Genomic DNA, 54666 nt, shown 5'->3' with positions numbered 1-54666 from the left:
ATGGTCAATTGTATTGGGTATAGTTGGCATGTCATAGGACTGTTGTATTGCTATCGTCGTATGTGATGGTATTTGATGATTATTCATCTTATACGGGTTTTTGGCGCCACACCTTATTGTGGCCATCGATGCTACATGTGATTATATGATGATATTAATTTGCTGTTGTTATTGCTACATGTGCTGAATCGTGAATATGAATGCCAATGATTTTGATGTGTATAGGTGCTTGATGGAAAATGTTTTTGGTTAAGTCGAGTTATACTGAAGTTAGACATTGATAAATAAAATAAGAACTTAAATATTATACTTCATCCGTTCCACTTAAGATGACACACTTTCCTTTTTAGTTTATGTCAAATAAGATGACACATTTCTATTTTTAAAACTTTTTCTCTCCAATTAAAACACTCAATCACTTTTTATCTTCCCAATTATATATTCAACTCTCTTTCTCTCTCTATTTAATACTTACATCCACATTTTCTCTTTCTAATTAAACACATTAACCAACAACTCCTACAATCTCGTGCCGACTAAGAAATACTCTCTCCGTCCTTGAAGAGTATGCACTATTTCCTTTGTTGTCTGGCCTTAAAGAGTGTGAACATTCCAATTTTTGAACTTTCTTCTCGCTAATGAGGTGGAACTCATTCTCCACTAATAATACTTAGAAAACTTTCTCTATATATTTCTCTTTTACTTTACCAATAATGCATTAAAACCCGTGCTAAACCTAAAGTTCATACTCTTTGGGGACAGGGAGGACAGAGAGAGTATGCCATCATAGCCGAGACGGAGGAAGTAACTACTATACTAGTTGCTTATAAAGAGTTTTGACTTGAAGTGTTGAGTGTGCTACATGTTAGCGGATTGATGATTTATGTGCATATTCCTACGCTTCTTCGCCAACACCGCTTTGCACTATCAAGTTAGTTTTTGTGGCATGTTAGGTATTTTAGTGTCATACTATTGTGTTGCCCATTTCTGCTGCTATGAAAAGTAAGCAGAGATAAAAACGAATAAAATTCGACATCTCATATTTGGTCAATCGCTGCTTGGGTTGGCCACACATAGCTCTTCGGAGTTGGTATATTGGAAAAGTTGGTTTTGAATCAAACGATTGCTTGTTGCGATAAACTCCAAACCCGTTGTGAGTAATTTTATCACATTATGCTTGCTTATTCATTTAAGATATTACTCCCTCAATCCACTTTAATTCCAGCACGAGTTTTAATAAATGTAAAGGAAAGTAAGTTTAAAATGTTTGTGGAGTATAAGTATTAGTTTGGGTTTTTTCTTTTTTTTGTTCTAGAATGAAACTTAGATTCCGTGTTTGTACTGAACTTTTTTTTATTCCGTATTTGGGAGAGATGCATGACCCTCATGCGTCTCCTTTTAATCCCTTTAATGAAACGCATGACGATTATGTGTCTTTGTGCAAATCACCCGGTCGGGTGTTTTGCCACATGCAATCCCACAATTTGAAAAAATTGAGAGACGCATGTCCCTCATGCGTCTCTCACAAAGACGCATAATCGTCATGCGTTTCATTAAAAGGAGACGCATGAGGGTCATGCGTCTCTCCCAAACACGGAATAAAAAAAAGTTCAGTACAAACACGGAATCTAAGTTTCATTCTAGAACAAAAATAGAAAAAAACCGTGTTAGTTTTACGGTAAAAAGTGAAAGTGAACAATTAATGGGTGACAGAGTGAGTATGTTTTATAAGCATCCAATGGCTAAAAGCAAACAAATCTAACTCCAAAATCACTTTTGCCTCGTCTTGTATGATCGTTGTTTATATGCTTGGTACATGCAAACAAAGTTCAAACACCAAGAATGTGAAAATTATGAATTTGGGGCTTGCTCGAGTGAAGTGATCGTGAACGAGACCCAAATTCCATTAAATTGATCGATAAAAGTTGATTGTACTTCGCATTTCCCTAGTTCCTTTTGAATCCTAGAGTGCATTGTGTCGGAAAGTGACTTACTCGATCGCGATGTAAATCGCAGTGGTAATCCTTAGAAGTGACTTCTGTGTGGCATGGCGTTGGAGTAGCGGCTTGAGGCTCGACCGTATATAAGAATCGTAGCCATTCACGATGAATGAGTGGGCGTGCTGGTGTCGAACTACGAAGCATCTAGCGAACGGTCAGAGGCAGTGTGAGATTAGGGCACAACCTAGTTCACATCGAGACACAACAATGTCGATGACTCGTAATCACACTCAGCGCATAAATGGTGAGAATGACCGAGACTCCTAGTCGCGGAGGACTAAAATGAAAAAACTGGACTCCATTTGAGGACGGATGAAGTATAACCCAATAAGGAATCAGGTTGAATGGTTTAACCCAGTAATAAAATCGTAGGTTACAAGTTTCAATTGCAAGCCCATGCACACCGCTATTCTAGACCTGCTCACAGTTCAAAAACCTTACTGAAACGAGCCCCCAGTCGAGCCAATAATGAGAGAATAAATAACGCAATTTCATTTTCTCCAATATAGTTCATCGAATATTTTTCTAATTTAATTATATTCTCGCAACACTCAGATCTATCTGGATTTGTTAAGTACAAATTTTCATATCCTCCAGATATAGACAAAACGGGGGTGTAGCTCATATGGTAGAGCGCTCGCTTCGCATGCGAGAGGCACGGGGTTCGATTCCCCGCACCTCCATTTTTTACCTTGACTGGCTGCCACGTGGCTCTTCCGAATATATTATACTATGGGTTTGTCATAACTAATATCATGAGATATGAACCAAATATGATAGTACAAATTTAATCACAACCGAACACACCCCTTAGTATATGCATTTTTTGTAACGCAACAAAATTATTCACTTTCTCGAATGATTGATAAGTCAATTTACTGCAATCAAGTCAGAATTTAAGAAAACAAAACTGAGTTTCGAACTTCTCTGAAACCCCAAACCTCTGTTTCTGCAAAGAAAAAGAAGCAATACTGGAGTGCAAACATACTATATAAATTATACTACAATAAAACTGGAGTGGACGTATTACCTAAAAATCTGTTGATCGTACAAAGAATAATTGTTGCACCAAGAATGAAATCGCTATATATGTTAAGAGATGGTAAAAGGCGCAACCTTTTAGCCATCAACCCTCTATTTTGACCATGCTACTGAATCGATCTCTGCCTCAGCAGCTCTGTACAGTTCCAGTCTCTTAGCTAGGGAGAGGCGTCGTTGCATGATAGCCGGATCCTCATCCACCAATTTTCCCAACTGCTTTCCCTGTTCACCCAAGTACTTTAAGTGAAGTTTTCGTTTTTCAGAAAACAAAATGGATCACATTTTAGATGATCCTGACAATTCACTTCATTTTCTATTTATATTTCAGAGAATCCTAACCAAAAAGCATTATGTTTTTTTTTGGGGTGTGTGTGAGGGGTTTACCTCTTTTTTGCCTAAATCAGTGAAGAAGTGATCAAGCAAGCTCCGTTTTGCCTCACGGACTTGGCAATATACGATAGACTTTGGAATGGAGTTTCTCAAGCTCCCACATACCATATTGACATAAGACAGCACAGTTGTTCCTGATACATTAGATAAAAGAACGCTGTTAAAATTTGAACATGCTTAAGTCACTAAGAGGTTATTCTCACTCACCAATTCTGCAAAGATATGAATCATTGTATCTGTCGAAGATTGAGTGAGTCGGATTGCCACCCTTCTCGACATCCTGAGGAAGCTTCCAGAAGAAATCTACAGTTAAGTAACTATTTTCCATCTCTACGAGCTGTAGAGTTGCTTTCCTGCTCTCTTCCTTCATCCTATCTAATGATTCAATAGCAGCATTCCCCACCTCCACTCTGAGAGAGGGGTATTGCTTTAGCTCCTGTGAAGAACAGACCAAGTGATTCTATCGTAAGACTAATTTCTATTTATGAATTATGAAGGAGAAGGAAAAGATTGAAGAAGATTATTGTGGCAAGACGCTTGTAACTTTGTATAATTATATAAGAGCCAATTGTAACATTCTACAATGAAGTTGGAAGACTTACTACGGTCTCATTAATAGCCTTGTGAACTAGTTCCGTGAGTATTCCATGAACCTTAAAGTAAGAAAAGAATGACAGAATTATATGAGCACTGTACGGTTATCTGCTTCAGACAAAAATACATTGTAACAAATACTAGATGGTAAGACTTAGTTATCCAAAGACAATATAAGTTAGATAGATATATGACTTTTTAGCACGAAGATATATATTTTAAAAAAATACATAGAAAAATCCATCTATAAAGCTAGGAACATCAATGAAATCTGGGTATAGATAATCTGTAGTTAAAATGCATACCGCATCAACAGCAGCTTCAGCAGGACCTTTAATGGTGATCAAGGCAGTTTCAATGAGACGGCGATAACCTTGCTCGGGTGCTATAAGATGAGGTTGATACCCATCAGCTTGAGTGATTAACTTGCGTACATTTTCCATGGCAAGATGCTTATCAAACTGCAAGCGCTTCAAGTCCGCTGGCAGTTGGTTATCAAAAACATTGTATATTTTATCACCACCAGGTCGACTGCAAAAATAATGCATGACATGAAAAAAAAATTACAAAGCAATAAAAGCATCTGGCAATGCATGCTAATGAGGACAAGTAGATACATACACTCCATCAAGATGCTCTTTAAATATTCCATCAAATGTACGGCAGATTTCCATGATCATGTACAATTTTCCCTGCAATGCAGTCAATATATATAAAAATTTAGGCCATCAAGGGGGACCAGAAATCATTAAAATTAAAGAATATTGCTCGGTTGCCCCCTACTTTAAAGGAAAATACAAGATTGATCCTACATGAAAATTATTTACAGAAAGGATCACAAAGGTCTACTAAAAAAGCTTTATCGTGATACATTAATGGCAATAATTGTACATATCTAAATGTAATAAGGTAAAAGCTTACTCCAGCATCAGTTGCAATGGGCTTTCCCAGGCGGCTCAACTCAGATTCCAGCTCAATCACAGTTTTGTTGATTAGAGACTGTAGGCCTGGAATTCGTGATTTGATGACTGCTTCCAAATGCTAGAAACAGCAGCATTAATTCAAATATTAGATGAATCTTTGTATACTTACATCTACAGCATCAGTACCCTTGTCCATAAGATCAATCTTTGTTAGAACTCCAAATGTTCTCTCCCCTGAAATATGATTAGTTGACTATCACATATCAAAACGTACTATCATAAAATTATCAGAAACTACATAATTTGGTGATTTCAATAATTTGGTTACAGGTGTAACTCACAGTCTATCCGAAAACAACAATCACATGCAAGAGAATGACACATAGTCCCCCAGTTTTATAACAGTACCAACAGATTATACCTTTTGGGTCCACTTCGCGAGAAATTTTAATTGCATCTGATGTTGCAAGATCTTGGTTGGCAGGAGAAATAACCAAAATAATGCAGTTGGGCTGATAAAAGAAATCACATAAGCACGAATCTGTCAGCAATTATTATGCCTTTCAAGTAAAACCAAGCAGGGACTAACCATATCGTGAATAATTTCAAGCCTCGGAAGAACATAAGAATATGTGCCATGAACATTCTAAAAACAGAGAAATCAAATGATCAAAAAATGAAAAGATTGACAATACCTTTTCAATGTAAGACCTGACCATGTTCTCAATATCCATAACAATGCTATCTGGCTGACCATCTATGAAAAACAAACAAATAACCATTTTGTCAAAATTGAAAGGTTGTTACGCACTTACCTAGAACTAACAGTAGCTATAACAAAAGAAAGAAGAAACATGAAAACAGAAAACTCACCAACAGCCACCTTTGTAGGTCCAGGAAGATCAATCAAAGTTAGATTTACCACTGCAATCACAAAACTTATCAAACTTAATTTTTGCTTTCTGAACATTAGATTAGAATAAGAAATCACATCTGATTCTTATTTAGATAAACTTTATTTAGAGTCTTAGAGGAAAACAGATATAGGATTGTAAGGAAGTAGAATAAGAGCTGCTGCATACTTCTTCTCAAAACTAATAAAGTATGAAATCAGCAGCCATAGCTGCTATTTTTGAAACTCGTACATAGACAACATGACAAATAATCAAGATCAACTCAACTTACCATTTGGTGAATAAATGCTAAGATATATTGGGACAGTGGAAATTTGATTAGAACGTCCAGTCTCTCTGTCAGTTTCATCAGCAATCTCCTTTCTCACAGCAGCTGTGCAAAATATGACAAAGATCAAGCAAAAACCAGAAATGTTAGGCTTTCGGAGAGATGTATGCAAGAAACAATTGTATAAGAAGTGTGGAACAAAGGAAAGAGAGGGAGAAGGGTGGGTTAGTATAAATCCATTAGAGTTTTTTTAGTTCAGTGGTTTTTATTGGTTTGTAAAAACTATTGTATTGGAACAACTAAAGAGAAGTATGAACACTCATATCAGAGCAAAATGCAAAGTTCAGTACCAGTAATGAAGAAACATACCAAAATCAGTAAATCTCCTTCTAGGGAGGTGTCCAAATTCCGCATATTCTCTACCTTCATCAAGCCGATGAAGCTGCAGAACAAGAGGGCGTCGAGTGACAATACCTGTTTGTATCAAAGCCATTCACGTGTCAAAAATGGAAGTAATTTCATGATTATTATTACTATAAAAATGAAATCCCAAACATTACCAGATCCACGAGGCAAAAAAGTCTTTCCCGACAACACTTTCAAGTACTGAAGACTTTCCAGAACTCTACAACATTTGGATCAAATCAGCCAAATATGCAAATGAGCAAGTTAAGAAAGTAAAAATAAAATATAAATGATGAGGTGCAATTGATTTGTAGCAATATCACAAGAACATCAGAAAAAATATCTGAATGCTAAAGAATCATTCAGAAAACAGCAGGGACAAAATCTTAATTGAGCTATAATGTATATGAATCATCATCAGAAATGTTCAAAACAATATGGCTATACATTTTCTTGAAGAAAATCACATAAACTCGAACTACCAAAACACATGCTGGCATTTCCGGTTAATTTTCTATGCAAATTTCTCTCCAAAAAGTTTGGGTACGGGAAAAAGTTATTATTGTAACAATTTTCATCAAACCGTTGTATCGTTTTCCCTCTGTATATATAGAGCAATTTATGATGCAGGAAAACCGAATTTCGGGGCACTTAATCGTCTAACATTTTTCTAAAGCGCAATACAGTAAAGCCAATAGCACAACTGATATAAAATAACAACGATCAAACAAGCAGGTGAATAAACGATTTCAAATCGAAAACAGATGATAAGCAGATCCAAACTCCGATCCTCACAGAAAGCGCGTCAAATAACCGACAAATTCAACATTAACTACGATCTACAAAAACAAAATGCAGATTAACTCGAAATAAATAGACCTTATTTCCGCGCAGATCAAGACAAAAATAAAGTGTAATCGAACAGAAAAAGAAAATGGTAAAGTAAAAGTAGACAATCAAACCTGACCGCCGACGACGGCGATAGAAGGCAAGGCGTCCCAGAGAGTAGGCAGCGCGGTCTCTTCCCCGTTATCTCCGAGAGCGGTGCACGCTCTCTGCAGTCGGTTAACCAATGAAATCAGATTCTCCATATCCCCAACTCAGCTCGGAGTCAATGATCCTTGACTTGAACTGCACTTTAAAATCGCTTAGTTATGAAGCTAATTTGATAGAGGGAACAAGCTACAGGTCGATCTCGAGAGAGAGATGAAGATTAGCAGGGTGAAGAAATTGAATTTGAAAATGTACGGATTCATGAGAGTGATTGCACACGCTTTGCTTCTTTTCAAATTTCACAGGCAAACTGAGCCGTTGGACTAACGCGTCATGTAAAGAATAGTACCGAAAATTAATGAAAATATCGAATTTCAAAGTATATTATGAATTTCGGTAAAGTATGGTATAATCGCATATCAAAAAATTTCAGTACGATAACAGTATAAATTTACATACACCGTAACATACCGAATTTACGGTACACCATGCATATCCTGACATCAATATATATTGAATACAAAAAATTTATATATATTAAATATATGTATATAGAGTTGTAATCAATTTTTACCTAAACCTTAAAAACTAACTACAGTTAATTAGATACCATAGGGTTTTACGTATCTAAGGGTATGAAATTGTGTCATTTATAATATCGTAGTACTTTATTATTGCCTCCGTCCATGATTAGAAGATCCGGGTTTTTTTTTGGGTACGTCCACAAATAGAAGTTCTGGTTCATTTTTTAATGTAAATGGTAATAGGTCTCACATTTCACTAACACATTCCATACATTTTATTTAAACTAATATATACAATTGAGACTCATATTCCACTAACTTTTTCTACCACTTTTCTTAACTTTCTTAAAACACATCTTCAAAAGAAATGAGACTCCTAATGGTGGATCGTAGATGGATTGAGTGTTTAAAAGTATTAAAAGGATAATAAGAACTTTCAAATTTAAAGCATATAATCATGATGCTAATGTTGTATATTAAAAATATCAACATAATTTAATATTGATATTATACATATACTATTATATTGACATATTATGATCGATATATTGATTTCGACTGATTATCGTAATATATAAAAATTCATGAAAATATTTTACAATTTTATCATCAGAATATATGCAAATAGGATATCGTTAGAATCCATATAATTACCTTTGAATTTGATATATGTTTCGTGGAATTTTTTAAATTCAGATAGTTATATGAATTAAAAGTTGAGGTATTTTTAAAGAAAGAGAAAATAGTTAGTTATAACTAATGAATTGATATTTGATATTAATATCATTGATTGACATTTTTGTTCATCGTAATGATACTCGGGATTAAGATCATCTTCAACATTGATTTCATGATCTAATGAGTACAATTTAGTTATAGTTATCATATTAAGGATGTGTTTGCATTTACTATCACTCTATTTATAGATACATTAAATATATTCATAATATTATATTATAAAATAAATGTACTACAATATATCATACCGAAATCTGGTATGCCGTAAAATTATGGTTTATCAAACAATTTTGAGTTAAAAATATATAATAAAAAAATCATTTATAAAAATGAACCCTGAAATATTGATAAAATTTTTTGGATATCTAAAATTCCTTGAATCCCTACTCTTTCTACAAAAATAATTCAAAATTAATATTTTCATATACTCTATCTGTCTCATTAAAAATTAAACATTTTTCTTTTTAGATTGTCTCATTAAAAATAAAATATTTTTAAAATGGAAACAACATCATCTCTATTTTTATCTTTCTTTTTTACTTTACTCTCAATTCATTAACTCACAAAACAACAATGCATAAAATTTCATGGCGGAAACCAAATGTTTTATATTTATTGAGACGGAGGGAGTACGTAACTAAAATAAATATTATTATAAGATAAACAATACCACATATCATATTGTCATGAAAAGTGATCCAAACTGATGATATATGTTTTGTTTCCAGACACGACAATTTAATATAAGAAAAAGTAAATGTCAATTTTTGTCATAAACATATTGTTAAAATACGAAATTGGACCAAAACATTCACTTTTTTAAAATCGGGTCCATAACAAATAAATTTGTCGTCGATCCGGTCTTTTTTGACGATTATGTATTTTTTTACGATCAACACATATTGTTAAAATACGAAATTGGTCCAAAACATTCACTTTTTTAAAATCGGGTCCATAACAAATAAATTTGTCGCCGATCCGGTCCTTTTTGACGATTTCATCTTTTTTTACGATCAATCGCGGATTAGCGATTAGGCTTAATCTAGGATTATTAATCACCTAATTATTTTCTAATTATTTTGGCAATTATCCTCAAGTATGAACTAACATCACTGAAATATAGACGGGTCCTCAAAATAGGATTTAAAAGTAATAGTTTCATTTCACCTTTATACACACCTCACTTTGATGACGGATGCAGTATTGCTAGGCTGCATATCATTAAGAAATGTGAATTCTATATTGAAAATATTCTTTCTTGTTGGAGAAAACCAATAATGTAATAGGAAAAGCTAATGAAGTTGTGAATAAGAAGATAGCAAGTGAGACATATTTATAGGCAAAAAAACTAGAAGAGAGTATTTATGTGTTGTATAATAAATGACGAAAGTTTTTGTGTGGACAGGCTCGTGGAGAAGAAGAGCTTAACCAAGCAAGAATTCTTCGATTTAGTTGAGCTCCATGGATCCGTACAAACTATATATGCCGCCTACCTCACGGTTACAACTGCAAAATATTCTGGCATTCGAGCATTGTTTCAACATGATCAAAGGTATAATCCCACCCTCTCTGTACTCTTGGGATCATCACCCAAAATAATAGTATCAATTTGATATGTAACTTTATACACTGAAAATCATATTTCCTGAATTGGTTGATTACTAGCATCTTCGGCTTGGGTTTGTTCTTGAATTGGTAACACACAATTTGGCTGATTAAATGCCGAGCAACTCCGGCCGGCCCGAGTTTGTTCTTGAATCCGGCCAACGCTTTATATTCTCAATTGTGTTTTAGCACTTTCCAATTCTTGTTTGAATCAATATTATGATTTAACCATATTGTGATTACACAATATGTATACATAATATATTAATTATGGTAGGTAAATAATTCACTCTTTTCCAACAAATAAAACATAAGAGATCATAAGATAAAAAGACATTGGTTTTGAGTAATTAATCTTATATAATTTGATCACCAATACAATAACCTATTATTAAATGAAGTTTGAAATAAATCATAGGAGTATCGGCCTAGACAATCGATAAACATATAAACAGCGAGCCAATTCTCGATGTTGGCAAGGGTAATTGTTTACTAAGTCATCAACAATTGCAAAGTAGCAATCCCAACTCATCCTCTGGATAAGGAGATAACAACAAACATTCTCAGGGTGATGTGGAAGATTGTCGCATAGAGCTTAACAGTTGAAAATCAAATATTGAAAAAATTTTAAATAGTATCATAAAAATAATATAGTATTTGTGTTTCTTTATATATGAAAAATAAATTATTGAAAAAATTAGAATGACATTAGTATAAAAATACATAAATATTAAACAAGTCCTACATGTATAATTTGCCGTATTTAAATGAAAAAGAAAATTAAAAAGGAAGAGAAAATTAAAATTACCTAAAAAACTAGTTACAAAGAAATACTCCTATATTTCTCGTCCTCGCATCATAGGCCAAATAAGAGAGCAGCCATTGTTACTGTTGTTTGACATTAAAAGATCAAATTAAGCCCTTTTTCGCATTCAACTTTTTATTATTTAGTCTATAGCATCATTACCATATTCATACTCAAAGGGAGCGAGGAAGTAAAGGAAAGCACACCTTAATTAAAGAAGAAAATTAAGCTCCGAGCTCGAAGGCAGTAATTCTTTCAAAATCTAGGAACAAAATTAAGGTCCGATCAGTTATTAACAAAACAAAAATTACACTTGTGCTGCAGATCTGAATGGAAATTAAGGGAAGTATAACATACCCAGACGAGTTCAGTGTGTGAGACTGAGATTGAAAGCAGCTGTGTGAGATTGAGAGTGTAAGCGTGTGTGAGTGTAATGAATGGAGATGGAGATATCAATTGCAAAACTTTCCTAAATCTGCATGGAATTGGAGCATTGTGATTGGTCTACACATATAGTAATAGTAGGATTTTTTTATTATTTATCTTCTCACTCTCAACATACATATCCCATTAGGAGCATCCACAATAGTGGACGTCCTAGACGACCGGCGAGCGGGTCGTCCGTCCGGGACATCCACTATTGGGGCGGACGAGCGTGCGATGGTCGACCTCTCGCCCGTCGTCTCGTCCGCTATTGTGGGCGCTCGACGAGAGCATTTTTCATTTTTTTAATTTCAATTTCAACTCTATATATTCGGCTCGTTGCACTTCATTTCATTTGCACCAAGGACCAGCTAACGCATGCATTATCATGCACAACGATCGTCGAAAATGAAGGCCTAAAACAAAAACATATCATACCGTCAGGCCGGGGGCACTCCCCCCCCCCCCAATATCCCCAAGCAAGGGGGCGTCGCCCCCCTGAATAGCTGACCAAGCAGCAAAACCCCCGTTCGACTAGCGACAAATTATAAAGATTCAAGGCATACTAACATGTATTTTGTTTAAATTGTTGCATTGTATTATTATTTTTTATTTAATAAAATTATTATTGCACTTTCTCCGCTCGTATTCGTGTCGAAATTTTTATTCCATACGATTGTGAATTTGTAATTTTTTATTATTGTGCTTGTCCGTCGGGATGTCCTAGTGCTTGTCCGCTACTGTGCAGTGGGATGTCCTAGTGACGTGACAGAAGGTGTTTTTAGGATGTCATATTCGCAGGGATGTCTTTCGTGTTGTGGATGCTCTTACTCATACTTCTACTAATTACTCCATCTATAAATAAGATTATATACTACTATGGTCATGTTTGGTTGCCAAAATTCTTTCTGGGAAAGTAATCTGATTCCTTAAATTTTAAATTCCTGTGTTTGTTTCGGTTTTTAATCAAACTGGAAAAGTAATCAAAATCCCGAGAACAAGGAAAGTTAATACAACTTTCCAGTATTCTAAATCCTAAATTTTCTTAGGTATTCTTTTTACCAGTTTAAGGATTCTTACATATTTAAAGCAATATATTATTATATTATTATTAATTATTAATATTATTAGTAGTAGTAGTAGTATTATTAATAAAATGTTTTAAAAATAATTTAAAATTATAAACCATACTTAATTTCTGTATAAGGAATAACTATAATTAAAATTATCACAATTATAACTATGTTATCATAATATCTATATATAATTGTTATTATCATAATAATAATTAATAATTTATTAAATAATTAAAATATAATTATATAATATAAATTATATAATACTAATTACTATTTTATAAATTAATAATTAATCAATAAAATCGTAGTAAATTTTAAATTATAAAATTTATTTAATTATAATATCCGTAAATACAATAATAATAATAATAATAATAATAAATATAATATAATAAATTATCCATCGTAGTAGTAGTAGTAGTAATAATAATAATAATATTTATTATTATTATAATACTCCATGTAACTATAATTATAATTGGATTATTATATATTGTGATGGATGATCCATATTTAAATTATCCATCCTAATAATAAATATAGTAATATATAATAATAAATTATTATATATATGATGGATGATCCATATAATAATATATTGTGATGGATGATCCATATAATTATAATTGGAGTAATTATTATCATTTGTAATTAATAATTTATTGAAAATTTTATTATTATTCTTCTTTATAAATAAAATAATAGTAAGTATATTTTTAGTTTGGTGTTTAAATCAAATATAAAATTTAAAAATCTTGATATTTTTCAAACACATGGAAGTAAAGTTATTGGAAATCATATTACCGGGATTCATTTTCCAGGAATCATTTTACTTGTCAACTTTACTTTCCCGCCAACCAAACATGACCTATAATTAAACTGAGATTAAAACTTCTAATAAAAAGCTGTTTATGTATTTAATTACCAAAAAAACTATGGAAAAATAAAAATGATCACCAGATTTTAGGTCTTCAATTAATTCATAGAGATTATTGATACTATATCTGTATTAGTATTCGAGTTTTACTTAGTCTTTAATTATTAATATAACCAATTTTGAGTTCTTTCTTAAAAAAAATAATTAATACTGCTCCATTCGATTCCACTTTAGGAGTCTCAGTTTACCATTTCGGGTGTCCCACTCTAGGAGTCTCGGTTGAAATATTTCATAAATGGTAATAAACCTCACATTCCACTAACTTTTTTTCCCCGCCGTCCCACATTAATTGTCCATTTTGCCATTTCGTCCGTCCCTCATTAATTGCCCACTTTCACTTTTTACCATAATTGGTAAGTGAGCCAGCCGCCCTGTATTCGACTAATTCATTTTATTCATATTTTATTATAAAACTAATACATAAAAGTGTAACTCATATTCCACTAACTTTTTCAACTCACTTTCCTTTACATATATTAAAACCAATGCCGGAACCAAAGTGGACAATTAATAGGAGACAGAGGGAGTAATTTATAAAAGTAGGACCCGTATTCCATTATTTTTTTATGAGACGAAGGGAGTATTTATTACTATGGATAGATTATAGATTGTGATAAGTAATTAGTTGTTTATCATTAATTATAGATAGATTATAGATTGTGATAAGTAACTAGTTGTTTATCATTAATTTTATCCAATAATTCCTATTGCGGAGAAAATACTATCTCAACTTTTTAAAATCATCAACGTTATAATCTTTCAATTTTGAGTGAACTACATCAAAAGTCCATAACTTTTCGATTTGTGACACTGTAGGTCCCTAACAAAAAAAAAATAGCACCAAATGACCCTAATGTTAAATATAATCACGAATCATATTTGTTCGGACCAAAATACCCTTAGGCCTTAAAAGGACATTTTTGTCACTCCATTATATTGTTGACATGTGATTTCTGCCACATTTTTGTTAATAACTTCTTATGTAATTTTCTAATAAATTCTATTACTTCATACGTAATTAAAATTTTGTCATTATTTACACTTTCTATTTTTTTATAATACACATATTTATCATTATCTGCATTAACTAATATGAAAATAATAAAATGAGACCCTTTCTTCCTTATAAAACTCACTTTCAGGTATTTTTCGATGTTTTCTATTTCCACTAATTTTTATTTGTTTTTTACCCTGATTTAGATTTTATTTAGGGTTTTTGGCTTTAAAAACCAAAAACTTTCACCAAATTCCGGTTTTTCCCACGAACTATGAGATTGGTTTTTAAAACCACGAACTTTCACATCGTATGCCATTTCCCCCGACGGGTCAACGGCTAAACCCGGTTTGTCTATGTGTCAATTTAATCCTACTTGGATCCTATTTGGCAAAATACTAACTTAAACAAATAAATATTACAGAAGATAATTTAATTCAATTAAGTAAATAAATTAAACAAAAAAGACTTAAACAAAAAAGTTTTAATAGTCGTAAAGTTAGGGCTTTTGTTTCACTCATTCTTCTTCTTTATCTCTCGCATATTTGGGGATTTCCAGTCCGCCAAAACTTCGATTCTTCGATTCGCGAGGAAGGTGTGCGCACATGTAGTGGATTTCCGCGCTAAACGTGGATTTATCGAAGAAGGTGGAAGTTGGTCGGGTTCTTTTACTGGTGTGGTCCCGATTGTCGGCAATGTCTCACAGGTGCGGTCCTTTTCACTCCATGCTGCTTATAAACAGTTAAATGGACGAGTACAAAATACCTTCCAAGATGGACAACGATAAAATCGTCTTCCCGGATTATTATCAGTCCTCGACGTCCCAATCTCAGCCCGAACTCCATGGTTACAGATTACAAAGTCACCTTCAGGCCAAAAGTGGTTGAAGTTTGAGGTTTGTGAAGAACTCGACATTTCAAATTCAACCTGCACGCAAGAGAATCAATGAAGTTTGAAATTTGAGAACGATTTGTGCGGACGATTATGAAGATGGAACCCTAACACCCAAAATTGATTCGCCCACGTGAGGAACTAATGAATTCGAAATGAAGATGACCAAAATCTGATTGAATTCGCACGAAGACGTAATGAAGATGAACAAAATCTGACGACTTCGTTTAGGGTTTAGGAGATTTTGATGAATTTTGATCGATTTTCATAATTCAAGTGTTTTAATTCCTGATTGAGGGTAAAACAACGTCGTTTAAAGGGTCATATTTCCGGCATCCATGTCATTTCTGCGGCTGTCCACGTTGGACAACTTCTGCACCGGAAATGTGTTATTCGGGTCGGGTTGGGAAATGGCATACGATGTGAAAGTTCATGGTTTTAAAAACCAATCTCATAGTTCGTGGGAAAAACCGGAATTTGGTGAAAGTTTTTGATTTTTAAAGCCAAAAACCCTTTTATTTATTATGATAGTATCCTAATTTTGCAGTATTAATTTATAAATTTACATTATCTTAATTTCAAATACTATTATTAATAAAAAAAATCTACAAGGATTAAATAGCTAATGTCACATGCTTGAATATTTTCAAAATATTACTCATGTTTCAATTTTATCATAAATGACAAGAAACTATGCAAATTTATATATAAAGATTGAATATTCATATGATGTTAAAAAAATCAGTTTGAGCTAAATTATAATTCTTAATAAAATATTAATAAATATAAAATCGTCTTAAAGTTAGGCTTACATTAACAAATTAGTTCGATGATATATAATGAATTTTTTTAAATGTCAGTGTTTGAAGAAAATAATACTGTATCTTTTAATTAAATATGAAATATTTTTTATTATGTGTATTATTGATTCAGATTTTATTTCATAAATAACTCCACTTTTCCATATTTTTGTTGTTTCTCAATTAATTTCCTATATGACATACCTAGTATATTGTTACCACTAACTAGAAATAGAGGAATATAAGAATTATTTTTTGTGTATAAATATTGACAAAACTTTAATCACATATGAAGTATCAGAACTTACTGAGATATCACATAAGAAGTTGCTGACATAAATGTGACAGAATTCATATGTCAGCGAATTTAAGGATTGCCAAAAATGCCCTTCAAGCTATGTGAGCATTTTCGTCCGAAAAGTGGCTAAATAAGCATGATTTGTGATTATGTTTAACGTTAGAATCATCTGACGATATTTTTTTTGTTATGGACCTGCAGTGTCACAAACCGAAAAGTTAGGGTATTGTAGTTCACTCTTCATGTTTTTAGTGTTAAAATTTCACCAAATTAAATTTTATGACATGCCGGATATATGTACGAATTAAGTCAATTAACTATTTCGTTTTTCAAAGAACCAAACAAAAATCTGCTACCAACGTCATATCAAATCTAATTTGATATAAGAGCATCTCCAATAACCGGCGTCACCACCGCGACGCCGATTTTTCGCCCACGCCGGTTTGACGCCGAACCATTGGAACCGGCGTGGGCGAAATCGGCGTCAAAATCGACGTCGCCATGCCGATTCCCGCGCTGACGCCGGTTCTGACGCCGATCCTCACGGGCGCCATTGTGCGTCCCGGATCGGCGCCAAACCGGCGTCGGATTTAAATTTTTTTTTGTTTTTCGAAAACACTATATATACGCGCGTTGAACCTCATTTTCATTCGAATTTTAATATTATTATTCGAATTTTCCGTATTTGTCTCGTAAATTAAATTCCGTATGTTGATACAAGTGTAAATTAAATTATATAATTGTTATTAGTGATGTGGATAGGTAGTGTGAAGGCTATGTGAGGGCTATTTGATGTCCAGTTGATGTGGCAAGCTGATGTGGCAGGAGAATTGTAGTGCTGATGATGTGGCAGTGTGAAGGCTATTTGAGGGCTATTTGACGTCCTAACCTATTGGAGATGCTCTAAACAGATTTGATAAAAATTTAAAAGTATTTTATAGATTACGATAGGCTAATATTAAAAATTTTGGCAATTAACTCAAATTTTGCTTTAGAACCCTAAACCCATGGAATTCAGAGTCAGACCGAAAAACGAAGAAATACTTGGTGGCGGAGAGATGTTGAGAAAGGAAGAGGAACATGAAATTGCTAAAGAGGATAGCGAAGCAAGCTGTGAATTTTCTACTGTGAATGAAGAGGGAGAAGAAAAAAAGACAAAATGGGATGATGCGGAGAGAGAAGAGGAGTGGGAGGGAGAGGAAGACGACGACGAGTTTTACCTATCATCAGACTCCGAAATAGCGGAGGCGTTGGACTTTCTGGACTCCAGAGAAGATGCAGATGGCGGATTACTCGATGGATCCTTCACGCCGCTGCACACGCGCCGCCCCAACGCTCACGGCGGGCTCCACTCGCGTCCCAACAGCTCTTCTCTTCAGCCCATCTCGAATAAGTCGCAGAAAGTTGCCAATCACATCAGGGCTTCGCCTTTGGAGGTGTATTGTCCGGAATTGGGATAAAGATTGCTTTTTTATTTTGCGTTTCTGTTGATTTTGTGTTTGTGTTTTGCTGATTTTCTGATATTGAGTGTTCCGTGATTGATAATTATCCAGGTTCTGTATTTTTGGATTGCAATTTGTGTTTATGTTTTGCTGGTTTTCTGATATTTGAGTCATTGTGTGTGTGTGTTGTTTAGATGGGATTACCTTCATGCTGTTTAGAAACTGTTATGGATTGATTTTTTACCGGGTATTTTGGTGGTTGCTTGTCTACTTTTAAGTTTGATATTGTGCTCATTGGTTGTGATGATGTGCAGGAGTGGGAAGGAAGGTTTGATGTTGGGATGTCAAACTCTGTTACCACTGCAATTCGTGGCAGTGTTCGCGATATGGCTATTGGTAAGACAAAGACAACCGAGAAAGCAGATCGTGCAACGGTTGAGCAGGTATATGTTGTTTGCTAGGAAAAACATTGAATGTGCAGTTTTCAGATCTTTCTTCGTGCATTTCTTAGGTCTGCTCCCTTGTTTATTGACTAATAATTTCCTTTTTTTTGGGTGCTGATTGTTGGTTGAACTATACTGTTATGCTTAGAAATCTCTTCTTCCTTTCAGGCAATTGACCCTAGAACACGTATGGTTTTATTCAAGATGCTTAACAAGGGTATCTTTAATGACATAAATGGCTGCATTTCAACTGGAAAAGAAGTAAGTGAAACACTCCTCTCTGGTTGAACATTTTATCTCTCTCCTTAGTGAAAGTGCAAGTTGAAATTTGAGTCTCATACTCTCATATTGTTTATTCTCTGCTCCAACAGGCCAATGTATATCATGCTACAAAATCCGATGGTCAGGAGCTTGCTATCAAGGTTTACAAAACATCAGTTCTTGTATTTAAGTATGTGACCATTTTAGTTCATCTCCATTGACTTTTCCCATGCCCCTTGATGTAAAACTTGTTATCGAATGATAATGTACTTGAACTTTTAGATTGAATAAGAAAAGGGAAAATGATCAAATGAACTCATCAACTATTTTTATATTTGTGGTATGAACTATGAATAACTTTCTCGTTTCCTTCTCGCGGATGTTGGTCAGTGGGAGATGGTCTCACTACTAACCCATATATTTCTGTTTAAGTATTTTCCCTCGAAAAATCTTAATATGTTCTTATGTTTCCTCCGTCTTGCTTGCCTTCTAACTATTGCATGAAGGTGATTAGTTCACCAATAATGGCGTATATCTTATCTCCTCTTGCAACCAACAGGGATAGGGATCGCTATGTACAAGGTGACTACAGATTCAGACATGGATACTGCAAGCACAACCCTCGAAAAATGGTTAAAACATGGGCTGAGAAAGAAATGAGGAATCTCATGAGGTAAACTTCTGAATCCTCCATTGCTCCTTTATGTTAAAATGAAGAACAAATTGGGATCTGTTCTGCACTTCAATCGGCACAGAATCCCTTAAAACGTTCATGTAGGTGCTTCAGTAATACTCTATGCAATTGAAGAGTGAAAGATACTAAAAACTCAGTTTTCTCTGATGTGATTTCACTTCTGCCTAAACCTGAAGGCTAAAAGCAGCAGGAATACGGTGTCCAGTTCCAATACTTTTGAGACTCCATGTTCTGGTGATGGAATTTATAGGTACTGACGTACTGTTACTGTGTTTTGGCGATTGTGGTATTTATGTTATGTGTATTTATATCTCATCTCATAAATTTTATCAGATTTGGTTATCAGCAAAGCCTTTACTTAAATTGCCTAAATTTGTTTTATATTTCTCCAATACAGGCAAGGCAGGTTGGGCTGCTCCTCGGCTCAAAGATGCTGATTTATCCGATGACAAGCTACGTGAATGTTATGTCGAGGTAAATTCTGCTACTTATTAAAATACTTTTAGTTCCTTTTCTGAAACGAATACATAAATAGAACACTAAATGATGCCTTTCCCTTCTCAATGCCAGATGATTATGTCGATGCGGACATTGTATCAGAAGTGTAAGCTAGTGCACGGAGACCTTAGTGAGTATAATATACTTTATTATGAGGTAAGCTTTTGCTTTTCTCTCAAATTGATCCATTGTCCGACATATATATCTATTACTAGTGCAATTGATTTATTGTGTTATGCAGGGCCACTTGTATATTATTGACGTGTCACAATCAGTTGATCTCGACCATCCTCATGCCCTTGATTTCCTTCGAGAGGATTGTATCCATGTTTCAGTACGCGCCTCTTGAACTATTGCCCTTGGTTATACTTTCTTTGTTTACTTTATGTACTGAGTTTCATAACTTTCCTCGTCACTTTTGTACAGGATTTTTTCAAGAAACATGGGGTTGCTGTTATGACAATACGGGAATTGTTTGACTTTATAGTCGATCCCACTATTGATGATGATTCTATTGATAGTTATCTGGAAGTGGTACGGAAAATTTTCACAAATACCTTAATCCAAACAGATGCAATCTGTCTCGTATCTCTTTAACAGCTCGTGACATTCTTCCTCTTGTTCATATGCAACTATTTTATAGGTGCAAAAAAAGATTTTAGCTAGAGGTGATGAGATCTCTGCTGAAGAAGAAATCGCAGATTTAGTATTTGTCCAGGTTTGTGATTCCATATCCGTCTGAGAATTAATCTTGACCGTTCGTCAATCAAGATCTTTGAACAAGATTGGTTTCTAGTAAATAGAACAAGGCCGGTTTTTATTTGTTCTTTCACCTGAACACATGTAAATTATTTTCTGGCGTTTGAACATTAAATTAGCGATGTTGCAAACTTCAAACAATTTCGCTGTTTGTCTCCAGACATACATCCCGAAGACCCTGGATGATGTAAAGCACGTGGAGGAGGACGTGCAACGTATCATCAGTGGGAAGGACACCGGAGAAATGTACTATCAGACGATCACAGGTCTCAAGTCGGCTCTTTCTCTGAACGATTCTTCCCAAGTAGGATCGGGGCAGCAGCACTGCAATGGTAAACTTGAAGCTGAGGGCCTCGTAGGCGGAGAATCAGAAACAGAAACGGAGGAGAGTGAAGGGGACTCTGACTCAGAAGATGGTTCCTTTTCTGATGGTGATAAGCAAACGCCTGCAGAGAGGAAATCAGCCAGAAAGGAGAACAAGAAGAAGGTGAAGGAAGAAAAGAGAGAGTCGCTTAAGAACAAAGTACCGAAAGCTGTTAAGAAGAAAAAGAAAAAGTTGGCAAAAGCCAAGAAGACTCGGTGAGAAACAAAGCCAGAGGCCTAATGTTTTAGATGATTTTGCGTGTTTCGAGTGCTTAGATCGAACCAGTTACTTGTTTCGAATCCCAACAGCAGTTCATTGTTGTAATTGCGGCATGTAAAAGAGACAAGATCATGAGAGCATTTTTGAAAGCCTTTCTTCTTTATCATATCAGTTGTCATTTTGTGAATCATGCAAAGTAAAAATGGTTAAAAATGCCCCTCAAAATTAGATAGGTTAATAAGCCTCTCTTTTGAAAGTAGACATTACACTAATAATCAACAAAAACTTATGTGAGGTTGAATTCATAATGAGAGAAAAATGTGTATCGTTATGAATAAAGGAGATAAGAGTGTTTTTTTTTCCAATTAGTGTGCCTATTAGTAGTTTAGAAAGAAGTGATACATAAAGAGATCTCCAGACCAAACAAATAGTGAAACACAATCATTATTTAGAAAGAAGATACATACAAAGTTACATGAGATAAATCCTGAACTAAATCTAGAATCCATTTATTCAACAACCGATAGCAAGAGAAATCCTAGATTAACAAAAATCAAATCAAATAAGAGACTTCAGATAGAGGTACTATTAGGAATCCCTCTACCAGTCAACCCCTCTCCACTCATAGGATACATCAAGGTATAAGGCAGCTTGGTAGGTCCAACTCTGTTTTTCCACTTCTCATCACTATTCATCTCCATGATTTTCCTCTCCACCCCACCTAACTCCTTCCCAAACCTCTCAAAAGCCGCCAACGCCTCCTCATCCTTGGTCCACAGCGGGGTGTCCCTTTGCCCGAGATATATCTCATCCGAGGAATGCCTCGACAGGAGCTCGATAATGGAAATCCCCAGCAGCGTCTGCAGCCTCGCCGTGATGGTCTTCAAGAACACCCTGTCCGGGTCCGTCTTCAGCAACTCGTAGTCCTCGCTCCCAGGCTCAGGCATGAACTGGCGGCTCACAGTGGGGCGGTTGGGCATGTACCCGGCGTAGGGGTATTGCCCGAAGTTGAGCGCTGCGTGCAGCGCAGATGCAATCCATATTATGATGGTGCAGCTGTCGATGAGGTCCTTGCGGGTCTGCATTTTGGGCCACCATGGGGCGTCCTTCTTGTCACCGTGCCCCTCCTCTCGGAGCTCCTTCCACCATGATTGTAGCTCGGTGTCACCCTTCACAGCCTCGTCTGAGGGATAGTACAAGTTGCAGTAGTCATCCACCCATGTGTTTATAGCCGACCAGATTTGGAGGCCGTCCACTGCGTATGGATAGTCCTCCATCACCAGGCGGATTCCGTGTGGGGAGTTTGGATCTTCCACAGCCATTCCTCTGCAGAGTATACATATCATGTCATGAATCAACTTACTAAAAGAATTCTTATAATTAGATAATAGCTAAGCTTCAAGTACAAAACAATGGACACACAAGGATTTGAATAATGATGGTGTTTGATTACTACCTCTTGCGTAGTTCAGCCGGGAGAGCCTGTTCGGTGAAATTCCAATCCTTGTAGATGAATGAAGATAGCTCCATGGCATATCGAGCAGGGAAGACGGTTGCCTCAAGAATTCCTCCAGCATTGATCAAGATTTGTCGCGCAAAAGCATTGATGTTCATTGTGTCGCGGAAGTGGGGATGCAAAAGCTTATGAATAGGATGCATCACACTCAATTGTCTGTTCGTTGCAATCACTACTGGCTCTATCGCAGCATGAGTATTCAACCTGCAATTATCAAACCACATAAAATTTAATCAACATTTATCAATTGCACCAGTTTATATAGAAAGAAAGGCTAGTAATGATGGTATCTTAGTTACCAATGGCTGATGAGCTGATGGACTCCAGAATCACTGACTCCAACATAGGCCTTGGCCAGCTGCCAAATGGAACCCTCAACGCCGTCTTGAGCGGGAGTGTACACCTGACTCACAGCACCGTGTTTATCCCCATCTGGATGCGGGAGGCTGAGCTCAATTGCCAAGGGCCTCAAACTCCCGTCCTTCTTCAAGAAAAGCAAAGTCCTTGTGGCGTACATTTTAGTAGTGGTGCTGTTGATCCTCCTCAGATATGGCATCAGCGAGTCGTGATGGTTCAGTATGAACAGCCGGTTCGTCTCCAACGCCTGCAGATCAGTCATAATCAATGCATATCATCCATGGTATTACTGCTGCAACCATAAATTGACACAACCATAAATACCTCTTCAAGAGTGAGCTCATCCAATCTATTCTTGATATGATCCCATGTTATCTTGCTACTCTGATTCCCATACAGTTGAGTGTCAAGATTGCTCTTCGGAGGAAACTCCTGCAATTCAACAACTTCTCGTGTTTAGACAACAATTTCATGACTCTAGAACCACTATTTTTGGTGTGTAAACAACCACAGAATTATAGCAATAGATGCAATAATGGGATTTGAGCATACCTGCAGACGACTAATTATAACAGGGTTCATCCCCGCAACCATCTCTCTAGCAAACTCTTCATCCGTCCTCCACGCAGTCTTGCTCCCTGCCAAAACATTTTCACACCAATCAATCAACACATTCTGCTTCTGATTTGAGTGAATCAGATATGAGGGTGTACCTTTGATGATGTCAGGCATTGGATACTTGAAGAAACCATCATCATCTCTATGAAAGACATTGCGATATATGTTCTGAAGCAGAGGCCCCTCCGGCAGCTTGAACCCCCCCTCGTAGATCTGGAGGACGTCTTCGAAGCTCGTGAACTCGTTGCTGAGGCTGGCACACAAATCCGTCAACTCAGGGAGAAGGAACTGCATGATGGACTTGAGGCCGTAACCCAGAAAATCAGACAGCTTCAGATGCCCAAAACGCTCGTCTCTTGGAACGTAGATGTTCAAGCTCATAAGCAATGGGATCCTGCTCTCAGTATTAGGATCTGCATTTCATAAAAAACCACTCCATCATTCCATATTCTTCTTATTCAATAATAGTACCCATTACATTACCTGTGCTAGTAGGAGGCCTGCCAGTTCTCCCGCGACGAGGATAAGGGTACTGAGAGGATCCGCCAAGAACGGGCCGGGCGGAATCCTCGCCGCTATCAGGGTCGCCCAAGTCATTGTAATAAGCGTAGTCATAGACTCGGTCCCATTCCTGCAACTCTCCGGTGCCATCTCCTTGCAAGACGAGGAGCTCCTCCTCTCTGTATGGCACTAGTGGAAGTGGAGTTTGGGAGGGGAGATAGGCCTGGTTGGCGAAGAAGATGCGGTCGGATTTGTACTTGTCGGAAGGGTAGACCCAAGAGTTGCAGACGAAGTGGATGGGGGCGTGCTCGTGGCCAGGGACGTCCTCGAGTGTTAGGGTTTTGAGGAAGAACTCGCTGTGGTGGTTGTTCTTGATCAAGAATGCGCCCGGGATTCCGATGTCTTCTTCCCAATCGAATGTCACCTCGTACGCTGAATCTTCTGGTTTCAGAGATGTGATTGTTGTGATCCAGTTTTTTAGCTCTGCTCCTTTCCCCACCTTCCCCTTCAATTTATTTCCTGCATTTTTATTGCATAGAGTAAACTACGCAAATGGTCGATGAACTATGTATTTTGCACACAAATGATACCTAAACTTTAAAAATATCATGGATAGTCCCTGAACTAAGATGTAATCACATTTATTGTACTTTTTCATTATTCATCATAATTTTACGCCTAAAATGCCCCCAAGGCATGAAAGACATCTAGGTACTAAATTTGATATTTTCTTTATCCCTTCCTCTAGTATTGAATATGATATTTTCTTATAATTTGAGTACATAAAATGATATAATTCACTTCACTTTTTCAAACACTTTTAGAAAGAAAAAAAATTAAAACTAAAAATAGCATGAAATTCTTAAATATATTAATTATAAAAATTTAATTAAATTTTTATAAATAGCCCTACCATACCATTTATAATTTAATGATATGGGACGTTAATATTGGACGCTAATTATAAATATATGCAAAAAAATTATAATTAACATAATATAATTATATTTAACGTCAAATTATATTATAATTTAATGTCTAATTATAAATATATTAATTTTTATAATTAATATATTTTAAGAATTTCATATTATTTTCTTATATGTGCAATTATGTAGTAAACTGATATCCCAATAGATATATGGGCACACAAACACACATAATCATATTATATCTAACATTTTAAAACTACTATATACTACTCCCTCCGTCCCGGACTACTCGCACATTTCCTTTTCGGCACGGAGATTAAGGAATGAGTGTATAGCAAAGTCAACAATTGCGGCTGTAGGTGATAATTTTTACTAAAAATGGAAAGAGTGCAAATAACTTGGGACGCCCAGAAAGGAAATAAGTGCAAGTAGTCCGGGACGGAGGGAGTATATTTTATCCTGAAAACAATTCAACTTGCATGTAAACTTGTACTGTACTAATTTTCAACGCAGCAGACCCTAATTAACCCCACACCCCACATATATAGGTAGGGATGTCAATTTAGCCAGCAACCCATGGGCTGGCCCGAATAGCCCGCCAAATTTATAGGGTTAGGGCTGAAAATTTTCACCCCGATAAAATTACAGCTCGATTAGCCCGCACCCGACTAACCCGCAACCCGTTAGGGCCAGACCCGAAAACCCGATGGGCTGGCCCGGAAACCCGATAAAATTTCTATTGTTCTATTTGTTTGACTCTAATTCGACACTTCATTGATTATTTTATAACATAGATTACTGAAAAAATAACTTTCCATTTTATATACTAAATATATAAATTTTATATTAAGTTTTTATTAATATAATAATAAATAAATGAATTAGAAACTTCAAATTCACTAAAAAATATACTTAAATTTTTAAACATGCTTTAAAATTTCTTGATGTTTATGTTTTATTTTGAAAAAATCTCAAATATTAGTATTTGATCATATTTATGTATGAGTTTAAGCATATATCTCAAATTTATCATAATTAAATATTTTACATTTTATAAATATAACTAATTTTCACCATTATTTATTGGATTGATCGCATGTTAATTTTATCGGTAGCAACCCGATTAACCCGATGGGCTAACCCGAAACCCGAGCCTTTAGGGTTAGGGTTGAACTTTTATAACCCGGAAAAATCACAACCCGATTAGCCCGCACCCGATTGACCCGCAACCCGAATAGGGTTGGCCCGAAACCCGGTGGGCTGGCCCGATTGACATCCCTATATATAGGGATCGAAAACGTTGAAAGCTAATAATTGGTCTCCTGTAATATTAAAATGACTTGAATAACTGGGTGGTTTCTTTACTTCAAAATTAGAACAATTAAATATTTATATTATTGGAAAATCAAATCCATATTTTTTTTTCGGTAAATAGAAAGAAACAAAAACTAAGAGGAAGAACTATCGAACCATATATTATACTTTTTACCACATACTTATCTCTTATTTCATTATTATGAGACTATTTTTATATAATAGTAGTATTAATTTTATAATAAAATGTAGTGAAAAGTAAGTAAAATTTTAGATTTGTTAGTGCTATTTATAATAAAATAAAAGTGAACTGAAATTCCTAATCCTAATCACGGATGGATAAAAAAACAAATCGAAACTCAGACAAAAATTTATATTATTTGTGATAGTAACTTAGAAAATCATCGTACAGAACTAGTTGTTAAATCTAATTTCTATTAGAAAACGACAAATCAATCTTGCGTTTATGTTTTTGAGAAAAATTAATCTCATTTTGGAGTAGTGTACTCCAGCATCCATATTGTTTTCTATAAAATATACTAGTATATAGTACGTATATTAATTTAATATTTTACTTTTTAAAGTGATTGAAAAAGTGAAGTAAATAATATCATTTTAAGTACTCAAACTATAAGAAAATATCATATTCAGTACAAGATAAAAAGATAAAGAAAATATCAAATTAAGTACCTAGATATGAAAGTCCCAAAATGTCATTCATGCCTTAGGGGCATTTTGGGTGTAAAATTGTGATGAATAGTGAAAAAGTACCATAAATGTGATTACACTACCTACGATATTTTTAAAGTTTAGGTACCATTTATGTGCAAAACGTATAGTTCATGGACCATTTGCGTATTTCACTCTATTGCATAAAGAAAGCCTCAGTGATTATATTGCATTGTTGTTGTTGGGCTGTTAGCAATAGTGGTTTTGGTTTCTGTTAAAACCATTGGAATTTTTTATTCTCTCCGTCCCAAGGAAAATGGTCTATTCCTTGGGTGACACGTGAATTTATACCGTACTCCCTTCGTCCCATCACTAGTGATGGGCACGAATTTTAAGAAAATGATATATATTGAATTAAAGTGAAGAGAATAAAGTATGAGATAGAAAAAAGTAAGAGAGATAAAGAGAGAATAAAGTAGAATAGAGAATAAAAATAAGAGAGAGGGAATAAAATAAGAGAAAGTTGAAGTTTTGTTTTTTTTTTGTTAAATTTAGAAATTTATTACTTGTGATGGGATAAACCAAAATGAAAAATTGATCACCGAAGAGAGCATTATTTTATACAGGCGAAAAGAGTAAAATATGAAAGAGAATAAAATAGAAAGAAATATATTCAATTTCAGTAATGGGTCGATAAGGGTCGATAAACCAAAATGGAAAATGGGTCATCCCGGAGACTAGAGGAAGTAATTTATTTCAATTTCAGTGCCGACAATTTTATGTTCATTTTTATCACATGGCTATTTTTGTACCTTATTTAGTGGGTTTAAGGGGGGCCCATTCATTATTATTATTATTTTATTAATATAAAATAGAGTATAAATAAATTAAACTGTTTACCATTAATTATAATTTAATAATGATGCCGTCAGAATTGATTCAGCAACCACTATAATCTAAGGCCATCCGCCGATGGCGCGTATCGTCCGCGCCATTCATCGTCCGCCCCACTGTGGGTGTGTGGCATAGGCCGCGGACGATAGTCGCGGCCTATGCTTCGGACGCGACTTAAACCGCGGACGATGGCCGTCGTCCGCGCCATCGTCCGCCCATTGCGGACGTCGCGTACGATGGTCGCGGACGATGGTCATTGTCCGCCCATTGCGGACGTCGCGTACGATGGTCGCGGACGATGGTCATCGTCCGCCCCATTGTGAAGGCCGCGGACGATGACACGCGTTTTTTTTATAAATAGCGTTCATTTGTAACATTTCATTTCACACGATTTCATCTTCGAAACTTACATTTACATAATTACTACGATATGGATTCAAGCCCCAATAGCCCTACGTTTAGTGGAGAGGCGCATTGGCCGGGTACAGAACCCGACGATTATCGTTCGTTCGGCAACAACACCCATTACGATCCCGATTTCAGTACGGAATCGTATGGGTTGTCTGATATAGAGCCGTTGCCGCACCGCCCAACCGCATCGGCCGATCCCGCCCCCGCAGCGACCGGTGCCGCCAAGGGGAAGGCGAAGCGGAACCGGCAGCGGGCGCAGAAGTTGCCGCCTCCCGGTGACTGCGATGAGTACGCCCTCGGCCGTACGAACTACACCGACGACGAAACTCTCACTTTGGCCCGGTGTTGGGTAGATATATCGGAAGATCCGATATTCGCCAACAACCAGAGACAGACCGCGTACTGGAGCGCATCGCGGACCTCTACAATTCGGTCAAGCCGCCGACCGCGTACAAGCGCAAGAGTGAGCAACTCCGCAAGCACTGGGATCAAATCAAGAAGCAAGTGAACTTGTACTCGGCGGAGTTCGAGAAGTGCGCGCGGTCACAGGGGAGCGGCGAGAGCGTGCACGACGTGCGCTCTAAAGTGATGTTGTCGTACCGGTCGATGTTCGGCGAGTTCAAGCACGAGGCCATCTGGGCGCTCTTGAGGGAGAAGCAGAAGTTCCAAGGTGGAATTCTGCACACTGGTGCGCCGAAGAGGACGAAGGTCACCGAAGCTGGTGACTACACGAGCAGCGGCAGCGGCACTAACCCGGTTGACCTCAACCGGACGTACGTGGATGAAGGGAGTTCCGGCACACCGGTGTCCTCCCGGCATCAAGGCTGCGAAGGCCAAGGGGAAGGCGACCGCGACGTCATCGTCGACCGCTGCCGCCCCTGTTCCGGACCCGGATGAGCTCCCGACGCAGACGGCCACCGCGTTTGCGTCGTTAGCTACAGCGTAGATGGCAAGGACGATGTTGCAGACGCACAAGGCCCTCAAGAAGTGCACCGACCCCGAACAAGCCGAGTATCTTCGTGCATTACTCGATGAGTTGCGTAGAAAGTTGGGAATTGGCCCGACTTAGTTTTATTCTTTTTTTAGTTGAATGGTGTAAATTTTTTTTTATTAAAACTTCGCCGCTTGTTATTTAGTCGTTTTTTTTACTCGTTACGTGTTATTTGAAAACAGTTAAATTAATTAAACATAACAACAAAATGATGATGTGGCGCGTCATAGGGGCGCCTTAGGGCGCCCCACTGCAGGTGGAGAAAGAGGAGGATAAAAATGCTGATGTGGCGAGCCATAGGGCGCGCCCCACTGCTGATGGTCTAAGATACATAATTTCAACTCGATCTTAGAGCATCTCCAATGGCGGCGAGCGGGCCGGCTAGCCGATTTCCGGCGGTCACCGAACCATTGGAACCGGCGAGCGCCATTTCGGCGAAAAAATCGGCTATCCCTGGCCGATTCGCGAGCGCTCGCCGGTCCCCTCGCCGCCATTGCAGGCTCAGGGCCGGCAAGCGTTCGTCGAACAAATTTTTTTATTTTTAATTTTCGAAACACTATATATACGCAATTTGCACGTCATTTTCATTCACACCACTTATTTTAACAAGTACTCTCTTTATCTTAATTTCTGTACAAGATCAATAACGCGAAATGGAGAACAACAACGAAGGTACTCCAGTGACGAGCGGGTCTCAAACTCCCTCGGTACCCGTGGGAGGTGGATGGGTCCGATGCCCGGGTACTACAACATGTACCCGTGGCAGCAGATGATGCCCGGGATGGCACCCGGAGGGAGTATGCCGGGGGGGAGTATACCGGGGGGTTTACCGGCTATGCCGGGGTGGACACCCAGGATGCAGATGATGTCGGGGTGGGGTCCCGCCATGCAGATGATGCCGGAAGGGTTACCGGTGACGCAGGGGACGCCGCTGGGGTACTGACGACGCAGGGGACGCCGGGGGGAGGGGGGGCGGGGAATGACTATCGCGCCAGTTTTGATTTTTCGACTGATTCTTCGCACACATCGACCCCAACGGAGGCGCAGTTCACGCAATATGAGACTTTCTCCTTAGAGGATTTGAGGTTTGATCTTCTAGGTGTTCCGGAAACTCCCGTTCAAACGGGGGGAGTAGGGCGGGGTCAGGGCCCCGCAAAGAAGAAGGGCAAGGAGAAGGACAAGAGGGTCAGCCAGTCGTCGCAGCCGGTTGAGGACGACCCCTCGGTGCGGAGGAAGTGGACGGATGAGGAGAACGTCGCGCTTTCCAAGGCGTGGGTGAGTGTCTGTGATGATCCTCTGACTTCAAACAATCAGAGTATCGTCAACATGTGAGCCAAAATTGCTGCAGCCTACATGAGATTTTGCCCGGAGGGGAGGCCGCGCACCGGGGAGGAGTGCCGGAAGGGGTGGGACCGAATCAGGGCTGGGGTCTCCCGATTTTCGAGCTTGTACGCCAACGCCCTCCGCATGCAGAGCAGTGGCCAAACGGAGGATGACTGCAGGAGGATAGCGGAGAAAGCCTTCCCCCAGCCCGGCTTGTATAAGGAGTTCACCTACTGGAACTGCTACGAGGTGTTGAACGACTCTGAGAAGTTCCGGGCAGGTGTCGACGCTGGCTGGCCGAAGAAGCAACGACTGAACTATACCGGTGATTACAGAGGCAGCAGCGGCGGTTCCCACGACCTCCTCGAGGATGCGGAGGAGCTCCCGTCCCCGCCATCGTTCGCTCGCCGAACTCGCCCGATTGGTCAAAGGCGGGCGCAACGGGAGGCGGGGGAGGGGGGACACTGGGGGGTCCCAGGAGGTACAGTCGGCATCCCCCCTTGGCCAGTCGACAGAGGATCTCAAATTCTTCACGCGTCAACAAACGCGCGCTCAGATGGCCAAGACGTTAGCCGAATGGCGGACGGCGACGGACCCCGAGGAGAAGAGTTTTCTTCACTCAATGCTCGTGAGCATGCGTGACGATTTGAAGACCGGGGGGGGCACCGGGGGGTTCCGGCGGATACGGAGTGGGCGGCGACGGTGACGGTGGTGGGGGGCGACGGAGACGAGGAGTGAGGCGGAGGTCGTGTTTTTTTTAAATAATGTAATTTTTTAAAAATTAATGTATTTTTTAATGTAAATTTTTTTAAATTAATGCATTTTTTTATTGCATTTTTTTAATTTAAATAATATTATTGAATTTTCCCGTATTTGTGTCGTACATTTAATTCCGTATTTTGTGTGATTGTCAATTATTTGTTTTATATAATTAGGGGTGATGTGGCTAGGCTATTGCTAGGCTATTTGCTTGTCCTGATGATGTGACAAGATGATTTTTAGTGCTGATGATGTGGCAGGAGAAGTTTGTGGCTGGGCTATTACTGGACGAAAGCCACTGGAGATGCCCTTAATAAAATTAGATAAATGGGTTAGGCATTAGTACGTGGTGCGTCAAATTTTGTTAGGGTTTGATTGGGTTCACCCCACGACTAATCATTTATTTGCTGAACTAATTAAACCCACAGATTACAAACTAATTTATAGTAGTATTTCCATTCAGTATTTTATCTTTATTTAAGACATTCTACAGTCATAACATATTATCAACACATATAGATATCTACACGTAAAATTGAATTAATTGGAAATGTTGAAAGTAGATGAGATGAATGCGACGGATCAAGATAGTGAGGAAAAATAGTGTTTTAATGCCTTTACACAAAAAGCATATGATCGTATCCTTTTTTGCTCCTGAAAATTATCTAATGGAATCACACACCAAATTTATAGAAAGTCAACTAGCCAATTTCTTCTTTTTATAATTTTTCACTACTATAATATCAACGGTTCATTCTTATAAAACTAATTCTGTCCTTATAAACTGGATAAATGAAGAGCCAAAAATATATACTACTACTATTAAGCAGTGAATGGTTTTAGCGCAATTAATATTATGGTTGAAAAATCAGGAGAAGAAATAGAAATATGTGTACATATAGAGGAAAGAAAGTGATGCATAGACAAAGATGTTTACTAACACAGACATACAAGCATAAGTCATAACTGTGAAAGAGAAAGCACCTTCAGAGTCGGAATGGACGGAGCTGATGAGATGAAGAGTAACGGTTTGACCCACCAATTCGTGAAGATGATCGAGAAGCGATGCTCCTAAATCGTTGAAGTCTAGAACATTCTTCTTCATCAACACCACTCTTCCTTTTATCTTCTTCTCCTCTAGGAGAAAGCACTTCCTAACAGAGCAGTATAACCCCGTCAGCGTATCTACTATGCATTTCAACATCTCTCTCTCAATAATGAAAAAATTAGTAATGATTTGATGAATGAAGAAGAATAAGAAGGTGGATGTATTTATAGAGAGGGGTAGATAGATAGATAGATAGATAGATGCGCTGCGTTTTTAATCATCAACTACTCATTTTCTATATTTTGACTGCAAATAGTCTATTTCTCTAACCTTTTTTTTATGGGCTGCTTGTTTATTTTTTTTTTATTATTTTCTTTCCCACATATGCATCAAATTGATAACGTGTTTATGTTTGAATTCTAAAAAATATACTAACAAATTGAACTATATATATGAGAAAAATGTCCCAACATTTAATTAACACTTTTCCCAAAAATATCATGATGTTCAAAATTCAAATTTTGGTCATACAGCCTTAACTAAAGAACCAAAAATCCTATGTGATTTTTTTGAGCTAGGAAAATGTGGTGTAATATGTGTATCAAGGATGAATAATTGTTGGTTTGTATTATAGGGTTTTTTGCATGAAGGATGAGTATCGACTTTCAAAGCTCGAAAAATTGACTCGGAATTTAATTTTGTGTTACATTGTTAACATATTGGGTGCTAAAATGTGATGGTTTAAACGTCTAGATGTTAGACATTAAGATAATTTCGTATATTTTCTCTATGTATGTATGGTGGTCATGACTCATGTTAATTTTCTTGTAATTTTTTAAAAAAATTTCAAATTCCAATTCTGCATATCAATTTTTATTATCAAACTAATAATTTGTTATGATTTTGCAATTAAAATATATACTGATTTGTTCTGCTTTTGCAACCAATTAAAATCTTACTACTGACAAATATTGATAATAATTTACATGGTACTATCGGACATCCACAAAAACAACATCACGTTTTAGGCAACAAAACATCAACCATTCATAGGCACATAAGCTTTATCTAATTAATATTGTTTTATCCGAAAAACATTATTTTATGCAAGTGACTTGAGAAAATCTTATTCAATCATTGGCGACCAATAACATATAAATATACAATATGACGTGTTGGCTAATGCAAAAGTAGATGAACAAAGAGGATAAAATAAAAAAAGTACACTAGCTATCGAGGATCATATCATAAATTTGACCAAACCTAATCTCAACTAAGTACCTTCTATATTAAATAACCTAGATATAGCCAATCTCTTCATTATTCGTAAATTCGAGCTAAACTCATTATTTTATTTAATATATCGCCCGTTCACCAAGGTTGAGTCTTATTTAGTGCTAGTATTTGTTTGAATTGTTCAAAAAGGTTGTATTAATATTGCGTGATTCATTATCCAACAATTAAAATATTTGATTGTTGAGTTTAATACATGTCAAGTATCTCACTGAAAATGATTCCCCAATTTGGTGCGAAAATTAATACTAGGCAAGAATAATTAATGGTATGTTTTACCTCTTTTATCATTTTATGACACGTAAATATAGATACAGAGTGAGCAAACTCAAAACGTGTGATTCGGTAACGTCAACCGGTCGAATCCTATTGACGTTTTCCAACTTTTATAAATTTGACGAATGACAGCGTGGACAATGATATATGAGTTATTAGTATTTACAGATTATGATAAAAACATTTCGTAATTAGTAAACGTTCATCTTTGCAAGTCCAGAATTTAATTTTTCACCTACATATATATGCTCTAATTAATTAAATATTTTCCCTTCTTTGTCAAAATAATGGCTAGCTATATATAACTAACAACTTTTATAAGAGTAGTGATAAATGTAGTTGTACGCATGGGCGGACGCAGATTTTTTTTGTTTCTAAGGGCTCATTTTATCTTCTAGAATAGTCTATTTTTACCCTCCAAAATAGTCTATTTTAGCATTTTAGTTATTTCATTAAAATAAGTTCAACGTTAGAACCGTAATATTTACAAAATCTCTATTTTTAAGGGAAAAAATGTATAAATATACTGTTGTAAATTACGTATTTTCCTTTTTAGAATCTCACTATAAATATAAATTTTTATTAAAAAAAACATCACTCTCTTTACTTTTTTTCTCTCTTACTTTATTCTACATAAATTACAAAACAATATTACATAAAATTAAGAAACGCATCACTTAAATTGGGACTTAGTGTATATAAAATTAGGGGTGGCAAATCGTGCGTGTCGGGTAGTTATCGTGTCGACACGATAACGACACGACACGATAACAACAAACACGAACACGACCCGTTAAGAAAACCCCAAATACGAACACGAACACGACCCGCTACCCTCAGACACGAACACGATACGAACACAACATGAACCCATTAACAACACGTACATGAGATGACACGATAACGAGTCGATAACAATACGACCTGATAACGGTTAAACCTATTAAAAACATCCAATTGCTAATTACAAAATCTGATCTAAACATAAAAACATCAATAATTTCTTAGTAACAAAATCCAACAAAAATCCTACAAAATCCAAAAAATATCCAACAAAATTCAACAAAAATGAAAATAATAAGAATTAATAATATTATAATATTATAATATTATTTCTTAACGGATAACACGAACCCGACACGAAAACGACACGGACACGACATGAAATTTTCGTTTCCTTAACGGGCCGACCGGATAAGGACACGAACACAATAAGCTCTGACTCAAACCCCATTTACCTTTCAAATGCTGATCATTTACTCGTCTACGACAATAGTTTAATAAGGGTTGAGGATGATTTTTAAAATTTTCAACAATTTTCGAAATAGAAAAATCAAGAAAATTAAATTTTGGGTAAGGGCTTAAGCCTTACCCTCTTTTTACGTGTGTCCGCCCCTGATTGTATGTACATAATCGAACTTTTTTTAACATTTAACCTTGAAAATTGATTCATAAACATTAGTTGATGTAAAATAAATATCATACTAATCATTTTGTAACATTTCAAAAAGAATTAAAATTTTAACTTAAATAATTGTATACTTTAGAAAAAATATATTTTTTTACTAAATATTATATAATTAATTCGAATCAAGCTCAAAAATCATGTTACAATTTGAAATCAAATTTCTATATCACTTCTTTTTTATTGTTATATAATAATACAACAAATAACAAAACTAATATTTAATTAAATCAATTAAATTTATAAATTTATAGATATTATGTACATAGTATAATTTATGTACATTTATCTGTTCTATTTTGTTATAAATCATACTACAAATGTTTGTAACTTTTGGCTACAAGAAAATGGATTCCTCATTGATGGTTATCTCTAATACCAACACGTTGATCTATGTAATTATAGGGGGGACAAGGTAGGTTTCTACAAAATCATAATAATTACGTTACTTTAATGACGATTAGTTAATTGTGAGCACATAATTCACTGAAATGCATTTTCACTTTGGTTATAAAGTTATACACTTTAATTTAATTCATAGATATATAGTATATAAAGATTTAATAAATGAATATTAACATCTTAGACATGGTAAAATTAAGAGTATCATACTAATATAAAGGCAGAGTTGTGTTAAAATTTACAAGTGACCATTTAGGCGGGAAACAAAACTATTGATCGAAATAAAATGCATAAATTATTGGACAAATTAAAGGTCTAATTAAATGCATTGATGCAATTTTCTCAAGAAAGTTTTGAAATACCTATATAGGTGTACAATTAATTGAGGCTTTATTTATGACTTCATTTGAACCGATGTAAACTAGTAATTTTCTAATTGCAGTGCTTATCTCATGGGAGCGATTCTACTCGAAATACGGGGACCACCCCAGTGAACTTTCCGGCAACGAAAGAAGGTAAATCGTTACCGTTTATGAAAATTTGAACATCAAAACATTTGGTTTATTTTAGAAATTTTGAAAACATAAATAAAATTAAGAGAAAGATATCTCACCCGAAATAAACATAAATAAAATTAAGAGAAAGATATCTCACCCGAAATAAGGGCAACGCCAACATGAAGGAATAGAGGGTGAAGAAGGTGAGTACAGCTGCCGAATGCAGCGGCGACAGGGATGGCAACAACTGCGGTGGCTTGAAACCAAGAGAGAGAAGAAGAACAAGGAGAAAGAGAAATGAGGAAAGGAGAGGACATACCCACATTGCACGACAGCTAGCAGAGTAGAGAGGGATCAAGATAGAGATGTCGGAGATGAGGAGGAGGCGACGACATGGTGGGCGAGTAAGGAAGGGCAGCGCGGCGGCACGGCGTGTGAGGCAGCAAGACAGACAGGAAGAGCGGCGAGCAGAAGGAGCGTTGCTCTAGCCGAGGAGATGATTTCCGTCGATTAGGGAGAGAGATGGAGGCGTGAGAGAGATGGATGGCTGATAAACACAGATTTTGCATGTTATAGGGCCTTTCTTTGGCAGCTTTGAATGTCAGTCGTGCAAATTATGTCATTTAATTGCATATTTTATACATTTTGGTATTTTGACGTGTTTTATGAGAAATGTGCAAAATATGATAGAAAGGGGCAGAAAAAGGTCTGAAACGAAGACTAGAGAAAACGGACCAGATCAGCGGTCTGTCTCAGAATTTGTGTCTGTAAAAGAGTTATGACCAGCGACCACCAAACAGGAGTCAGCGGCCGCCGAGAAATGTTCGAGGAGTCAAAACACTCTCAGCGACCTGCTGAGATAAAGTTATCGACCTGATGAAAGCGGGCGGCGGAAGTAGTTTGCCCTATTCCTCTCCTACACTAACTTTTCTGAGCCAGAATTACTACCATATGAAGGAAAACGACCATAAGCCTATAAATACTCTCCATACTTTATCATTGAACCAAAGACTGTTTTACAGTTACTTGAGAATTCCTTTCCAAGAGATTATTCATTGAATAGATCAAAGATCATTATGCACTTGGAGATGTGAGCAAGAGAATAATAGAAAAGACTAGAGCCTTCAAGATTCTACCTTCGGGTTTTATCATTGATTGTTTTATGCTTTCTTATTTTATTTTAGATTTTGTTACTCCCATCATGAGTAGCTAATTTTGTAGAATTCTGGGGATTGGAATGTAACACTTCATGTTTATTTGATTTCTATTTTTGATATCCAAGACTTATATTTACTTCGTTCAATTCTGTTCTATAATGCTTCAAGTTGCTTGATACTTTTTGTCAATATATTGGCATGTGGGGGAATCGGTAAAGGATTCATATGTTAGATTATGATTGATGGCACTATAGTTAATATATCAGAAAAGGTAAACATAAGAGTGAGGGCATTATAAGGGCTAATTGTTCTTTTAGGAGTTACTTCCTGTGTCCCACTACACATGGCACATTTCTTTTGGGTATATTTTTTTAGGTAGTGTTATTTAGTGGTTAAATGAAGAGAGAATAAAGTTCAAGAGAAAAAAAGTATCAAGAAAAAAGTAGGAGAGAGGATAAAGTAAGAGGCATATAGAGTGTTGTTTTTTTGCCTTAAAAGGAAATATTTCACTTATAATGGGACAACAAAAAAAAATACGCCTAACTTATAATGGGACGGAGGGAGTATTAGCTAAGATTGACAACCTTAACGATAGTAATTCACGTCGTTCGATCAACTGTAGTAATTAGGTAACTCGCCCTAATAACCCGGAAGTCGTTGTTTGGATATCATAATTGTATTTTGAATAAATTAAAATAGTGAAATCTCATCCCTGAAATTCCCTTAGCTCTACTATTTCCTCAAATCAATTCAATCTCTGCTTTAAAATTCCTTGTGTATTTAATTGCTTTGGTTTATTAAATTGTGTTTTCCCTTGTTTATTTAATTGCTTTTATTTATTAAATTGTGTTTTCCAAATCAAACCTCATGTTTGCAAATAGTATTTGAAACGAATTTGTGAAACTATTCCACGTGTTCGATATTCGGTACTAAACTTTATCTATACTAGATCTACAAAAATATAATTGCATGTATATTTAGTGCTAATAAAAAGTGCACACCAGTTTTGCACACCGGCGAACTTCGCAACCCGCTGGTTTTGTTGAGGGAGGTCCAACTCCAGCGGTTCACCGGATTCGGGCCATTTATGAACCCGACGACCCATCAGTTATGGGCCCTTTTTCCAATTCCAGGCCGGTCTAGACTCTAGAGGTATCAATAGCCTTAGGATGCATGCCCTTAATGATTGAAGGCGGATGGAGCTCGAGTTTATAGAGGGAAAGAAGACCTTGAGCACTTTTGGAAGGAGATTGAAGATTAAAAGCTTAATTCCGTCTTAGAGCTAGCCTCAAATTGTAGCCTCTACGTTTTTTTTTTATTTTTATTTTTATTTTTATTTTTATTTTTATTTTTATCATACTTCCATTTAGAGATGCCCACGGTTCGAAAACCGGCGGTTCCGGTTCGGAACCGCCGGTTCCGGTTTTGGCGGAAGCGGAACCGGAACCGGACCGTGAGGCTATTTCACGGTTCCGGTTCCGGTTCGAAAACCGGGCGGTTCCGGTTCCGGTTCGGAACCGCCGGTTTTCCGGCGGTTTTGGCGGTTCCGGTTTTTGAACCGGCGGTTTCGCCGGTTCAATTTTTTTTTTTTTTTTTTTTTTTTTAAATTTGAAATTTGGCTTTATACAACAAATCGGAACAAGACAATGCATAATTCAAGCACAAATAAGACGAATAAGGAGAAAATGAAATAAATTTTATTGATTTTGAGTTGTAACGGACAACGATACATTACAATTTACAATACATAAGTATACAATACAACAACATACAACAATGTAATATAATTTACAAGTGTCGTCGGGCGTCGGCTCGTCGCCTCGTCGGACTCGGAAGGTAAATTTAAAAAAAAATGAAATGGGGGGGAAAAAGGAAAAATTGAAAAGGGCTTGAGATCAACTTAAACTTTCAAAGTTAAACTTTTCAAATTTAAGTTGAGTTGCCTACGTATCCACAATTTTATTGAGGAATCAAAGCCCACGTAGTTCTCTTACCTTGGGATCAACCCTTTTTTCTTGCAAAATGTTGCCCATTTTCTAAGCAAACACATATCAACACGCTATATACACATTGCTACATTTCTAATAGGGGCAATTTGATCTTCCAAAGCAATCAATGCAGCAATGTGTATATAGCGTGCTGATATGTGTTTGCTTAGAAAATGGGCAACATTTTGCAAGAAAAAAAGGTTGATTCCAAGGTAAGATTTCATAGATCATTCAGGATGCGGCTAAGTTGTACTTGAAGATCATTAAAATATATTCCGCATTTGATATTTATCAAATGGGGAATATATTTTAATGATCTTCAAGTACAACATAGCCGCATCCTGAATGATCTATGAAATAGGGGGAAAAAAAAAAAATTGAAAAGGGCTTGAGCTCAACTTAAACTTTCGAAGTTAAACTTTTCAAATTTAAGTTGAGGTGCCTACGTATCCACAATTTTATTGAGGAATCAAAGCCCACGTAGTTCTCTTACCTTGCTTACCTTTTTGGTCGGCAGTGCTCGCCGTTCACCGCCCCCGTCGACTCATTGCTAATGTTGAGTGCTATCGCTTCTGACCTCGTCATCGCCATCGGAAGAAAATTCTTCACCATCACTCTCTACACGGAAGTCGAAATCCGGCTCTTGTGCTCTCATGTCCGCCTTTGCCCAATCGTCAAGTAACATAGTGGCTTCCATGTTCTTGGCGGAGAGATTGCTCCTTTTGTCGTCTAGGACACAACCGCCGACACTAAAAGCTTGTTCAACGGCGACGGTGGAAGCGGGAACGGCGAATATCTCCTTAGCCATGATGGAGAGTATCGGAAACTCTTTGTCATGTGTTCCCCACCAATTAAGGACGTCAATTTGTTGAGTAGGAGGACCTGCATCTTGAAAAATAGAGCGCGATTCCAAATATATATCTAATTCACTAGTCGCTCTAGTCCTATTGGTTGTAGTACCGTATAGATCTTGCAATTGTGATACTACGTCGGGATCGATCATGACATTGGAAAAATCCCCTCCACCAAAATCAAATGTAGAAGGACTAGGAGGAGCACGTACCTGGTGAGCGGTGTTATACCGCATTTCATATTCCGCGTAGAGAGAACGAAGTGCACTATCTAACCTATGTTTGATTTCATCAACATCCGGAATACTTAGTTCGAAGCATTCTCCTCTTGTCAAGCCCATTTCGCGGAGTTGAGAAAAATCCAAAGCGTGCAAACAACCATAGTACATGTCTAAAATTTTATAAACACCATGCAACTTCCACTTTGGATCCAAGCATTTTGCAATCAAAAACACATTTGGAATACGTGAAAAATATTTTAACCATTTTTCAACCATGTAAAACAAAATAGCCTTCAACTCAACGAATTGAGTATTTTTCACACAAGTTTTAAAACCAATTGCCACATACATGCAATGCTCCAAAACGCGCACAGAAGTAGGATAATAAACACCGGATAACTCAACAGTGGCATTTTTGAAAGCGCGGAATAATCGAAATAAATCCATGCTGTGGTCCCAACAAGCGGGTATCAAAATCAAATCAGAAGGAACATGAGGACAACTTCTAAAAAAATCACATAAATACTCAATGTGGTTCAAAGTCGACTCCAACATATCATATGTCGAGTTCCACCGAGTTGAAACATCCAAACGAAAGTTGGTGTACCTGCATTGCTTACCATGACAATATCTCTTCCAAGCTCTACCAATAGGAGCTTTGTTATGAATCAACTTCACAGCAGTTCTAATAGGATCAACATACTTTTGCCACAAATCGATGGCATCTTGAACACACAAATTCAAAATATGGGCAATACATCGCACATGGAAATATTTACCATCAATAACAGGAGAACATGCACTGATTAAATCATCTATGCTAGCAGTGTTAGCGCTAGCATTGTCAAAACCAATAGAAAAAATTTTATTGATCAATTGAAATTCATTCAAAACTTGAATGATCAATTGAGCAATTGCTTGTGCAGTGTGTGGTGCGGGAAATTCCCGAAATGCAATCAAACGTTTGTTTAAAGTCCAACTGTGATCAACGAAATGCACCGTGATGCCCATATACGAATTTTTACAAAAACAATCAGTCCACACATCAGAACAAATAGAAACTTTATGCCCTAAGTTAATAATAAACGTACCTAATTGCGCCTTCTTTTCCATGCATTGTCGAACAACGGCTCGCGTCATTGAAGTTCGACTCAATTTTCTTGCAGCGGCATTATATACTTGCCGCATACTCGACTCAAAAGCATCGTTATCAAAAGCATTGAATGGAAAATGTTTCATAACGGCAAATCTAGACATCACATTAAGAGCATTTTTGTGATCATATTTCAAAAGAGTATTGCTACACATACCTGATGTTTGGGATGAACCCGTCGTCCCACTTCCGACTCCATGTTGAAAGTTGAGTTGAGTTTGGGTTGGAGCGATACCAAACTCGACCGGATGCGCTTTCTCCAGGTGACGGGTAAATGTACCGTACCCTCCACCCTTTCGGAATGTGTATACGTTTTCGCAATAGTTGCAATACACATTATAAGTGTTTGGATCGTTACTATCTTGTACCCTCTTGAAATGTTTCACGAAGATGTTTGAGGTTAAAGACCTTTCAGCTGGTCTAGGAGGTTGAGGAGGTTGTCCACGTCCACGACCACCACGACCACGCCGACTCCTTGGTGGTGGTGGGGGTGGCATTTCTTGAACCTCTTCTACCTCCTCCCCCTCCTCCTCGTCGTCATCATCATCATCATCATCGTCTTCATCAACATTCACGGGGGTTGGACTTTGTTGGGAATAGGCACCGCGACCGGGAGCACCACTACCGGTACCAACATAAGCATCGCCTTGGTATTGAGAGCGAGAGAGAGCAATAGCATGTGCCACATCTTGCTCTTCTCGAGCCTACAAAATAATATTTGTATTGTAAATACAAAATAAAATTATGAACAATAATGAAATGTAATTCAAAATTAATGAAATTAGTAGATAATAAATATTAACCTGCCACTCATCCATGTTCATTTGAGAAATTTCATCAATAACGGATCTCCGAGATGGCCTCTTGGCCTTTCCCTTTCCCTTATCAACACGACCTTCTCGGGATGAAGACATATTGGAATGGTATGTAGAAATGTAGAAATATGGAATAATATATTTTTTTTTGTTTTAGTAATTGAGAAAGAAAGACAACTTATAGAACTACGGGAACAAGTATAACTGTATAAGTGTATAACAATGCGTAATAAGAGTAGCAATTGCGTAATTAAATGGAAGCACAATAGCACAAATGAGAAATTGGAGACAAAGAGAGAGAATTGAGAGATTGAAGAGAGAAACTCTTATTAACACAAGAGTGGGGTGAATGTAAATGAGGATAGAGGGGGGTATTTATAGAAAAAAATGAGGGGGAAAATGGAAGAATTCGAATTTGAAATTTAAAAAAAAAAAAAAAATTTGAATTTTCACAAAACCGGCGGTTTTGGCGGAAAACCGCCGGAACCGGCGGAACCGCCGGTTTCCGGGCCAAAACCGCCGGTTTCCGGGCCAAAACCGCCGGTTCGGTCAACGAACCGTCTGCAAAAGCTGCTCCATTGTCGCCTCGTGCTCCGCGCCGCCTCGAAAGTCACTAAACCGGCGGTTAACCGCCGGTTTTTCCGGTTAACCGCCGGTTAACCGCCGAAAAACCGGCGGTTTCGACCGTTTTTCAGCGCCGGAACCGGCCCTCATCCACCTGCCTCGATTTCAGCGCCGGAACCGGCGGTTCCACGGTTAACCGCCGGTTCCGAACCGTCCCGAACCGCCGGTTCGGTGACGGTTCCGGTTCGAAATATCTTGAACCTGAACCGGACCGCGAACCGAATTGCGCCGGTTCCGGTTCGGGAATATTGCGCCGGTTCCGGTTCCGGTTCCGGAACCGCCGGTTCCGGTTCGGCGGTTAACCGCCGGAACCGGAACCGGTGGGCATGTCTACTTCCATTCCATCTGGTAGGCTAGACTCTATGATTGTTTTTAGTTAGTTAGGATTGTTTGTAAATATGGTTTATAAGCGTATATAGAATTATCTTATTGTTTATTGTGTCTATTGTATATAGAATGATCTTATTGTTTATTGTGTCTATTTATGTGTTTATTGCTATCCGGGTGGAGTTAGAGTAGGTAACGAAATCAGGTAATGGCCCTAACTTCAGTGTTTATTTAACTCAGACAGATTGGGGAGCAACCTTAAATAGAGAATAATAGGATTGAAATGGGTAGGATTGATCCTGGATGGATCTTAAATGTCGAATGTGCTTAGAATCCTATCTCGAGCCTACTGTGCGTCTTGTAGAGTTGAGGGATAGGTGAGTCGAGCGTAGGGACGTGATCAATCGACCCTAGGTGTTCCAATCGGTGATCAACCGTGTTTGAGTGTAAACCTACATGATCCCAAAAGTATCAAAATATTGTTAGAAAATAGGATCCATGGGAATGAATAATCCGAAACGAGCTAAGAACCATCTTTCTCTCATTCATGTTCTCTTACTGTGTTTTGTTTACTTGTTGCATCTTGTACTTTTCCGTTTTCAAAACCAAATTTTAAACAAATTTATTTACTTCTAGTTAGAATAATTTAGTTTAGCAATCATCCCTTTCTTTGCAGTGTTTGGATGGCGGCGATAGTTGATATGTGTTTATAGAGAGTAATCGTTACAGAATTGTTCTTTGATCTGTAGGCCATACAACTGTGGCTTCTTTAATTGGCACAAAGTAATGGAACGACTGTCAATTTAAAGTAATCACATCAGATCTTTGACTCAATCCATACTTTTGGTGTGATTTTTAAATACAATTACAAAAAAACAACCAATGAATACGAAGCTTAACAATGCTTCTACAAAATCCCTCAAATATTTATATTCCTCTCTCTCTCTCTCCATGAAAGCACACCATATTGTGCTGTGGACAAAACGCACAATTATATGCATTAAAGTTTTCACAATTGCATAAGGAAAATATTATGTGAGCTTGAAGTTACTGTGAGAATAAAAGTGTGTGAATAAAGGTGATAGTGTGTTCCAAAAACATCAAATGATTTTTTATGATTAAACGAATAGCATATAGTGTGCCTATTAATAATTTAGAAAGAAATCATGCTTGAAAGGATCTCCACAACAAAAAAATAGATAAAACAAATTATTATTAATAACAGGAACAAAGTTACATGAGACAAATGATGACATTACATGCTGAATCTAGAATCTATTTATTCAACAACCAACAAGAAGAAGAAATCCTAGATCAGCACTGATGAAATCAGATAAAAAAACACATCAAATAGAGGTACTATTAGGAATCCCTCTACCAGTTAATCCCTCCTCACTCGTAGGATACAGCAAGGTATAAGGCAGCTTGGTAGGCCCAACTCTGTTCTTCCACTTCTCATCACCGTTCATCTCCATGATCTTCCTCTCCACCACACCCAACTCCTTTCCAAACCTCTCAAACGCCGCCAGCGCCTCCTTATCCTTGGTCCACACCGGGGTGTCCCTCTGCCCGAGATATATCTCATCTGAGGTATGCCTTGACAGGATCTCGATCAGGGCAACCCCCAGCAGCGTCTGTAGCCTCGCCGTGATGGTCTTCAGGAACACCTTGTCGGGGTCCGTCTTCAGCAACTCGTAGTCCTTGCTGCCTGGCTCAGGCATGAACTGCCGGCTCACGGTGGGGCGGTTGGGCATGTACCCTGCATAGGGGTACTGCCCGAAGTTGAGCGCTGCATGCAGTGCTGATGCAATCCATATTATGATGGTGCAACTGTCGATGAGGTCCTTGCGAGTCTGCATTTTAGGCCACCATGGGGCGTCCTTCTTGTCACCATGCCCCTCCTCTCGGAACTCCTTCCACCATGATTGTAGCTCGGTGTCACCCCTCACAGCCTCGTCTGTGGGATAGTACAGGTTGCAGTAGTCATCCACCCATGTGTTTATAGCCGACCAGATTTGGAGGCCGTCTACTGCGTATGGATAGTCCTCCATCACCAGGCGGATTCCGTGTGGGGAGTTTGGATCTTCTACAGCCATACCTCTGCAGAGTAATATATCATATCATGTATTAACGGAATACACAAACAAGAATTGGAGTAATGACGGTGTTTGATTACTACCTCTTGAGTAGATCAGCTGGGAGTGCCTGTTCCGCGAAATTCCAGTCCTTGTAGACATAGGAAGACAACTCCATGGCATATCGACCAGGGAAGACAGTCGCCTCAAGAATTCCTCCGGCATTGATCAAGATTTGTCGTGCGAAAGCATTGATGTTCATTGTGTCGCGGAAGTGGGGATAGAGAAGCTTATGAATAGGGTGCATCACGCTCAATTGTCTATTCGTTGCAATAACCACTGGCTCTATGGCAGCATGAGTATTCAACCTACATTCAAGAAACCATATTAAATTTAATTATTAATTGCGCCGAATTATATGGAACAAGAGCTGGTGAAGATGGTGTCTTAGTTACCAATGGCTGATGAGCTGATGAACTCCAGAATCACTGACTCCAACAAAAGCCTTGGCCAGTTGCCAAATGGAACCCTCAACGCCGTCTTGAGCGGGAGTGTACACCTGACTCACAGCACCGTGTTCATCCCCATCTGGATGCGGGAGGCTGAGCTCAATCACCAAGGGCCTCAAACTCCCGTCTTTCTGCAAGAAAAGCAGAGCCCTTGTGGCGTACATTTTTGTAGGTGTGCTGTTAATCCTCCTCAGATATGGCATCAGAGAGTCGTGATGGTTCAGTATGAATAGTCGGTTTGTTCCCAAAGCCTGCAGATCACTCAGAATCATTGCATATCATCAATGGTATTGTTGCAACAATCATAAATACCTCTTCAAGAGTGAGCCCATCCACTCCATTCTTGATATGATCCCATGTTATCTTGCTACTCTGGTTCCCATACAATTGAGTGTCAAGATTGCTCTTCGGAGGAAACTCCTGGAAGTTCATATGTTTAGACAACATCATATAAATCAAACCAATGCAACCGTGTTGGGATTTGAACATACCTGTAGACGACTAATTATGACAGGGTTCATCCCTGCAACCATCTCTTTGGCAAACTCTTCATCAGTCCTCCACGCAGTCTTGCTCTCTGTCAACACATTTTCACATTAGTCAATCACCAAACTCTGCTTCAGTGGATCAGATTTGAAGGTGTACCTTTGATGATATCAGGCATTGGGTACTTGAAAAAGCCCTTAGCATCTTTATTAAAAATATCATCGAGCAGCTCCGAAGGGACATTGTCATATATGCTCTGAAGCAGAGGCCCTTCCGGCAGCTTGAATCCCCCCTCGTAGATCTGAAGGACGTCTTCAAAGCTCTCGAACTCGTTGCTGAGGGTAGCACACAAATCCGTTAACACAGGGAGAAGGAACTGGAAGACGGATTTGAGGCCATAGCCAAGAAAATCGGACAGCTTCAGATGCCCAAAACGCTCGTCTCTTGGAACATAGATGTTCAAGCTCATAAGCAGTGGGATCCTGCTCTCAGTATTAGGATCTACATTTCATAAAAAATCAACTTCATCATTCCATATTCATCTTATTCAATAATAATAACCATTACATTACCTGTACGAGTAGGAGGCCTGCCAGTTCTCCCGCGACGAGGATAAGGGTACTGAGAGGATCCGCCCAGAATGGGCCGGGCGGAATCCTTACCGCTATCAGGGTTGCCCAAATCATTGTAATAAGCATAGTCATAGACTCGGTCCCATTCCTTCAACTCTCCGGTGCCATCTCCTCGCAAGACGAGGAGCTCCTCCTCTCTGTATGCCGATAGTGGAGGCGGAGTTTGGGAGGGGAGATAGGCCTGATTGATGAAGAAGATGCGGTCGGATTTGTACTTGTTAGAAGGGTAGACCCAAGAGTTGCAGACGAAGTGGATGGGGGAATGCTCGTGGCCAGGGACGCCCTCGAGAGTCAGGGTTTTGAGGAAGAACTCGCTTTGGTGGTTGTTCTTAATCAGGAATGCGCCCGGGATTCCGATGTCTTCTTCATGATCGAATGTGACCTCGTATGCTGAATCTTCTGGTTTCAGAGATGGGAGTTTTGTGATCCATCTTTCTAGCTCTGCTCCTTTTCCCACCTTCCCCTTGTGTCCTGCATTTTTATTACATCACAAAAACCCTGAGTGATCATCTTACATTGTTGCCGCTGACAGTAGTTGTTTCTGTTAAAACTGTTGGATTTTGTAATTTGTCCCAATTTCTAAGCTGAAAAACCAATATACTCCCCTTCTCCCATTAAATATAAAATATTTGGAAATCAGCACAAGATTTTATGTAGTGTTGTTTTGCAAGTTAATGAAGAGAGAGTAAAGTAAGAGAAATGAAAAAGTAGAGATGAAGTTATTTCCATTTTAAGAAACGTTTCATTTCTAATTGGACAATCCAAAAAAAATGTTTTATTTTTAATGGCATAACTCATTATAAAATAGGAAAGTAAGTATAATTAAAGTAAATTGTATGCTAGTTCTGTCCTTATAAGTATTCTATGCACATGAAAATACAAAGCATGAAGTGTGTATGTATAAAGATATACTCCCTCCTTCCAAGTAGATTAATTAAGAGCCAAAAATATAGTAATCCACAGACATTGATGTTTACACAACTACTACCAGCATACCTTCAGAGTGGACGGAGCTGATGAGATGAAGAGTAACGGTTTGGCCGACCACTTCGTGAAGACGATCGAGAAGCGATGCTCCTAAATCGTTGAAGTCTAGAAGACTCTTCCTTGTCAGCACCACTCTTCCTTTTATCTTCCTCTCCTCCTCATGTTTCCCGTTCAGCGCATTCGATATGCCGTTCAACATCTCTCGCTCGAAATAATGAAAAAGTAGTGTTTTGCAATGAACGGATGAATGAAGAAGAATCCGAAGGCGGATGTATTTATAGGGAGGGGAAGTCGCGTTTTTAATCATCAACTACTCATTTTCCATATTTTGGATCTATTTACAATTTATCTAACCTTTTTTATGGGCTGCATGTTACTGTATATTTTTGTTTTTTTCCCTTCCCATATATGCATCGAATTGATAACGTGTTTGTGGGGCTGCCCCTCCCATTATATAACAACAAATTGAAGAGGTAAATGTATAATAATGTTTTAAGTTACAATTTTCCCAAAAATGTCATAATGTTCAAATTTTGAGATTTTTCTCATTCAGCCTTTGAATATAAAAAACAAGTATCCTATATATGTGAATTTTTTGAGCTTGGTAAATGTGGTGAAATGTGCATCAAGGACGAATAATTGTTGGTTGTATTTTAGGGTTTGCATGAAAGGATGGGCAATATTGAATTTCAAAGATCTAAAAATTGACTCGGAATAGTTATGTTACATTATTTAAAGACTGGGCACTAAAATGTGATTGTTTAAACGTTGGGATGGTTCAACATTAAGATGATTTCGTATATTTTCTACATATCTAGAGTATTTAAGTAGTAATTTGTTAGGAGTAGTAAATTTCAAAATATTTGCAAAATTCAAGTTTTATATACCAATTTTAAAATATGCTTATAAAGTAGCGAATTAATTGGTTTATTCTAATTTGCAGTCAAAGAATATATTGATTTGTTCTACTTTTGTATCTAATTAAGATTTCAATGCTGGTATAGCTTGTTGACTTATTTACGTGGCAATATTGAACGCCAACCAAATGATATCACATTTTATGCAGCAAAACATCATCTTATTACACTAAGTTGAATAAAGATATTTGTTGAATTAAAGTGTGTACACATTAAGGAAGGTAATAGTAAATATCTTGATTGATTCAAAATAGGGATATTGATTCCTAAGAGCATCTGCATCGGTGCTCTTCCGCAAGAGCAGCCGTCGTGCTCACCGCTGCACTCTTGCTATTGGCACGACCGCAGTGGCGGACGCAGAAAAAAATTGTGGGAGGGGCTGCACTATTACATACTTCCTCCGTCCGTACATCTTATATCCTTTTCCCTTCGTGCGGAAATAATGATCTCATTTTACTCTTTTATTTTAATAAGTGAACTTTACATTCCACTAACCCGTCTCAATCACAATTTATTACTACTATAAAAGTATAATTTATATTCCACTAACTTTTTTCATTCACTTTTTATCATACATTCTTAAAATTCGGACTGAGTCAAAGTAAGACGATTAATTACAGATGAAGAATATATTTTTAGTAATATATATGAAAAAATATTATTATTAAACAAAATACTAATCCAATTAAATAACTCAAAATTGTTGTCCTAAGTAGTTAAAAAAGACTAATTTCAATTATAAGTACCTCAAACTCGAATTCTAAGATAAAAACTCTAAACCAACACCTTACACTTAAAACAGATAAAAACCAATTATTTATATTGTATAATTTAAACTACACGTCCAGACATGTTTTTCATATTTCATTCTTAATATTCAGAATAAAGTAAATATTAAAAGTGATAAAAAAACAAATATTTGCATAACTGAATTGTAAAGAAAAAATAGAAAAGAAAAGGAATTAAAAAGAGTGAAAATTTGAATTTATAATATTAAACGCGTAGAAACCTTCTATCCACTTATTAAATTAAATAATAAATTCAATTTTAAGATGTAATCGCCATTTTAAGAAGTCGCGCTATTTTATTCAGTCAAAGTCGCACTAAGAATTAAAATTATCACTACTTATTTTTGGGGATTTGGGCCATCTTCTTCCCCAAAACAGCCAATTATATTTCAATTAGCACCTGCAGATTTTGAATTCTCAGATCCAGTTTAGTAGCTTCAGCCCCTTATAATCATCAATATCAAGCGATTTAGTGTTCAACACCATTGATTTAGGAAGGGCTGAAGACTGTTATTTGTAAATTTCAGAAGATTATAGTAGTAGGATAAAAGGAAAATACAAGTTTTGGGAAGGGCTTAAGCCCCTCCATGGCCATTACTGTGTCCGCCACTGCACGACCGTGCTCGATAGCAAGAGCACCGCCGTGCCGACGGTAAGAGCACGAGCAGCCGACGTGGCATACTCTGATTGGTCGTTGCTTTATCATTTTTTTATAAAAAAAATTCTAAAATATCTGAAAATTCAGATTTAATAAAAAAAATCACACTTCCCAATAAAATATAGTATCCATTTTCCACACTTTTAATTATTTTTTTCATTATTTTTATCCCAAAATTCACACTTTCATCTATAAATACCTCCATTTCAACACAAAAAATCACACTACACCAAACAACTCTCTCAACCTCAATTTTTAGGATTTTAATTATGTAGTATTTAAATTTTTAGGATTTTAATTATGTAGTTTTTAAATTTTTAGTAATTTGTAATAGTATTTCGGATATTTTTAATGCATTTTAATATTGTGGAAATGTTTTTAGTAATTGAAGTATTTAAATTGAATAATAGAATGGTGGGACTCTTCAGCATGCTCTTGCGGAAGAGCAAAGATGTGAGTGTTGTGCTCTTAGAGAAGAGCAAGAAATAAAAAATGAATAAAAGTGGGTCTGGGTCCACGTCCATGCTCTTGCCAAAGAGCATGGATGTGGATGCTCTAAAACTATAAACATTGGCAAAAATTTTGTATTTTCCATGAACTTTAAAATTGGTCTAGAATATCATAAATTTTGCATTTTGTTTGGTACTTATTTCTCAAACTAGCCCTTATAAGATATTTTCATCAAAATCTTATGTTACGTAGGAAACCATGATACTTTTTATGAGATTTGAAATCATTTTTTAAGTTCATAACAAGGAGGATAAAAAGTCGCATAGAAACCACATTGATTTAATAGTGTTAAGTATGATAAAAAAAGCCTCGTAAGTTAGTCAAATATGGTGATAGACATGCCATGGGAAATACCAAACAGAGTGTAAAGTTTGTGACATTCTAGACCAATTTTAAAGTTTGTAGAAATTACCAAATTTTGTTCAAAATTTATAATTTTAAGAATCAATATCCCTTCAGAATATGACAATATTTGGTAATTTATGGTATACAAAACTAGAATTCTATGAAAATTTAGAAGTTCATAGACAAATAAGTTTTACTCCCTCCGTCCTTGAAAGTTTGTCCCAATTTTTCATTTCCTTCCATCCGACAAAATTTGTCACATTTCACTTTTTACCATTTTTGGTAGTTGATCTCATATTCCACTAACGCATTCCTGCGCATATTTTATTATAAAATCAATACTCCATCCGTCCCATAATAATTGTCACTCTTATTGTAGGGACGGGTTTTAAGAAATTTAAAGAAAAATTGGTTGGAAAAGTTAGTGGAATGTGTGACCCACTTTTTATATTGATTTTATAATAAAATGTGAGTGAAGTGATTAGTGAAATGTGAGACCTACTTACCATTTATGATAAAAATAAAGTGTGATAATTATTGTGGGACGGACCGAAATGGAAAAGAGTGACAATTCACGTTACGCTAACTTTTTCAACTCACTTTTTATTACATTTTTAAACCTATGTTAGGTCAAAGTGAGACAATATTTATAGGACGGATGGACTATTTAATTAATAGTGATACAAAGTACTATTTCATCCGTCGACAAATAACATTATTTTATGTTAGTGACTTGAGAAAATCTTATCCAATCTTTGGCGACGAAGAACATACAAATATACAGAATGAGGTGGGTGTTGGCTTAATGCAAAAGTAGATGAACGAAGAGAATAAAATTAAAAAGTACAGCTAATGTAAAAACGTGTTCTAAACTTTATTACCTCAATTAGTTTAACTTATGAAACAGCTGTGATATTTATTGATATACCGCACAATTAATTAATCCTACTTGCGAATAATAAATTCTGACAATCTTTATCTCATCTTATCAAATCTCTTTCTCTGCAACATCCGTTTATCCTTTCATGAATTTATTTTATCTCCTTACGCTCAATTTCACAATATTTTATTTGCATTGTGCGCATTTCAAGATTTATTTTATTTTATTTTATTTTATTTTATTTTATCACATGGATCAACTTTTACTCGTGGAATATTATTTGTTACCCTGTTTCAGCATTTTGTGAGGGACAATCTGAACTGAATAATATATTATGCTTATTAAATCAAATAGAAATAACATTTTTAACTACTCCTATTAAACATAAATTAACTATTTAAGTGGTAGCAAGAGAAACTATAAATTTAGATTAATCTTGAAAGCCTAAAGCTAGTCAAACTAGCCGAACCTAAAATGCATATTCTCTGGGGACAAAGAGAGTAAGGGTGTCCACAGTGGTAATAGCTCAGCAATAGCCCAGCCACAAACTCCTCCTGCCACGTCATCAATACTAAAAATCCTCCTGCCACATCAGAAATAGCCCAGCCATAGCCTAGCCATATCATAAATAGCCCAACCACATCAATAGCCACATCACTAATAACACAATATACGGAATTTAATTTACGAGACATATACGGGAAACATTAATAATACTATTTTAATTTTAAAAAAAGTACAATAAATTTATAAAAGTACTAAAATTTTAAAAAAGTACATTAATAATAAAATTTACATTAGGGTTCAGTACATTTTACAAAATTACATAAATAAAAAAACTAACTCCGAGCAGTCCTCCGCGCCCATAACTCTTCAATTAAATCCTTTTGGAGTCGAATATGAGCTTCCGTTTGACGCATGTCGGCATGTGCTTGGAGGAGGCCGGCTTCATCGTGAGGTACCCCACTCCGTGCGTTGGGGACGGCCACGCCGTGGCTTGGACCGGCTTCATTATCTTCGTTGGCCCAATCCGTCAGTTGTACACCTTCATCTTCGACAATCATGTTGTGCATGATAATACAGGCGTACATTATATCAGCAATGCAGTCGACGTGCCACAAACGCGTTGGACCCCTAACCGCCGCCCATCGAGCCTGGAGCACACCAAATGCGCGCTCCACGTCCTTGCGCGCGGACTCCTGTCGTGCCGCAAAGTAGGCCTTCTTCTCATCTCCTGGGCATCGGATCGTCTTCACAAAGACGGGCCACCTAGGGTATATCCCATCCGCCAAGTAGTAGCCCATATCATGCCGGTTGCCGTTGGCGACAAAACTGATGGCCGGACCGACGCCCTGGCACTGCTCGTTGAATAGGGGCGACGAGTTGAGGACGTTTAGGTCGTTGTTCGAACCGGCTATCCCAAAATACGCATGCCAAATCCACAGCCGGTAATCAGCTACGGCCTCGAGGATCATCGTGGGATTCTTTCCCTTGTAGCCGGTCGTGTAAAACCCCTTCCAGGCAGCGGGACAGTTCCTCCACTCCCAATGCATACAATCTATGCTGCCTAACATTCCCGGGAACCCATGCTGCTCCCCATGCATCCTCAGCAGATCCCGGCAATCTTCGCGGGTAGGCTTGCGGAGATACTGATCACCGAATACTTCAATCACGGCTTGACAGAAATACTTCAAACATTCCAGGGAAGTCGTCTCACCGATGTGGAGGTACTCGTCCCACATGTCTGCCGCGCCGCCGTAAGCCAACTGCCGGATTGCCGCAGTGCACTTTTGAATTGGTGTGTGGCCGGGTTTGCCAGCAGCATCGTGCCTGAAGCGGAAATACAGATATCGCTGCTCCAAGGCGTTAACAATACGCATAAACATGGCTCTACTCATCCTAAAACATCGCCTGAAAATGTTGGCGTTGAACCGCGGCTCCTCTGCGAAGTAGTCTTCGTATAGGCGCTGATGTGCAGCTACGTGATCACGATCAATCGCTTGTCGGCGATGGACAACTGGCCGAGGTCGAGGTACCGCCGGCTGCAAGGCTCTTTGCATCCATTGGTCTATCCCGCGGTTGGTATATGCCTCAAACGCTTCGGCCATTCTACGTTCGTACTCCTCAGTGTCCCCCCACTACCTCCACTACCATCACCCGCGTTACTCATTTCTC

General features: G+C 37.4%; 3 protein-coding genes, 1 long non-coding RNA gene, 1 other non-coding gene and 1 pseudogene across 5 annotated transcripts; 2 read left to right on the top strand and 4 right to left on the bottom strand.

The window, feature by feature from the left end:
• Positions 1-2610: 2610 nt before the first annotated feature.
• Positions 2611-2683, top strand: TRNAA-CGC. Its single transcript has one exon. It is a non-coding gene; the product is annotated as a tRNA-Ala (tRNA).
• Positions 2684-2972: 289 nt separating this feature from the next.
• Positions 2973-7843, bottom strand: LOC121777699 (annotated as a pseudogene).
• Positions 7844-10718: 2875 nt separating this feature from the next.
• LOC121776463 lies at positions 10719-11668 on the bottom strand. The gene is made up of 2 exons (XR_006045297.1): positions 11558-11668; positions 10719-11462 (listed from the first exon to the last, which is right to left on the bottom strand). It is a non-coding gene; the product is annotated as an uncharacterized LOC121776463 (long non-coding RNA).
• Positions 11669-17600: 5932 nt separating this feature from the next.
• LOC121777413 (serine/threonine-protein kinase RIO1-like) lies at positions 17601-21468 on the top strand. The gene is made up of 12 exons (XM_042174668.1): positions 17601-18058; positions 18379-18507; positions 18676-18768; positions 18879-18958; positions 19328-19441; positions 19639-19712; positions 19860-19936; positions 20033-20116; positions 20202-20294; positions 20387-20494; positions 20604-20678; positions 20880-21468. The coding sequence occupies exons 1-12, from the start codon at positions 17630-17632 to the stop codon at positions 21300-21302; spliced, it is 1779 nt and encodes a 592-aa protein (XP_042030602.1). The 5' UTR covers positions 17601-17629; the 3' UTR covers positions 21303-21468.
• Positions 21469-21730: 262 nt separating this feature from the next.
• LOC121777182 (probable linoleate 9S-lipoxygenase 5) lies at positions 21731-32882 on the bottom strand. The gene is made up of 8 exons (XM_042174355.1): positions 32572-32882; positions 24277-24813; positions 23889-24206; positions 23728-23813; positions 23500-23607; positions 23118-23422; positions 22759-23022; positions 21731-22628 (listed from the first exon to the last, which is right to left on the bottom strand). The coding sequence occupies exons 1-8, from the start codon at positions 32789-32791 to the stop codon at positions 21875-21877; spliced, it is 2592 nt and encodes an 863-aa protein (XP_042030289.1). The 5' UTR covers positions 32792-32882; the 3' UTR covers positions 21731-21874.
• Positions 32883-44900: 12018 nt separating this feature from the next.
• LOC121777757 (probable linoleate 9S-lipoxygenase 5) lies at positions 44901-48621 on the bottom strand. The gene is made up of 8 exons (XM_042175108.1): positions 48403-48621; positions 47347-47877; positions 46934-47275; positions 46780-46865; positions 46601-46708; positions 46235-46539; positions 45884-46147; positions 44901-45804 (listed from the first exon to the last, which is right to left on the bottom strand). The coding sequence occupies exons 1-8, from the start codon at positions 48590-48592 to the stop codon at positions 45051-45053; spliced, it is 2580 nt and encodes an 859-aa protein (XP_042031042.1). The 5' UTR covers positions 48593-48621; the 3' UTR covers positions 44901-45050.
• Between the last annotated feature and the right edge of the window lie 6045 nt (positions 48622-54666).

Source organism: Salvia splendens, chromosome 18 (genome assembly GCF_004379255.2).
Source record: "Salvia splendens isolate huo1 chromosome 18, SspV2, whole genome shotgun sequence".
In the NCBI taxonomy this organism is placed as follows: Eukaryota; Viridiplantae; Streptophyta; class Magnoliopsida; order Lamiales; family Lamiaceae; genus Salvia; species Salvia splendens.
This window is presented reverse-complemented; position numbering and strand designations above follow the sequence as displayed.

What these genes read in the sequence shown, in the direction of transcription:
- LOC121777413 (XM_042174668.1), top strand. Translation starts at nt 17,630, where the DNA reads ATGGAATTCAGAGTCAGACCGAAAAACGAAGAAATACTTGGTGGCGGA. An exon ending in GAAATGAGGAATCTCATGAG is followed by an intron (nt 19,442 to 19,638) that starts GTAAACTTCTGA and finishes CTAAACCTGAAG; the next exon opens with GCTAAAAGCAGCAGGAATAC. An exon ending in CAGATTTAGTATTTGTCCAG is followed by an intron (nt 20,679 to 20,879) that starts GTTTGTGATTCC and finishes GTTTGTCTCCAG; the next exon opens with ACATACATCCCGAAGACCCT.
- LOC121777182 (XM_042174355.1), bottom strand. Translation starts at nt 32,791, where the DNA reads ATGTTGAAATGCATAGTAGATACGCTGACGGGGTTATACTGCTCTGTT. An exon ending in AATGCCTGACATCATCAAAG is followed by an intron (nt 23,814 to 23,888) that starts GTACACCCTCAT and finishes ATGTTTTGGCAG; the next exon opens with GGAGCAAGACTGCGTGGAGG. An exon ending in CATCAGCTCATCAGCCATTG is followed by an intron (nt 23,023 to 23,117) that starts GTAACTAAGATA and finishes TGATAATTGCAG; the next exon opens with GTTGAATACTCATGCTGCGA.
- LOC121777757 (XM_042175108.1), bottom strand. Translation starts at nt 48,592, where the DNA reads ATGTTGAACGGCATATCGAATGCGCTGAACGGGAAACATGAGGAGGAG. An exon ending in CAGCTCCGTCCACTCTGAAG is followed by an intron (nt 47,878 to 48,402) that starts GTATGCTGGTAG and finishes ATAAAAATGCAG; the next exon opens with GACACAAGGGGAAGGTGGGA. An exon ending in AATGCCTGATATCATCAAAG is followed by an intron (nt 46,866 to 46,933) that starts GTACACCTTCAA and finishes ATGTGTTGACAG; the next exon opens with AGAGCAAGACTGCGTGGAGG.